Consider the following 60,948-nt stretch of genomic DNA (forward strand, 5'->3'; position numbering starts at 1 on the left):
TTTTTATCCATTTTAGGGATTCGTTGTTGCAGCCTTAATTAGCAAAGCTAAACTGTTTGATTCAGGAGCTGTTAAAGCCCTCATGAGATAACCAGCACAAAGTGAGCAGATGGAGCTGAACTTTTCATCTAAATTAGAGGAGAAGTGCAGGTTTGCGTTAGAGAAAAATAAAGGTGAGCTGGAATAAAACAATGTGCATGTGTGAGACGGTGAGGATACAGGGGGTGGAGCTTAGAGACAATCAACAGATTTAACCATTCAAAGCTGTGGAGGGAGGGATGGAGTGGTGACAAATAAGGTAAAGGTATATGCTGGACTGGATGTAGACGAGTGTCCTGCTAGATTAAAAGGGAAGCTTTACAGTAAACCAGCATAGTTGCTCTCACTGCCGTCCTGTATCACAGAGATGGACAACTTTAATCTCAGTGAGGGTCAGAAAAATGTGATTTTCTGATCTTAGGGTCACATTATTAACATTCATGTGTCAGAATTTCAAATAATGACCAATCTGAGCATTAACACAGGAAAGAACAAAGGATTTGTCTGCTTTTGTTGTCATTTTGAGTGATTTAGCTTTTTTGGGGGGGAAATATTCTTGTCTTTTTGTGTATTTTAGTTTCATTCTTTTGTTGTTTTGTATATTATTTTTGTTATTTTTTGTAAGTGTGGGTTTTTAGAGAAATTTTGTGTATTTCATTTGTCAGTTTGTGTACTTTTGCTTTCCTTTTGTGTATTTTTCTGTAATTTTTTTGGAATAACTGAATAATTTTGTTTCCTTTTGAGATATTTTTCTTGTTGTTTTTTGTATTTTAGGTTATTTGTGTATTTTGTTCTCATTTTTGTGCATTTCTGTTGTTGTTTTCAATATTCTTCTATTGTTTTTGTAGATGTCCTGTGGGTTTTCTGAGAAATGTTGTGCATTTTAGTTGTCTGTGTACGTTTGCTTTCCTTTTGTGTGTTTTTCATTTATTTTGTGCAGTTTTGGAGTAACTTTGAGTAATTTAGTTTTCTTTTGGGGTTTTTTTTCTTGGAGTTTTTTGTATTTGAGTTTTTTTTTTTTTTTTTTTTGTATTTTGCTCTTATTTTTATGCATTTTTGTGGTGTTATTTTTGGAGATTTTTTGAGAATTTTTGTGCATTTACTTGGGGGCAGCAAAAAATTAGAAAAATAATCTATGACTGGCGGCTGCTTTATGCTTCATTTTGGCTGCAGTACCATACATGAACTGCTGGGTGCAGTGTCGCTTCACCAATTACATTGTGAAGAAGAATTGCGCAACAGAAGAAGAACCAACCTAAAGTCTCAAAAGTTTGGGAAACTAACAGTAATACTGTTTTATGGCATTTGAATTATTTGTATATTATGCGCATACGCTCCTCATGTTAGACAGTTTTGGGGGACAATGAGCGAGAGTTTGGATGTGTATGTGGGAGAGATATGTCTGTGAGGAAAAGGATACTAAGGAAGTGGAAGAGAAAGATGGCCGCAGAGAGGGAGGACATGAAGCTAAAGAGACCATGTCTAAAGAGGAAGAAGATCAGGCTCAGACTAACAATAAGTTGAGTTTTATTTAAAATGTTCTGATGAAGGTTGTTCTCCATCCTTCACAAAGTTTTGCTGCTCTGCATTTGTCCCTGTGAGACGACTCCGTGGGCCTGTGGCTCAATGATCCATGTGCTTTAGAGACAAGAGGAGCTCCTCAGGTGTTTCTGTGTCCCTGGTACGTCCCGACTCCTCCGGTCTCCTGCCAGGATTCTTTTGTGTCTGCTGTATTTCGCTGGTCCTTGGCGTCCCTCCCTGTTTACACGTGTGTGGACTTGATCCCACTTTGTTTGATCGTCTCTCATGGCCGTGCTGCTGTCTTTGTAGTGGCAGAGCCATAAAAACTAACACCCGGGGGGGCTGCACAAGCACTGAGACTACGAGGCCACGCCTCCCAGCCACCATATGCTCCAGACTCCAATGGAACTGTTTTTTTGGCTCATTAAAGGATTGGACATTTGGCAGGAGAATCATACGAGTGTGTCTCTGACCTATTTCTGTGTAGATGTTCAGCGTTTTCACACTCGTTAGCAGCTAACATCACCAACTACGCCCCTCAACAACGGGCACACACCTATGGGGCGTCGATTGCAAAGTTCAATTCAACTTTACTTATAAAGCACAAATTACAGCAACAGTCATCTCATTGCACTAGCAAAGTTACGCATAAAATAAACAGCAACATTTGGCAACAAACCACGTTTACAAAACATGCAATTTTTAATGTTTCTTTGGACCAGATTTACAGCAATATTTGTGAAATTTGTGATTTTTTTTTTTTCTCTCGTAAAAATGTAAATAAATGGTAAATCTAAATGTTAAATACTAAATCCCACCTGTGACATTTATATTTAACACTTAGATTGAAATTTAACATTTAACAATTAGGCTAACATTTAGATTTAGATTCAACATTTAGATATAAAATTTTAAATCGGCAGGAAAGATACGTATAAAAGGTGTCTGTAGTGAACTTTACTTGCAAGTATTGGTTCTGCTGTCGGATTAGCCATCACTCACCTCTCATTCCTCCTCTGAATAAGTATAATATCCTCTCCATCTCTAATGAAGGTTAGAGGATAATGTAACTAAAGCCCCACATAAGCTCTGACATGATGTAACTCTTACAATTGTATATTGATTGAGATAAATGAAATGTGATAACTCAGTTAACATTTATGTAATTCAGTAAATTAATGGGTCTGTTTTAAAAATAAGTGATAATGTAAGTGTGAGATTATTAAAGTTTGGGATCTTGTAAGTGTGAGGTAATGAGATAATATAAATTTAGTCTGTGTTTCAACTCAAACCTCAAAGATCTAAAATAATGTAAGTTCAGATAATATAAGTCAGGGATGGACTAAGTCTGCTGTAAGTGATTTTAGTGGCCGAACCAGAGGAATACAGATTTCTTTGAGGAAATACCGTAATTAGATCAACATCGGGCCCAATTCACTCTTTATTGTGTAAACAATGTATGTAATTCACTTAGAAAATTCCAAAGCTAAAGCAATAATAATCTTTATGTCTAGTATTAGAATATAGGAATTGGTGAATTTGCATCATTTCTCTTAAAGATTGCAGTTTGTAGGAATTTCTGTGTCGTTATTTGTGATTTAAAAATAGTGAAATCTTTGAATAATGAGCAAAGAAAGATTCCAATCTTCATGATTTTAGACCACACACAGTATAAGGTTTAGATCAGGGGTCTGCAACCTGCGGCTCTGGAGCCTTATGTGGCTCGTTGACTCTTTTGCAATGGCTCCCTATAGCTTTGAAAAAATATAAAAATAAAGAATTGTTATTTTATTACAGAGGGTATTCATTATTAATGACACTTGCACCAAATAAAATCACAATATAGCAATTTGTAAACCCAAAATAAATCACATTGTGCTATACTCACATTCCATACTTCACCTCTTGCAACATCTACACGCCATCAACTTCCCTGAAGTTAGAAATCCCTGGTAAGATAACTAAATCAACTAAATAATTATTCTGGAAGAAAATAAAGATTTTAAGTGTGTGGGGACAGATTAATTTAACTCCCAACATATGGGGTGCCAATTGTGAAGTTGCACATTCAAATAAACAGCAACTTTTCCCAACATTTAGCAACAAACCACATTTAAAAAACATATATGAATTTTTAATGTTACTTTTGACCAGATTCACAGCAATATTTGTGAAATTTGTGATAAAAATTTTTTCCCATAAAATGTTATGTCAATGTTAAATCTAAATGTTAAATGTCACGTTTAAATAAATATATTAAAATCTAAATGTTAAAAGTGAAATCATAGTTTCACACGGGTGAAACTAAATATTTAGCTAATATGCAAATTCACCTGAGGTACCAAAATAAAAGCTCATTTAGATTTAACCTGTAGCATTTAGAATTAACATTTTTATTTAAATTTAACATTTATATGTAAATGTGTCATTTATATTTAACATTTACATGTAACATTTATATTTAACATTGACATCAAATTTTTTATGAGAAAAGTAAATTATCACAAATTTCACAAATATTGCTGTAAATCTGGTCAAAAGTAACAAACAAAAAAGTTCACTTGCATTTTTTTAAACATGGTTTGTTGCTAAATGTTGCAAAAAGTTGCTGTATATTTTAGCATGCGCAATCGGAGCCCCACACTAATGTGGTAATGGCTAAAAATCCATGCTTGATATGTGGCAAGAAATTATTAATTAGCATTAATTTGTTGACTGACAGGATAATGTGTCAAATTGAAGTTATTTTTTGTTGCACTTCAAATATATTAACTAAAAAAAAGACAAACTTCTTTACATAACATTATTATATATAATTTTAACTGTATAAAATTTGTTTAGATCATTCAAGTCTGTGATAATATGATTTCAGTTTAACTTTAGTGAATTGGAGCAAAAACTAAAGTGTTGTAAGTCTAAGAGGATCAAAAGATAAGTGAGTTTAAATTAATATGGAGAGATATATTTTAAATCAGAGTTTTAAAGTGTGTTTACACTGACAGAAATGAAATGAGAAAAACCAACATATCTGAGTTGAAATGAGCCTGGGTGTCTGTGTGTGACGCTGTATTAATATTAATCATCATATCTGCTCTGCTCTTATTGTCCTGCGTCTCCTTGTGTTGCCCCACAGGGTCATTTACAGCCCGTCACACCTCCTCATTGGAGGAGGAGATAATCCTGCCATAAATCCACCGCCGTGCCCTTCACAGTTGTCATAGCAGGACCATAAACAGCATTTATAACAATCTGAGGAGGGGGGGTGGGTTGCTTAGCATGCAGAACAGATTAAGATGGGACGGCGATGCTTAGAGCCCCCCTCCATCCGTGACAGACAGACGGACTCATGGGAAATGTTCCTCTGACGGCCCCGTTTCTTCTCCAGAGGAAATGAGGTGCAGAGGCAGCGCTAGCTCCATCAGCAGAAGAATCTGTCACGTTTTCACTTTTATTTAAACATCTTATCAGAGCTGCATTCAAACCCAAACCAGGAGCGTTAAAAACACCCTCCCCCCCCCAAAAAAAAAAGACAAAGAAAAGAACTTTCTAAACAAGTTGCTGCAGTTTCCACAGAGAAATCACAACAAATACTTGTAGCACTTTTTATGATTAAAAGTGGCCGATTGTTCAGAGTTTCTGAGAAACGTCTCGATGTCAGCCTCACTTCCTCCCACTGCCTCTGCCAATCTACCAGAAGCCACGCCTCTACTTTTCTATGCATGCGCATCGCGGAACAGAAGTTTGCATCGGGTCGCATTGATTTGGGTCAGGTAAGAGCCAAAATCATGTTTACCTGTTTGCTGTTGTGACGGACGACCTTGTTTCCATGCACGGTTCCACATTCATTTTGATTGACACTCTCAAAAACAGGAAGTTGAAGCCTATTGGCTAGGCGATCACAGAACTTTTTTACATTTGTATAGGGGTCTTTAGGACGAAGGCGGGACTTTTATACATTGATGCATATGAATGACCACCATCAGTAGACCATCGTAAAAGACTAGTTTGGTGTTTTTTCACATTTCAAAAAAATGTATTCATAAACAAAGATTTCTCAGAAACTCCAGATATCAGCTTTAAAGTGAAGCTAACGTGGGCTGCTAAACATGAATACAACAACTTTTTTATTTTTAGAAAGCCTGAAACTGTCCGATCTTTTTGACAGATTAGTGGGTGGAAGTGACACGGCCTGTTTATGGCCCACGTGTATGAATAGTAAAGAGTAACTGTGCGTCTATAGGCTGTAAATGAAAAAAACGCCTTGATTATGGGCGGGGCTTCCGGAGCAGTTAAGATACGCCCAGTCTATACTATAAAATTTCGGTCACACTTTACTTGAAGTTTTATACGTAAGGCTGACATAATGCTGTTATTATGTCATTAGCATGAATAAGATGTCACTTAGGAAACGGAGCGGCGCCCTGCTGCTGGCTGCTTCACAGTTCTCCTGTTCCAGTTCACCCATGTTATATGTGATTGTCTTTTCATGTTTCTTGGTCGAGATGTAACTGAAGCTGAATTTCCCCTCAGGGATTAATAAAGTATAATCAATCAATCAATCATTGAAGGCTATCATTAAGTGTTGTTCGTTATCCTAGCCCTTTGTTACGATAAACCCTAACCCCTTTTTTCTCACCCTAACCTAACACAAACTTACCCTTCCCCATGATTAACTCTAACCCCAGATACCCCCAAACCCAACTCTTCTCTAAACCCCTCCTGCACATCCTGGTATAAGCACTTTATTTTTTGTATCCATATTTTAATTATTTATTTTGATTAAAAATTAAAGAGGAAAGAGTCCAAATTATCTCCCCACCCAATGGGTGGGGAGATAATTTGGATAATTTGGATAATTTCCTCTTTAATTTTTTCTTTAATCTTGATTTTACTATTTTAAATCTTCTGTTATAGGGAGGGGGAATAGGTTCCTGTAGCCTTTAGACATGTCTATCCCTACCTAACCCCTAACCCTACCGAACCCCACTAGATCCCTCCACCGAACCCTAAAAACGCCAACATAGCTCCAAAGGAGTCATAATTTAGCGAACAGAACTTAATGACAGCCTTCATGACACCTTATTAATGCTAATGACAGATATTAGAAGCGTAATGTCAGCATTCTGTATAAAACCTCAAGTAAATTGTGGCCAAATTCTGGAAAGAACAATCTACGCTATGCTAACTAGCTAACTCAATTCCTCTCTGTTCACAATTCTCTCAATCCAACCCATTCACCACAGATTGCAGCGTCCACGGGTCATTGTTTTTATAGGAGGGGCGGAGCCAACAATGAAGTAAGAAATACGCAAATTTGAAATACTTTGACTACATAGACTAAAATGTCAAGGACAAGAGAGTTGGAGAAGAATCAATCAAATACAGCGGTTCCCAAATTGTGGGGCGTGAGGTAATGAGGGATAGCGCAAGAATGTTCTCACATAAAAAAGTAGAAAAATATATTATTAATGTTGTAAAATATGTGATTGGATGTTTTATAATATTTTATGACTTTTGAAGAAGAATAGTCCCAATTTTTTATCTTTTAATTCATTCTTTTTTTAAACTTACTTTGTTCAAATTTGAATACTGAAAGGAATGCACGAACACAGAAACCGACAAACAATTCTTGAGTCAAAGTTATTAACAATAACCTGTAAAATAAACCTTGTGTTTAACCTTTAATTAACACAATCCAAACTCCTCGTCCACCGTCGCCTCGACACGATGACGAAAAGCTGCAGGATGCAATCCATCTTAATTAGAGCAGAGGGTGACGCACACACACACACACACCTTTCTAACAGAAAAACCAAGAAGCATTGAATTGAAGTCCAGCTGTAATGACAGTGAAGCAGTGTTCATTTGGTCTGTTGGGTTCATTAGATGTTTTCTACTCGTAAATGTGTTTTCTCCCACAGTCCAAACACAAACCTGATCAGGATACTCTGGCTGTGCACAAATTATGTTTGTTTGCAGGTGGAAATCACATACAGCATCATTTGAAGACAAAAGTTCATGTTTGGCGTCTTTATGACAAAGGTCTGCTGGTCAAACAGTCAGACCTGAGACTGTGTGTGGGCGTGAAGTTGCTGACTGTCCGCTCTGTAAAGAAAACAAAGGACGAAAAAGCAATTAAATGCAGCCATGAAAGTCCGAGCACCATAACATGCTACATTAAATGTGGACAGAGCGCCATAAATTAGCAGCAAGTAGCTTCTGAAGCACTTTGTCTCGCTGAGGTTGTTTACCCACGATCAGACGTAGAAAGGTCCACACTTCTGATGCTGGATAATGCTTTTACAGCGCAAAAAAATATTAATATATCTACTAAAATTATGTGTGTACAAAACAATGCTTTCAGATCTTTTAATACACGTGTCAGACTCAAGGCCTGGGGGCCAAATCCGGCTCCTCAGACAATCCAATTCAGCCCGAAGGAGAGAGTCAAAAAAAGACAGAAAAAACATGAATTATTGTGTAAATGAAATTCAACAATATTTGCAGGGGCCTCACAGTTTTCCCGGTGCTTATATTGCATGATTACATTTCTAATGTTAAATTGTTGAAAAAAACTCAATCCTTACAAAATCCTTCAATTTTCCTCATATTATTACAGATTATTTCCTTTAATTAAATAGAAAATGGTCAAAAAATGTAGAAAATTTAAAGTAAAAATCCGATATCTATCACTAATTGCTTAGATATTGTTGGTTTCTTACATATATTGTATTTTATGTAAACTCGGGCACAATAATGTTGAATTTACTTGTTCTCCTGCATAAACACTGTGGCCCACTTGAGATCAAACTGCCCCGTATTTGGCCCCTGAACTAAAATGAGTTAGATTCTGAAGCAAATTTAAGTTTGTTTTTGCAGAACAAAACCTCAAATTTTCCAATATTTTTATTTGGCTCGTTATAGTATGGCATGTTCGCGTCACAGCAAGAGGTCCTGGGTTGAAGCCCTGGGGTAGGTACTTGGGTCCTTTCTGTGTGGAGTTTGCATGTTTCTGGGTATTCTGGCTTCCTCCCACAATCCAAAAACATAGACCCCCCCCCCCCCCACGCCCCTGTAAACAGGAACTCGCGGTCAGAAAATGGATGGATGCTATGGTATGGAGCAATTTTCAAGTGTCTAAATATGAATTCATTTGCATAAAATTTGGACCCAATTAATTTGACAAAATATGGAACCAAATGCAAGGATGAACAATATGCTTAACTTTTTATTTCAGATGCTGTGGGAACATCCAGGAAACCATTGGATGTCTTACTTGTGTCTTGACGATATTGTGTTGTGTTTGATATTCTGGTGTTGACGTCACTGACTGACCCTGAGTGTTGCTGCTCCTCTGGGTGAATTCTGGTCTTAAAACCTGAGAACAAACAGCACTTTAGGAAACGCGTCGTCGTCCCTGATGGATCTGCTGCGGCGTCCTGGTGCCTCATTTCGGCGTCGTTGGCCCGGTGTTATGGCCGCCATCATCAGATTAATAAGCCCGGCTCTGGACTGGTGCAGCGATTCAGTCATGGGTTAATTAAACATTTACATACAGACGCCCGGTGATCTGTTGTTGTTGGAGATAATTTATACGGTGAGCATGCACTTTAATCAGGCGCGGCAGGAGGGTGTGTGTTCGCGCTCCGTGCTAATTGGCACCATGCTGGCTGCTGTTTTGGAGCTTGGAGACAAACGGAGTTCACTCCGCTCTGTTTTCTCTCTAATGTCCCTTTTAAAGTTTCTGTCTTCCTGAGCAGCGCTCTTATTGTAACATGAGTCCCCTCATCCCCCACCTGGCCCCTGAATGAACCAAAACATGTTATCTTACACGTTAAATGTCCCTAATTTCTTCATTAAATCCAGATGGATTGTCTATGAATCAGCAGCAGAGGAGAAGACTGCGAGCCTGCCGTTTCTCTGGGATTTATTTATGGGTGCTGCAGTAATTAAAGCAACTTTTGGAGACACTTTGAGCAGGTTTACGAGCGTATTAATGTGTAGTGATGTGAAACGACTTATTAAACAGGCCCAGACTGATTTGATAATTAAAGCCCTTCACATTCTTTCATTGGTTTTCTTTTAATTATTTGTTTTTGAGGAAAAAAAAAAGCAAACTAAGAAAAACTAAAGTCTGAGAGTTTAATAACTTTCTGTCTCTGTGGTTTAAAAACTTCTAAAGTATATATAAATATTCAATCAAGGACACTAAACAATGCAAGGAACTCATTTAAAAAAAGTCAATAACGTGCTTTAGTTTATGGAAAAAAAAAAATTTACATTTTAATGTGATTTCTAGTGAAACTGTGCTCGTCTTATTCATGATTTAATGAGCCATTCGCTGTTTTCACTGTATTACAAACCAAGACTGATTTACTCATTCCAAGTTATTTCAAGTTGATGTTCATGAACTTCTTTAATATTCTTGCATTTTGGAGAATTCAGTACCAGAAACAGACAAACAAAGCTTATCCAGGACAGTACAGAGTCAAACGATCAATCTGATAATTACACAACAAAGAAATAACCACAGTTTAGTAAATATTTGTATGTTGCAATAAATCAAGACAACTATCATAGTTCAAGTAAGAATATAAAAGTACAAAATAATGCATTCAGAGTCAGAAGTAGCATTAAAATAAATAAAGTGTGCGTGTGCGTGTGTTGTCCTTTAGGAAGTTTAAGGAAAAAATAAAAGGTCAGAATACAAAGGAAAAACTCCAATAGATGCCTATGTGTACAGCAAACATACATTGTGTTTAATTTACAAATTAGGACGGACTACTAGGGTATCACAGTGGTATGTAAATGTGTTCTCTCATCGCGTGTGCGGCTGCTGTTGCTGCTGTTGATAAAGGACGAAGGTTACGTGGAGCAGCTACCTTCGACGAACAAGTGCGTGCCTTCACAGTCTTGCACTTTTGAGACTCGAAGGAGCTACTCGCTTTAGTTTTTCTCCGCCATCTTTGTTTTGGTCGGACGACACATCGGCGCGCACATTTTGCATCGACGTACTTCTTGCGTCAATGTCATCGATTACGTTGACGCGTTGTCCCGGCCTCACTGACAATGTTGTCCACTTACACTTACTTACATTCACTTAAAGGTATATATAGTCTGCAACCCTGTTAGAAACACTCTTTGTATTCTGGGTGAAATGTTCCTTCCATCCTTCCATGTTCCTTCCATCCTGAGAGTTGTCAACACCAAAAAAAGGAACAAAAGGAATCAGACGTTTTTAGCAGCTGAAATCTTGGAAAAACTCTGACCAATCCCAGCCATTCGGTCCGAATGGAAAGAACCAACACGATGCCTTCATGTGTCGTTCTGCCCATGCGTCCCTCTGTCCCTCCCTCCTGAGTCGACTCTCGTCTTCCCTGTCAGTCCTATGCACATTTTAGCTTGTGGAGGAATGGCTTTAAATGATGCTGGGAGGAGCATAAAGGAGGGGGGGAGCTTAGACGAAGCCTGGTTAGCTCCAATCATGCTAACTTTCCAGCATTGTGCACTGCGTCTTTAAAAGACTACGTAAACATATTCGCAGATAATAGTGCTCGCAGTTTCCTAAACTCTCTTTGGAGAGAGAGAATAACTGTATGATGTGTGGAGTAGATGACGAGCGCGAGATTTTTTTATTGTGGTTTGACATTTACGTTTGTTTTTGCTACACTTGTTAGACGTTAGGCTACCCGTTTTATGGTAAGAAACATCGTGGAAATGCGTAATTGTCCCAAAACATGTAGGTGAGGGTTTAGTCTGTCATTTTGTAATTTGTGCTTGATTCAAAAAAATAATATTAAAAATAATAATACAAAAGTATAGTAATTACAATATTGCCATTTCCATTTCTGAAAGTGAATTCAGTCATTCCTAAAAAAAAATCGAAGGCCCTATGGATGTGCTACGGATGTGTACATTTTTCTTGATTTCTTGTTGTTTCATAAAGTTAGTCATTAGGGCGGAGCTAGCCTTATATTTGACTCACACTTAGTTTCACGGTTAGTTTCCTTAACCCTGTTCATCACCTGTTGTTTCCTGACGTCTAAACTAGTGATGTGGGAACATGTTGTATTTATTTGCTTTGTTGTCTCTCATTTGTTTGCCTGTAAATGAACTGAGTATCACCCCAAGCTCAGCTCTGATACTCCCTGTTTTTCTGTGTTCTTTTTGTTTTTTGTTTCTCCACGGGCTGTAAACAGCCGACACACCGGGGCTCTCAGTTTTTAGATTACAGCCCATTAAATATTCATGTCACCTGCTCTCTGAGTAAAGTGTCAACAGGGTGTTTGCATTTTGACGACAGCCACACGGCAAATATTGAAAGCTGCAGATGTTTAGTGTAGAAAACGTAAATACATGTTCACTACCACAAAGATTTGTACTGCTTTGATCATACCCGGAGTTTTGCAGGGTGGGGGTTGGTTTTCTATACAGTTTTCCCAAAATCATTCTAAAAAATACAATTCTTAATGTACTGTACATAATACAAATATATATATATTAATTCATTTGTTTTTCTTTTAAAGTTTTCAGTGAAATGGTCCCAAACTTTTGAGGCTTTAGGTTGGTTCTTCTATTTGTTCTAGACTTGGAGTACTAGTAAACCAAAAAGAGTTTACTAGTAAACGTTTTTTAGTCCACTAGCAGTAATAGTGACACTTTTGGCTTTAATGTTAATGTGTTCTAATGCATCAACAGAAACTGAGTACATGTACTGGTTGCTAGTAGAGCTTCAAAAGTAACTAAACCCCAAAACCATGTATTTGGGTTTGAAGCATTAATCATGGTCCAACTCTCAACATTTTAATCAAAGTATTTTAATTTAGCACATTTTGTTGTAAAATGTCAGAGTGACTGCTAAGAATGTGCGATATGTTATCATCACAGTATAGATCATTGGAGGATTTATAGTATAGAGTGGGCGTGTCTTAACTGCTCCAGGAGCCCTGCCCCTAATCAAGGTATTTTTTAAAGACAGTGGCTATTCGTACGGTTGCCGTATCAATATACCGACATGCTGCACTCCAATTTGGTCAGTTTAGCTCACGTGATAGGTCAATCATTGGGCAGTTTAGGTCGCGTGACTAAAACTAAACCTTGCCCTAAACCTAACCCTAACCCTTAAAACTGTTGCGATATTGGGTTATAACCTAGCCCTAAACCTAACTTTGGTAACCGTACCAATAGCACTGGGGGTTGTCCGTACAGCAACCGTACAAATAGACCCTTTCTTTTTTTTAATGTCCCTCCTAGTGGCAGGTCAGGAGAAAGCATGTTTCCGTCAGATTTCAATGAACTGGATTGTGAAGCACTTACTCTAACAGTGTGAGTAGAACTGACAGAAAGTGACAGCAGGGCGAACTGGGATTAATCCACTGGTAATGTCGTGATCTGAGGAACGGCGGCGCTGACCCGAGGACAAAGGTGTGTATGGTCTCGAGGCCAACGCTTGTACTCATTCATCTTCATGGAGACAAACAGTTGATCACAATGAGAGGCGGGAACGCCATGAATCAAACATGAAGATGTTGTTCTGCAGATGCAGGAGGAGCAGCGAGCAAACATCAGGCTCGTCTTCATCACACTAACCCGCCCCATTCCTGTAGTATCAACTCAAATGTCGGCTCTCACCAGCTCCATAATGCTGATGTTCAACCATTCACCTCCAGCTCTTTTACACATATCAGCCATAACAGTAGGAACACCTGCGTAACAGGAACCTGAAGCAGCTTGAGCTCCAGCACCTACTGGATCCAACCATGAGGATAATTTAGGTTATTCAACCTTGGACTCGTGACCCCATGTAGGGTCGCCTGAAATGTCTAGTAATCTCCTGCTGAATTCTGATTGGCTGGCCACAAATGCAGTCAAAACAGGATCATGGTTTTGTACTTGTAAGAGAAAAGTTCTCACACACACAATAGAAATTTAGCAGACACAAATAGTCTTTTACAAATACAAATACTCTTTTCCACACAGATTTTTTTTGTGCACAAAATCCTTCTTGTCTGATTCCTACTACAAACTCGTCCTGGATGCGTCTCGATCCTCTCAGATGTTGCTTGTGTTCTTCCCATCCTCGCTCTGAGGTAGGAACATCAATCACATCCCAAGTTTCAGTCCAGACCCGAATGCAGAGTTTTTTTAATCTTGTTTAGGTCGTTCCTGAGGACGAGTGGGTCGAGCGGAACAATTCAAGTCCTCCGCTCTCTCAGAGAACAGGAATCACATCATTACCAGGACGAGCTGCTCAGGATTATCCGCACAGACCCAGCAGAGCTGGAACGTAACTGAAGCACAACAGGCACACAAGGTGTCTATTGATTTTAGTTGACTATCTGTAGCAGATTTAGTCAACTAAAATCTTACTTTCATTTAGTTTGCTAGAACTAGACTGTAACTGAAATAGTCTGATGACTTGAAGTTTTGACTAAAACTAAGTTGCATTTTAGTCAAAATACAATGACTAAAACAACCCCGATACACACAGTCCGTACAACACGGACACACAACATAGACACAACAATCAACATCAGGACAACGCACACGTCAGTGTTCATTTTGTCGACTAAATCATTTTTGTCAATGATAAGACTAAGACAAATATTTAAAAAAAAACATATCACTGTCACGAAAACGATGTCAAAATGTATTAATATTTTTGTTGACTACAGTAATAAAAACATATTGTCAAATATGAGGTTGATTAATGAGAATTAAATCTTAAAAAATAAAATTGTAAAAATGTAGTCGTCTAAAATCTTACTTTCATTTAGTTGAATAAAACTAAACTATAACTGAAATAGTTCTGATGACTAATGTTGGTCTAAAACTAAGCATTTTAGTCACAAGACTAAAACCAAATGAAAATTTGCTGTCAAAACTACCACTGATACACACAAAGTCAGGACAACACATACACATCAGTGTTAATTTTATCCATTAAACATTTTTGTCGACTACATTTTTTAAGTGACAATAATTAGACTGACTAAAAAAATAATTAAAAAAAACATGTTACTGTCAGGAAACTACAGTATGTCAAAATCTATCTGACATTTTCAGCGACGACGGAAACAAAAACAAAACTATAATTTTGTCACATAACGATGCAGTATTTTGCCAACAACATAAAGTAGTATTTGAGGCTTATTTCCCCAAACTCGCCTGTTTTCCAGAGTTTTAGCCCTCTGAAAAGTGACTTTCTGAGCAGTTTTAGAAACGGGCTGTTTTGGGGCCTACTTATGCATATTCATGAGTAGGCGTGTCTGTAGACGCTGACTTCAGGGGAGATCTGTGATCACCAAAGCAATCTTCTTTTGCTATCCACAGGGAAAATCACACTCGCCTGTTTGGAGCTGACTTTTTACAAAATGTAGAATAACAAAGGATTGAGGAAACAGAACTTTTTCAACTTTAACCCTCCGAATGAGGCTAAAGGATCTATATCACTGTAGCAAAAGTGATTTTTTTTCATGACACCGTCCCTTTAAATCTTATTAAAAAATGCATAAACTCTTATGCTTTATATTTTAGTGGACTTTATCTGTAGCAGATTATGTTCATTTAGTTGAATTAAATTAGATTATAAAAACTATGATCAGAAATAGTCCTGACGATTACATTTGGACAAAAACTAAGTTGCATTTTAGTCAAAAGACTATGACTAAAACTAAATCAACATTTCAAAATTAACACTGATACACACACAGTCAGGACAAACACATCCTGAGTATTTACTTCATCATTTTTTTGTGATATTTAATCATTTCTACTGTTTCTGTCTATCATTGTTTTTTAATGCTTTTCTTTTCCCAGGTGTGTATTTTGTGTTTGTGTTCTGTTGTGTAACTGAGTTTATTTATTGTTTATTATTAGACTTGTCTCTTTTTCTACAGCTTTGTTTTGCGTCTCTTGTTGTGTGGAATATTTCTTTTTTTTTTTGTCAGTCTTTATTCTCTGTTTGTGACTTTCAGTGATGGTTTTGTATCTCTGAGCTTTTCTTGTTATTTGGGTGTTATGGGAACTTTGTGCTTGTTTTTGTTTCTTGTGTGTGTTTTTTTTATGTGTGTGTTTTGAAACTAAAAGTTCCAAAAGTTTTGTATCGTTCTTTTGCTGGCTGTGTGCGTGGAGCTGTTTGTCGGCTCAGTTGTGTCGCAGGGTAGAGAAACAAATCTCCTAGAGAACTTCATCTTCTGCCATCATTGGTAAATAAATAGATGCGTGTATAGCTTTGCAGCGCTACAGCTAATCACATCCATCACGGAGCTAATCCAGCCTAAAGCCGAGCCGCCGAGAGTCCGCCATAATTCACTTTGTCCTTACGTATCTGGAGAGATGAATAATCAGGAAAGCTTTCCTCTGCCAGCAGCCCGATCGCTCCTCCTCATCAATATGCGGCCGATCAGCGGCCCGTGAGTAAACAGGAAGAAGCGCTGACCTCGGCACATTTCAACTCAGCTAGTTTTAGTGCTGCAGCTATTAGCGCGTGGCTCGTTATTTATTCCCCGGCTTGTTATTAACGCCGGACGTGATATTATTCTAATTAAACGGCGCCCAATCAGCGGCGGCCGACGTCTCTACCTCATTTCCAGCAGCTTTGTCTTTCACACTGTGATACTGACTCAATGAGACATCAGACACTTAGACAGAGCCGAGCTGCACAGGTCAGGACTTTCTCTCTGTGTCTGATTGCTCACTTCTAATTGTGTTTGTCCCCCGCAGGATGAGTGATCATCGCAGAAGGTGTGTGTGTGTGTGTGTGTGATCCCCAATGTTAATATGTGTTTTAAAGAGGAAGGAGCTCACACAGAGACAGACAGGGACATAAAGGGCCAGACGCAACGTCAAGCAGCAGGAAGATGACGGCAGGACAGCAAACAGACAATGTTTGCACGGTGAGAAGATGACAGAAGATGCAGGAAGAAGGAAGGAGTCAGATGACCAGGAGACACGTGACGTAGACATAGAAAACTTTGTTCTTCTTTTGAAACCAAGGCTTTTCTAGCTGTGTTTCAATTACAGTTTTATGCAAAATAAAAGCAATATTTCTAAAGTATCGTTTCAGCAAATGTTTTCTTCTATTTGAAATAACTGTTAAAGTTTTGTTTATTCAGACAAGGTTATTCAGGAAATTATATCTCCTTATATCTCCTGACATTTTTAATTCAAAGCATATCACGTCATGCAACCAGGTACGTCATGTTCTGTAACGTGTAATTGCAATATCGAAACGTCTGAAAAACGTCCTTATGAAAGCGTAAAAACATTTAGAAGATATTTGAGTGTTTTTTCAAAATTCAGGTGTTTCCATCTCCTGTTCTTATTGCGCTATTTAGATTTCGTGCTTTTCCAAGGGTGACGGAAACACAGCTGCTGTTCAAACTCATCGTGGGTCCTTTTTAAACTTATCAGCCTTTTTTATTTGGGTTTCACCATATCTTCCAGTATATGTCGCTATTTTTTCCTTTAAAATTGAGGAAGCAACTTGTGCAGCTTTTCTGTATAAATGGTGTATGGAACACTTCCTTGAGTAATCACTTTGTCACAGTTTGTCAAACATGTCGACCTCTACAAGCGTGAGTTTAAAGTGATTTTTATTGCATCTGCAGCTTCAAAATCACCTCTCAGTCCTACTAGTAAAGCTGACATGAAATAGTATTCCAGTTTAGCTAAATTTGGTAGTGGTAGTGTACAGAGGTGTAATGAGTACTGATATTTCCTACTCAAGTAAAAGTACTGTTACTGGACTAAAATTGTACTCAAGTACAAGTGCAAGTAAGTCATACATAAAATACTCAAGCACAAGTCAAAAGGAGCACAATTAAATAGTACTCAATGTAAAAGGTACTAGTTACTTTAACCCCCAGGTTTATTTTTGGTAATAAATCTTACCACAGTTCCCTTGGGTACAGTAAACATCTCATGTATAAACTTGAAAGTATACAATAGTTCCCGGTGCATTCTGGGATCAGTAGTCCCATCGTAAAGTCATGTGGAGAAGCCCCACCCATTGAGGGGTCAGTAGCCTGTGTGCGTCTGACTCCAGTATTCCCAGTATTCCCACAGGTTTTGAGCTGAGCTGAGCTGAACCATGTCCTCCTGTGTCCGAGCGTCCCTTGCACTCCTGCTACTCCAAATCATTGCTGCTCAGGGTACGATATCATCATTATTGTTATTATCAGCATTAACAACTATCACAAAAGGCAACTTTAGAGACCAGAATCACAACAACAATTACTCAACTCACCTCTGCTTAATACACACTTTTCTCTCATTGTAAATTATACAAAATCTTCTAATTTAATCTGTTGTTAACCAGAAAATAATTGACCAAAAAAACATTAGTAGTAACAAAAATCAAATCACTGTCTGTTCACACTTGTATTTAAAACTTTACGACACCTTCATGCAAACAACTTTAATGTTTTTATTTCATTTTTACTCGTGTGGCAATTGTTAATATGATGTTTTATCTCATAGATGTTAAGTTAACCACAAGCCTCATGTCTGCATTCAACGTTTCTTTTCTTTGTGTGAGCCGACAGACTGATGCTAGTCAATCACAGCACACATATCCCAAAGGTTCAGCTTTTCAAAATAAAACACATTTGCACTGTACGCAGAATATGAATTTTTTAGTGTGTGTGTGTGGGTGTGGGTGTGGGTGTGTAGGTGGGTGTGTAGGTGGGTGTGGGTGTGTAGGTGGGTGTGGGTGTGTGTAGGTGGGTGGGTGTGTGTGTGTAGGTGGGTGGGTGTGTGTGTGTAGGTGGGTGGGTGTGTGTGTGTAGGTGTGTGTGTGTGCAGGTGTGTGTGGGTGCGTGTTTTTGCGCAGTGCCAGCCCTAAGCAATTTGGCGCCCTAGGAAAGATTTTAGGTGGTGCTCCTTTGCCATGATCTTTGACCTTTTGTTTTATATTTAGCAAACAAGAATCCAATCAAAATATTTATCTAAGAAAGTAATATACATAAAATAATAAATACCAATATATTTTAAATAATTAAAATAAATATGAAAATATACAAAATAAATATATAATTAGAAAAAATAAGACACAAAATGTAAAAAAAAAACAGTTATAAGTCATATAAAAATGATATGAACAAAAGACACTACAAACAATAAGATATTATTGAAAACAATATTAAAACAAATAATTAGGATAATTGCACAAAAGATGACTATTTTTTTTTTTTTACAGAGACCTCTTGTGTATTCTGGGGTGACGTGAAAAATCTGACTACTGTTAAATATAAGAATAGTTAAAGATATAAGAAAAATTAACTTTTTTTTCCTTTATCTGTGGTGCCCCCTGTATCGACAGTATCAACATCTGCCTATACTGCTTATTGCAAGGAAAAAATGTTATACTCACATTTACAACTCATTCAGAAAATCATAATACTGTATCAGTTATTTATGTTAAACTTTGTCTTTTTCCATCACCTGCACAGACCAGCCTTCTCTACAGAGCCACTTAAACTTCTGTCAATAGCTGCGTTTCCATTACCTTTGGAAATGCTCAAAATCTAAATCTAGCGCAATAAAAACTGGTAATGGAAACACCTGAATTTTGAAAAAACACTCAAATATTGCTAAAAGGTTTTTACGCTTTCATGAGGAAGAATTTTAGATGTTTCAGTATTAAAATGTGTCGCAAAAGTGCTATGGAAAGACTTTTCTGCAAATATACGTCAGAGCGTGACGTACATGGTCACATGATCACTCCTCTCCGAGTAAACATGGCGCACTACGTGTAGACAGAAGAGAAGACCAGGACCTTTCTTAGCATTATACTTACACATTAAAATTATTATAAGGAGTTTCGAGGCTCCTGCACAAAACAGCCTTCAATGGCAACACAAGTTCAGAGCGCAATTACACTTTGTCAACATTGAGAAATATTGCTTTTATTTTGTGAAAATCTGTAAAAGGAAACCCAGCTAGTCTCACCATATAATGCAAAGTCAATGATTAAATACAAAAATGATGGACGGAATCAACTTGAAGATGCTAAGGCTAATGTTTCCCATCTCTCTGCAGTGTTCTATGACAGTCCAGCAGCCAATCAGGTGCTGGCACGTCAGAGGCGAGCCAACGCCTTTCTGGAAGAGATGAAACAAGGGGACATGGAGCGGGAGTGCATTGAAGAGAGATGTAGCTTTGAGGAGGCTAAAGAGATCTTTCAAGACATGGAAAAAACGGTGCAAAAATACCTTTTTCCCATTGCGTTTACAGTATTTACTGGTGTATAAGTCTCGTTAACATTAAATACTGAGGGTGTGAACTTATACAATAAAGCAACTATGTACATTTTTAGGCCATCTAGTTATCAACTTTGGAATTGGCTGTTTTTTGTTTCGACACTGGTATGCATTGAAGTAGAAAAAAAAAAAAAGTTTTTTAACAATATAATGTGGTAGTGTACTAAGACTTTACCTTTAAATGTTAGGTGTGTCCTCTACTATGTGGATCAGTCAATGCAGCGCTGACAAGAGGAGCCAAACTATCCACATTGACATTAGGACATGCAACTTATAGAGGGGTGTGACTTACTTGTAAAATAATTATGCAAAAATTGTAAATATCTTGATCATCGACCCATGCTGCAGTGTCTTTTTAAACCTTCAAAACATTTGTATCGTCCACACAAACAGTCGCTGACCATCACTCTTTGGTTTTCTTTTTTTCAGCTTGAGTTCTGGACTGTTTACATTGGTAAGAAGCATATCAGCAGTCTTTGACTGTATAAAGTACAGTCATTTTGAACAGTAACAGAGTAAAATACTTTAACATATTTTCTACATAATTATTTTAATTTTAAAATACTTTAAAAGAAGTAAAACAGTAAAATACTTTACTATACTTTACAAGTTTATTGTGAATTAAATGAAACTTCATGCATCCTCTATAGAAAACTGATTTCCTGAACTGAACTGAAGTACTCATTAATTTTCTGTTTTGTGTTTGCAGCTGTGACTGTTGGATAAGTTCTAAAACAACAACAATGCACAACATAAACTCTGACATAAGTAAAAAAAAAAACCCAAAACCTCAACCAACTACAAAATAACCAAGTCCATGAAACAATTTGAAAATCAACAGAACACAAATAAACAATCCTTAAAGAGTAACTAAACCCCAAACCCACTTTTTTTCAGCTGAATGCATACTGTATGTATTTGGGTATGGAGTAGTGGAGTTGATTGATCCTAGTCAATCACGTGATCCTGTAATAGATGTAGTTATAGTGTTAAATACTGCTGCACGTGATAAAGTTTTAGTATTAAATTAACCATCTTTAAATGTTTATTTTCACTGAAACATTGTAGCTAAAACATTTACAACAGTACCGTTCCAACTTTCACCCCTATATGGAAACTTTTGTGTCTCTGTTATGTCTGTAGACGGCGATGCATGCGAGTCACAGCCATGCGCCCACGACGGAGTCTGCAAAGACGGGATAGGCACGTACGCGTGTCAATGCCAAACAGGATACGAAGGCTCCAACTGTGAAATAGGTGAAATACATGGAGCAGGAAGAGTTAATAAACCACATAATGCTAGTGATGACTAGTGATTTTTGTACTCACCTGTCCAAATACTATGGGATTACTAGGCTCTGCTTCAAATACTGCCACTCGTCACATGTTGCATTAAACAAATGTATGTACAAAGCTGCCTCATTAATTGATTACATCTGTTGGTTGAGGCTAAGGCCTTGTCCACACGTAGCTGGATATTTTTATAGACGTACATCCACCCTCCTCCAATTGAAAACAAAGATATGTCCCCACATCGTTTTAAAAAAACAATCCATCCACACAAAACAGCATAAATGTGCTATCCACAAGTGAATGGACGTGACGTCACTCTCTGTTGTTGGCAGGCTTATGTATTGGGGTCCCAAGTGCACTGTTATAGCTTTACACACCTCCCCAACAATGTTTGAGACCATGTAGGACGCTTGTCTGGTGTGAGCCCGGCCCGTCCAAACAGTGGGCCACCGGAGAGGGTAGATGGCGCAGACGCCACGTGGCACTGCGGTCCCCCCGAACCATACCGGCCCCACGCAGCATGGCGGCACCCCTCACTCCCCAGGCACAGGGGAGCAACAGCCACACCCCCACGGTCCAGGGGGCGGCTCCCGCCGCATGCTGGCCCCAAGAGGCCCGCCCCGCCACAACAGAGAGCGACCGCACAGCAGAGAAACCGGCGCCCGCACCAGGACCAGCACAGGCTTGCACAGCCCCACGATACTACACTGTCCACAGGAAGGTGGCCCTGGCGCCCCCGACGAGAGAGGATGCCATCAACCGTCCAAGCAGGGCCACCCCGCCAGCCACAGACTGACAAGTAGTCATACCCAAGCACCCCAACCAGGCATCGCTACCCCACACCAATGCCGATAAGCACAGTCCCTGTGATGTTTAGGAAACTTAAAACTCCCATTATCTACTATATGTCCACACTCAAACGCAAAACCGAAGTCTTTCCAAATCTTCACTTTGGTTGGAGTTTTCTAAAAGCCCTGTTTTTAATGATCTTATCCTGCGTTTTTGTGTGGATGACAGGCCAAACTGTAGAAAAATATATTTGTTTTAGAAGATACCGGCTACGTGTGGACAAGGCCTGAAACTATGTATTTTTTGAGCACACGTCTCAGGATGTGTCAGTGTCAGCATATCCCTACCGTCATATAGATTTTTCAATTGAAGCTCTAGATGTTTACCAATGAGTGGTTGTTTAGATGTTTTTCACGTTCCTTTGCGATATTGAGATTTTTGAGACAGTTTGAAAGTCAGCGTTTTTCTGAATCGATTGTTTTCCAGAACTCCAGAAGCAGTGTGAGTACGGCAATGGCGGTTGTGAACACTTTTGTGACATTGTCGGAGAAAGTGTTAAGTGTTACTGTGCTGACGGATACTTCCTGGGTTCGGATAATAAATCCTGCGACTCCACCGGTTGGTGACGTCAACAACAAAAGTTTCCTGCATTCGTTTCTTGCAGATCCCACTATGAACGTTGTGTTTCTCTACACAGAGCCCTTTAAATGTGGTTCCATCTTCAACATGCGGCCCATTTTCAGGAATAATGTAAACATAGGAAATGAGACCACGTCCAACGTCACAAACGCAGAACATCAGAACGTGAACGACGACCAGCCGTCCTTCACGTATCATAACAGCAAATTTATCCTTGATGAGGAGATGGTCCTCAACGGACAGGATTGTCTACCAGGAGAATGTCCATGGCAGGTAACAGCAACATGTTAAATTCAGAGGAGTCTAATGTCTTCTCTCAAGGGCTTTTCAAGGTCACATGACAAGCTATTTGTAGTTATCATTACATTATATATTATTCAATGGTTAGAGTCTTTATTGGTATCATAAGGCACACAGCAACAAGGTCCTGGGTTCAAGCCCTGGGTGGACACTTTGGTCCTTTCTGTGTAGAGTTTGCATGTTCTCCCCGTGCTTGCGAGGGTTTTTTCCGGGTACTACAGCTTCGAAAAACATGACTTTTAGGATTATTGGAGTCTCTTACTTGCCTGTAGGAGTGAATGTGAGCGTGAGTGGGGGTACGCTGCCTAACGCTCAATGAGAGCTGGGCACCAGCAGACTTCCTGTGACCCTGAAAAAAGGAGCAAGCAGGTCAGAAGATGGATAAATGGATGGAATTATTAGTGGCCAGACAGCATAAGCTGCTGAGAACCTATTGTTTTTCTGCTTCATTTTCTTTCTGTCTTTCGTTTCATTCATCTATCCATCACCCATCACCAAAATGTAGCCCCAACACTGAAGAAACTTTGGTTCACTTAATAATATTGCAAATAATATAGTTCATTACTCTGTTTTTTTTTCTTCTCAAACACTGTATTTTTCATATTTTGTATTTTTTGGCACTTGATTCATTTAGATTTTTACCATGAATTATATGCAGGGTCTCTCCGTGGCGATAGGTTCCCATCACTGAGGCGGGCAGGTGGCTTTGATTGACGGATTGAAAGTCGCTGATAAAAATGGTGGAAGTTGATATTGTGACTTCTTGGAAACACCCAAATACAGTCAAGATCGGCGTGGCGTCATATCACAGGGAAGAGCCAAACAGGAAACAAAGCAAAACAAAATTACGTCAAATAAATTACTGTCTTTCTTGTTTGGGAAAGAAACACAAGAAATCACGATAAGAATGAAGTAAAAACACTTCTTAAAGACACTTTTCCGCTTCGGTATCGTCTTTATTATTCAAAGACTCTAAATCCCACAATGCAATTCATGGAACATTTGTAAAGATACAAGTCACATAATATGGTGGCCATAAAATCTCACAACACAAAACGCCCTGAGAGCTCACAACACAACACAGGATGACGAACGCCACAAAGCGCACACAAATACAAACTCCACAACACGAAAACAGTCCAGGAAAAATCCCCGAAGAAGTGACGATAATGGAGGTACATAAAAAATCCACGAAGAAGAGTGACGATCCTTTCACCGGCCTGATCCTTTGCGTCACTCTTCTTCGTGGATTTTTACTGGACCGCTTTCCTGTTGTGTTGTGAGCTTTCGTGTTGTGTTGTGGGATTTGTATTTGTGTGCACTTTCGTTTAGTTGTGCTTTGTGGCATTCGTCATTTTGTGGTGTGTTGTGAGCTCTCAGGGTGTTTTGTTGTGTTGTTGCTGCTGCTGAGGTGTGGCACATAGAGAGAAGCTCTGCACATGCTCTAACATGCTCTGCTTTTAACAGAGCATGTTATATTACTGTGATCTGTTGTTGTCGGACTAACATTTGCTTGTTAGCTCCTCTGAGGGAGGGACTTTGGATAGTTTGGAGGCAGGGCTAGAGCGCAGCGGGGAGGGAGGGGGAGAGAGGGATCTGAGAGTCGCGGACTGCACCTTTAACATTCAAGAATGCAGCAACAGCATTCGCGCGTGCATTTTTTCTCTGTCAATGCAGTTTAGCGATTGTTTATTATTTATGGGTCTGTGTTATTTACAATTCATTTCCTCTCAGGCTCTCTTACTGAACGAGGCCGGCCTCGTCTTCTGCGGAGGAACCATCCTTAACAAATACATCATCCTGACCGCAGCTCACTGCGTGAACCAATCGCATTTCATCCACGTGAAGCTGGGTACGTACCGACCTGCCAATCATAGGCCTTGTTGTGCATTTTAAAGGTTGTTGACTTTGCTTGTACTCCAGGTGAGGTCAACACTCTGGTGAACGACGGGAACGAAAGCATGCATCTCATAGAAACCATCGTCGTTCACAGTCACTACCGAGCGGAAACTTACCACAACGACATCGCTCTCATCAAACTCATACAGCCAATACAGTTCAGCAGGTTCATCCTCCCAGCATGCATCCCTGAGAAATCCTTTGCAGAAAAGGTGACATTTTACACCTTTCACAGATTTAAGGCTCCAATTTAAATTATAGTCGACATGCATTTAACCTTTTAAACATAATTGTGGTAAATATACTCTCTAAATCATGTGAACAGTTCTTCAACTTTTTGTTGCCTGCATTAATTTATTTCTAAAAAGTAAATATAATAGTCGTATTTGTATATGTATAATCAATGATAGCCTGTTAAATACTAAAGGTCCAGGTAAAGTCGCTGATGGATGCGCTGTTCTCATGTGTTTGTGCAGGTTGTTTGTGGAGCCTGTGTTATTTGAAAAGTGAATATGGCTCATGCTGTTGTAAAGGGGTGGAAATCACAGAATACTTCATGATACCATATGTAATATATGGTTCATGAAGACAATGTTACCGCGATGCAGCAATTGCTAAGAATGTCGAAGCATTGCAAGAAAATCCCATGATACATTGCAATATTTGCTTCAATGATGAAAGATGCAACACTGTCAAGTGCAGAACTTCTCAGTTAATTTACTGCGATTTCGTGTTTCACAGAATTTAACACAGACTGAGATGAGACTAGTACTTAAAATGTGTAAAGTCAAAGTTCAGTACCTTTGAATTGCTTTATTTTTTTTTACCACAATGACTGTAATGGGTCCACGACAACCAGACCCCTCAATGATTTCTAACTATCTTCAACCAATAACATGACAATTTCTAGCAATTTTCAAATTAAATATAAAAACGCAATTCAAAAGATAAAATATTGTAATGCATAATTACATTATGATTATCAATAGAGGAAAATAAAGGATTTGTATTTTGAACAAATTAAATAGCTATTTTGTAATCATTCATAATCTCCTTCAAAATGTTTCTTTTTCAGGCCCAGGGTAAAGCTCACTCTGCACTGAAACCTGGTCCATGTCCCAATGTTGAGAACCTATTCTACAGTTTTAATCATTGTTCCTTAAGTGAATATTTCTCACTCTGTTTGAAGGTCCTGATGAAGCAACCATACGGCATGATCAGCGGTTTGGATTCTCTCAGCACGCGAACCTCAACCACGCTGCAGCGTCTCAGCCTTCCTTTCATGGACCGAATGACCTGCGTGGAATCCAGTAACCTGCGCATTACCACACGCATGTTCTGCGCCGGCTACGAACATTTTGCTAAGGGAACCTGCCAAGGCGACAGCGGTGGCCCGCACGTCACACGGTACCGCGATACGTACTTCATCACTGGCATTGTGAGCTGGGGTGACCGCTGCGTTCCCAACGTGAAATACAGCGTGTTCACGCAAGTGTCCAAATATATACTGTGGATACGCGCAGCCATCAAAGTTTTGATGCCCGAAGAAATGGCTTCAGGCGGCGACGCTCAAGTCCAATCAGGAGGCTGACACTTTAAAAACCTGATGATCGAGAGCACAAACATCATTTGTTTCAGCAATAGTACATGTGATGTGTGTGTTAAAATGCAAGAGAAACTTAGATAAATGGTGGAAAATCGCCAAACCTGGCTTTGCAGCTTCTACAGCGGTTACGTTTTCTTTCTTCACTCTGGGTTTTATACTTTTCTCTCTGACAGTCACATCTTACTTCCCTGTTCAGCTAAACACTTGAAAAAGGATGTTTTTCAAACAAGGGAGTAGAAAGTACAGATATTTATGTAAAGAAGTAAATGTAAAAAGTCTTCATCAAAAGAAATATTCAAATACAGTACAGATATCTAAATAAAACCTGACTAATTACAATAACCTAATATTTGTACTGTGTTGTTTTCATTTAAGCTGTTTTCTATTAAACCTTTCAACTTGTCTCTATCAGCTGGAGTTCCTCAGGGCTCTGCTCTCGGCCCTTAGGCTTTCTAATCCACATGTTAGTTTTTCTGACGCATCCGTCCAATTTTGCGCTTTGTTCTTGTTTAATTGCATGATCTTCTGTTGTTCATTTGCATTTTTACTTGTTAACCTTAATGCAACTTATTGCTGTTTTGATTGGTTCCTAAATCTTTGTCTTTGTTTACCAAAAAATTAACTCTCGGGGCCTATACTCGGAAGCTAGATAATTATATTCTGGGTTTATTTCGGTGAGTGGGCTTCACCTAACCAAACATTCTCCATCAGGCAGAAGCTGTACTACGAATCTCGATTACAACTCACAAATTTAGGCGAGTTGATTTTAGCCTTTCCACATGCGCTTTTTTTATGACAGAGGTGGAGATTGCAGCATCGGACAAACCACAATCACGGATAAACTGTAGAGTAACTTACGTCACAATTGAGTAATAATTATTTACAAATATGAAGAATTAAAATCCATAATTCAGACCAACAACACTGTTGCTGCAGTAAAAGCAGGAAGTGATGAATGCAGGTATTGATGAGTGTTAATGCTTAAATTAGTGAGATTACAATAAACAGACACTCTGACCAGTTTCACTTTTACTTTTACCTTGTCTGCGACTCTGATGCTGTGTTCATACAGATCAGCCTACATCATAAGGTGGACAAAATTTATATTTTATATTATCTTTCAGGACTGAGGCTCTCTGCATCACCACAGAATACATGATTGAATTAATTAATTAATTTATCAATCTGAAAGCGCCCGACGCACGCAGGTTTTATCAGCCAATTAATGTAGCTCAGTCCATCAGATAAAAATCTGTTTCCACTTGCTTTGCCTTGTAACCGCTGTGCCAAACACTGCAATGGAGACTTCTCCTGAAACACCAGCCATTGTACTTTTGACAAGATGCGTCACTTAAGTCAAGCAGCCAATGTTGACAAAACAGCCCGTGGACCACTCTGTTTGTGAAAAGATCTCTGATTGGCTGAAAAGTAGCATCACACTCCTGCATTTCTAAAGCTCAAATACAGAGCCAAGAGAAGGAGTAGAGGTCCTTTGTCCTCTGAGAAAACTTTGAATTACAATATGCTCAAAGGTTAGCATGGATTTTTGATCAAATGCAGCAAAAAAAAACTGCTGTCACCAGCATCAAAGATGCTCGGGACAGGCGTCTAAGCAAGTTGGGAAGAGGTCGCGTCAAGGGGAGGGTCTTCTCTATTGCTGGTGGTGTTCATAGAATGGATGATATTGTTGCGATGAGTTACGTTCATAATTCACCCTGTGACTGTGAAGTGATGGGGAACATTAATATGTTGAGAAGGCAGTGTTTCCGGTTGGATGTATTTTGGTGTGACTCAGTGTGTGCACTGTGATGTCAGAGGGCTATAGAAAAGTGTGGTTGAATGGAGAATAAAGTTTGAAGTTCCTTGGTGAACACGCCCCCTACAACCCCCGTTTATCGGCTCTACATTATCAAGAGAGTGACTTGGCTTTATTTGCACCTCGGTGCCGTTTCTGAATTCACCAGAGCTGCGCTCGGACGAGAGTCGCTTTCAGCGCTACTTCCGTCTCTCCCGTGCCCAGTTTGACGACCTGCTGGCCCGCATCGGTGCTTGCATCTCCTACCAGGACACCAAATACAAACACTCTATTCCAGCAGAAGAGTGGCTGTCTCCGCATCCAGTTAGTGTTTTTTGTTCATTATTCCGAAGATGTCACGGTTGGGGAAAGTTCCTGATTGGTCGACATGCTGTGATCTGCCCCAAAAGTTCAACAATCCAACTCCAGCGTCAGCCGCATTGGAGGCGCCGGACGCACGTCAAAAGCTTGAAATCTCTAACCTTCAAAACAAGCCGCACAGGAGGCGCGGGACCTCTGACGCTGCCTAGAAGCGCATCTACCATATATTGTCTATGTAAACCTGATGCTGTTGACGCTTTGGATGCATTTGGTGTGAACATGCCATTATACTGCAGCTATAAAGGAGAAGGCCTGGTAAACCCACAGAGAATGGGAAAGTAATGGTAAAGTAAAGGTGGTGATATGCACCTTTCAAGTTGGTTGCAACACGCCAATAACCAAGAAAAAAGGAGAAGAGCCCACAGATATGGTCTGTGTGTGTGAGAAGTTTAATGTCCTCCATTCATTATGAGCTCAGTTGATTTCCATTTCCTCCCTGGGCTGCAACCATTAAAGCAGCGGCTGAAGAGGTGATGGAGGCGGGGTGCCCAGAGGTGAGCCTCCACCTTGAGTGATGAATTAAACACAATTATCAGGACTCCCCCCTCCTCTTCCTCGCTGTGGATGGAGGATGTTTACAGACCGTTATGACAGCACAAACATCTCACCCTGAGCCACATCACACCGTGGGACTGACATCATCGCAGCAGAGCCACATAAAGCTGTTTCATGTGCTTCAGATAACAGACAGTGGAAAACACCAGAGTTCATGGAGGTTCCATAATGAGTCTTTTAGATTATCTGAACATGTTGGTTTATCTTTTAGGACATTTCATGGTCTTACTTAATGATACAAATTAGACCTTGTTTGAGCTGAATAAAAACACACCTGCTACATCGAGGTCTAAGTTGGCTTAATACATTTCCTGTCCAGTGGTGGACTGGGACAAAAAATCAGCCCTGGCATTTTGTGTCCAGACCAGCCCACTACATTATCAAAGGACACCACATAGAAGCTGTTATTAAGTCACATATGGATCTTTATGTCCTAAATTTAATTAATATTCCCCCAGAAAACCTGAAAAGGGGAAACCTTTTAACCCCTTATTACCTATATTCTTTGGCCATTTTGCAACTTCCTTTGTCCCATTTTCAAAAAGTCCATCAGTATCAAAGTGCATGGTATAAAGTATTAGAAAAGAGACAGTATTTCATTTTCCATATTAGTGATGATTCTCTGTGTGTTTGTTCGGATGTGGACTCGCAACAAACTCGGGCGCAGAACAGAAAACCGGACTCTGGTCCGGATGCAAACAATGTTTAGATCGATTTGTTTGCATTCTGAACACATTGCATTCTGATTCATAACAAACATAGGAATGGAACCAAAGGTGACAGAATGTTTTGCACTATGGGTAGGAAAAGAAACGCCCACAGTGTGGGACAAGAACACAAGATTGCAGAGAGTTAGAAAATGATTTGTGGACAGGAATAACAAGGAGGTGCAAAAAATATGGATTGATACCAAGTGCATAAGGTTTCAAAGTGCAATGTGAGCGCAAACGAGCCAAATCAAGGTGTTACAATTTTCAGCCTTTCTCATTCAGTCCGTGTTCTCCGTGACAAAGAACAGATGATATAGGCCAGTGGTTCCCAAACTTCATGTACCCCCTACGAGTGCACACTTACAAAACATAATAATGTAATGTCATATACTGTACATTATATCCCTATCGTGAAATTTGTCCTTGAGTTTTACCTATCCTGTTGAAGAATAGTACACAATAAAAACATATGAATCTGTATGCACACTGGAAAACATCTTATTCAGAATTAACTTGATCAATGTATTTAATTAATTAGCTTATTGGCATTTTCTGTGAGAAACACTGAATTTTATTTTGGAAAAAGTCATCTGTTGTTGATTGAACATATACCAGTAATACATCACATTCATCGTCCTGAAACTGTGAAACACAAATCGCTACAATTTTAATGAGAGGGGTGAGGTTGAGAGGATGTTTAGCTGAATTTGAGTCTGAGTTGTATATTGTTCTCCTAGCAAAGTCTTTTCTAATATTTTGTTTTCATGTTTGTCAAAGCTGAAGATCCACTTTCACACAAGTACGTGGTGGTAAAGAGCATCAAGCTTGTTTGGCTAGTGCAAAGCTTTGTAGAGAGTGAGATTGTTTTTTAGTCTTACAGAGGTCAATGTGTAATTTGTGCCAAAGCATGGAGGCTCCTGACTATTGCTCTATTTCTAGTTTCCATTGTTGTCAGGCTGTTTTTAGTTCTGTTCATGTTAGGGTACGCAAATGGGTAACCTAGGATATAGGTTGAGAACCTAGGATATAGACAATAATGTCAACACACTGATTTGGCTGGGTTTACGTTCACAATGCACTTTATGAATTACTCCAAACTAACAGGAAAACCCCGTCAAGTACAGAATTCTTTTGTTTTTGATGCTGTAACTAAGATTGTACAGTGTGGATATGATTTTCACCAGCATGTGTAAGACGAGCTGAGTTCCAATGCAACCTCTCCAAGACCCTCGTTTTAATCTGAAGGAGAGCTTCTTTTATCCGCTTCAGACTCCAGGGTTAGACGATGTAGACTTTCTACTGAAACGAATCATACTAGAGCATTTAAACCGTGCTATGATTCACTGGTGTGATCATACTTTAATGTCCAGGGTCACCAACCTTTCTGAAATTGTGAACCACTTCATAGACACTGAATACTCCGAAGGGCCACCTGTTTGAAAATCACTTTTTAAATACTAAATGTTCACGTTTTCATTTTATTTAGAGGCTATTATAATAAAGCAAGTCTAGCAGTAACTTAAAAAGGTAGGAAATATTTAGGTTTCAACATAAAACACTTTATTTCTCCTAATTTATGCAATTGTTTCATTTTCAATGTATTTCATAGAAAATTATCATCTTTCCTATTTTACTAGCTGCTAACAAACACCTTTTAACTAATGTAAAATATGTGACTTGTTTGTACAATTTAAAGCTCTCTAGATACACTGTTTAAGTTTTTGGTTGAAATTGTCTTTATGTGCTGACAGAAATTAAAATCCTATGTGCTCTGAAAAAGGAACAAAGAAAATCGATCAACTGTAGCAACTGTAAACCTGTAATAATTTCGACCAATAAGAAAAAAAAGTTTTTTTTTAAACAATCACGTCTACCTGTCTACCTGTTCTTTCTCGATCCCTCGCATGCACGAGCTCACACTGAAAGCGCGTCACCGCTGTTTTTGGTCATGTTTTTTAACATATATAATGGTAAAGTTCACTGTTTACTTACAGCTGAATGAGACATGAGACGACTACGTTTCTACACAATACAAGCGAGTGTAGCAGCTGTACACATGCATGTGAGTGAGACGGAGCACCGAGGGGAGGGACGAGGGGGGTAAAGGCGGAGCCGTCGGGGAGGCTACATTCAAAATCATGCTAGCTTTTGAAAATCGCCAACCCTACCTTTAACATTTATGTAATATTTAACAGAAATCCATTTTGCAGTTATTGCATTTTTCTTATTTTATTTAATTTTTTTAAACCAACCATATTCTATCACATTCCAAAAACCAAATCTGCAGCATCTTTAAAATCCTATCTGCAATCGCTGAACACATTTGATAAAAGATGGCAATATTTAATTAACTACTAGGCTCTGACTCCTTATCTTTGTGAGCTTGGATCCGAGAAAGTAAATCAGATTTCAGATGGAACTCATTGGTGACGAGAGCTCCTGAGGGGACCTCACATGGTCCATGCAGGCTACAGTCACCATGTTGGTGACCCCTGCTTTACATCTTTATGTTGTTAAAATATCAAGTAACAAAAAGATGCCGCTGCTTGGAAACTGATGAATGCAAACCGACAGTGTTGCGATGTTTCCTGAGGTAAGTTTTTCTGTAGATAAAATCAGTAATAATTAAAAAATAAAGTCTATTCATTTTAAAGCACATGACAGTTTTTCTCAGTCGCTTTGGTGCTTTTCTCACATCACTAATAACCTTTACACAGCAGTTAGTGCATTTCTCATAACAATTAGCGCAAACTGCAAAACCTAGTGAATAACCTGCAAAAGGACGTCAGTTGCTCAAAAGCAAGTATTCATGTCAATAAAACTGCTAGTGTCATCAAAATGAAAAGTCTTGACGCCATCGTTTATGAACAAGGTTGTCAAATGTCTTTGTCTTGTTTTTATTATGACAGTTTATTCTCTTATTGTAAAAAAAAAAAAAAAAAGTCAACTCAGTGACACTACCTGAAAATGCTCAACACAGCACTATGCACTACTTATACAGCCATTTGAAAACTACAGTAAAGTTACACATTGCTATAGTTAGGGGAGTAAGTGAGTGCAAGACATTGAATACGTACATTTCACATTTTTACTGTATATGCTCATTGCAATTCTACAGCATTGTGCATAAGAAAAATACACTATAGTCACTTATTTCGAACAAACATAAGAAACACCCTTTTGGTAGAAGTGTGCATAAATGTGAACAATATACTGCAACAGTACATAATGTAACTGACTTCCTGTCTGTCTGGCTACATATTTTCATCTACATCACAATGGATATCATCCCTTGTTCAATTTAGGAGATATTTCCAGGAAAAAATATATAAAGGTATAAAAATTGCTTGACAGAATTTTATAATAACTAGTTCAACAAATTTGTATGTAATGACTCAAGCAATGAAATGAAGACTATTATTTTTAATGGGAACGACTATTCAGCATCCATAAGTATAGTTCATTTTGACTGACATGACATAAGCAAATGATAATGTCATAAAACAGCAGAGAATTGTATGAAAGCAACGATACATGTCCTAACGTATTTGCAAGTTGTTCAGAGGAAGGAGAAATTGCTACTATGATGTGCACAAATGACTAAATGTTGTGGAGGTTGAACTAATAGTTATGAGCATTTTTATTCTGATCTGAGAAAAGCACCAAAGTGACTGAGAAAAACTGTAAAAACAAAACGGGTGTGGCCAAAGTGCTGCACAAAGAGAAACACACTGAGAGACATCACAGGATAAGAAATGAAGACTGACACAATCATCGGAAGTAAACAGCACACCTGAAATCAGACCTGGACCTGCTGGACCTCACAGAGGACAGTGTGATGAAGAGCCGACGGTTCTCAGCACGCTAAAGAGTTCATTAGGCGGCGCCATCAATCCTCGGTCTTTGTGAAGCATTACATTCATCAGGAAAATTAAAAAAGTGTCATGTCTGCGGTGATTTGTACTCCTCCATCAAAAACACACACCGTTGAGCCGCTTTCATTTGCATATTCTCAGGATGTGATAACTCATCGGACCCACGCAGCCTGCAAACACTGATGTTCTTTACCTTCACCACCTCCCAGCTGAGCTTCCTCACTTCATGATCCACATAAACACACAGCCCAACATCCTGATAACAGAGACGGAAAAGATGGAAATCCAAACTCACACCTGGAGGCGTGAAGTTTTCAATATCTTGGTTTGTCACACATACTGTACATAATTAAAATCATTTGGAAACAAGTTATTTTTCAGCTGCTGAACAAACTGAGGAAGTGTCCAGAACAAAGGATGTTTAAGCACATTTAGAGACGTGATAGAAGGCACACTAAGGTCTTTTACCCTCCCACCAAACCCTGACAGGAAGCTCCAGATCTGTAGCTGTGTTTCCATTACCCCTGGAAATGGGCAAAATCTAAAGAGCGCAATTAAAACTGATAATGGATAGACTTGAACTGATAATGGATACGCTTTTATGACGAGGTTTTTCAGACGTTTCGATATGGAAATGTGTCGCAAAAGCGCAATGGAAACACTTTTTCCACAAAAACACGTCACAGAACAAACATAACGTGGATGGCTGTTCATCATATTTTATTTATTTATTTATTTATTTATTTATTTATTTATTTATTTATTTATTTATTCAGTTTATTTCCGACATGGTTGCATTCACAGTTTATTCATAGGAATGGGATCCACATAAGGTTCCTGCTGCTTGACAGAAGGTTTTCCTTGCCGCCATGATGAATTCATGTTGGGTGTGGGATACATATGTATGTGTATATACATATATATGCATATGTGTGTATCCATAAAATGAAGAGTCTGTCCTTAAGACTGCTCTACTGTAAAGTGTCTTGAGATACCATTGGTTATGATTGATTGATTGATTGATTGATTGACAGAACGTGATGTACCTGGTCACATGACCACTTCTCTCAGAAAACATGGCGTGGTACGTGTGGACAGAAGAGGAGACCGAGACATTTCTTTGCATTATACTTAAACATTATTACTGCTACATTACACGTGAAACAAATGAATGCAGAGTTTTATAGGAGATTTGGAGCATCCGTCTACCTGCAGCAAAGTTTCACGAGATGAGATTTCTTGGGAGTTACGAGGCTCCAAAACAACCTTCAATGGAAACATGTGTAAAGCAAAATTATACTTTGTCAACATTTAGAAATATCACTTTTATTTTGCAAAAATCTGTAATGGAAACCCAGCCAGGGCCTTAGAAATACATTTCTACAATGTGTATTATAAATAAATCCCAGTGGAGCAGTGGGCGGAGCTCTGGTCACCCTGGGCGGGTGGATGAGGGTTATTAAGGTGCTGATGGATGTTTCAGGGCGGAGGTTCAGAGATGGAGGTCACAGCTGACTGAGTCCATTTACATGACGGCTTTGTTAGGAAGTACCTGACAGATGGTGAGGTGGAGAGCGCAGGCAGGCAGGTGGGGGTCGGACGTGAGGAAGACCTGCAGCTTCTCTGACGATGACTGAGACAAACTCAGCCCATCACTGAGATCTACTGTTTGAAGCTCTGTGATGTTCCTGCTGGTAGACAAAGGTGGACTATGTACTTCATCTCACCCTTCTCTGAAGTCACCAACCTGGGCGTGATCTTGGACCAAGTCCGCCTTCTTCAATCTTTAAAATATTTCCAGACACTTTCTTTCTCTCCCTGACCACGTTGCCACAACAACTTCAACAAGTTTGTTTCTCCATGCACGTTGGTCTTCCTTTTTCCTTTTGCTTTGCTGTATAACCATTGTGTCTAATGAGGACTTCTCCTGCTGGAATTTCCACGATTGTACTTTACTAAAGAGGACGTGAATGTGCATCAACTACCGCATAGAAAAGTAGACAATCCGGCAGCTGGTGGAGAAAAAGCCAGGGGTTCTTGTAGTTTATTTGCAGATGGGAGGCAGCTGAGGAACCAGGTTGGATTGGGGCTGGACCCAGGAAGAGGTGGGCAGTCCAAAAGATGATTGGCCACACCCCACAGGCACCAACAGGCAGGGGAAGAGAAACAGAGAAACAGAGAAGGTGCCAGGGCCATAACAAAAGGAGGTTATAAAGGAAGCAAAAAGCCTCCTTTCCTTTGCTTTTAGAGAATTGGAACGCTCCTTATCATGTCACTTAAACACCTCCAGGGGTTAAGGAAAAGTGGATTGGAAACAAGATAGGAGGGACTATTTGGACACAGCCTTGTCTACGAAGCAGCACATATTGATGACATCATGTGTATTTTCAGTTTCTTCAAAATACAATGTCATGTTGTAGGCCATTGAGTCTAATCTAACAATTTTTATTTTAAGCCTGAGGCCTTGTCATTTGATGGTGTTTCATTTGATGGAGGTTTGCTGAGACATGAGACCGTTTGGTCTGATAAATGACGGATACCTCACACTGAGACCTAAGGATGTCCTATAAAATGTGCACTGTACTAGGGTCAAATGAGTGGGACACTCCTGCTGTAGAGGGTTCCATGTGTTTGTGTGATGTCTATAAAATCAGCCGCAGGAACAGCAGCTGAAAATCTGCATGTTCCATTTTAATGATGCTCTTCCTCCACCTTAAGTAAAGTCTTCCACAGTGGAAATAAGGAGGAGATGAGATTAAAAGGCTTTGAAATGTGATCTGCGTATATATTTAATTTGTCTGCAGGCGTTGAGCAAGTGCAGGAATTAATTGCCGCGTCTGATCAGCGCCTTGTTCGCTATGTGAGCAAGTCTGGAGATGAGGAGAGAAAAGTTGCTGCACTACTTTACCTGAAAGTTTGTGCCACTCGTGTGTCAGACTCAGGTGCGAGAGTCAGCGGGAAGCGTCAACAGCCCCGCGGCCTGCCGCTCGGCATCCATAATGTAAACACGTTTCTGTGAGCAATGAAAGCAGCAGCAGCCTCAAAATCAAACTCACAAATGTGCTCAACAACAGCTCCCACAAAGGTGACACGTGTTTGCCTCATCTTTGTGTGTTAACGCAGAGAAACGCACACTTTACAAAGCACTTCCTGCAGCCTTTTCAGCCGCTTCCTGCTCCGCCGCAACGGAAAGAGATGAAATATTTATGATAATTGTTGCAAAACTTCCCACAAAAGATGACAGGCGGCTGTGATGAGGAGCTGTCAGTGAATCAAAGGCTCGTGCATGGCACCTGCACAGGGTCGGCGGTCTTCTTTAACGGGTTTCTAATGATGCGCTGCATCAGGAGCACGTCAGGGCCCATTAGGGGACCCGGGCGTCACGCAGCCCTGCAGACAAACTCTGACTCTTCAATCTCTGTCAGAGACGCTGCACATCAAAGTCCGGATGCTCATGATAAACTTTGCATGTTCCCTGAGAAGAACGGGAGCACAACGACGGCTCATAAATAAAACTTTTAATGCTGCAGCAGCTTCATTTGCATGAAGTCAAAGGTGCCAAATGTGAGCAGAGCAGAGGTAGGGGTTTGTGGATGAGACCCATCAGGTACCAGACCTGGAGACTTCCTGTTCCTCTAGATAGATAGATAGATAGATAGATACTGTAGATAGATAGATACTGTAGATAGATAGATAGATAGATAGATAGATAGATAGATAGATAGATAGATAGATAGATACTGTAGATAGATAGATACTGTAGATAGATAGATAGATAGATAGATACTGTAGATAGATAGATAGATAGATAGATAGATAGATAGATAGATAGATAGATAGATAGATAGATAGATAGATAGATAGATAGATAGATAGATGGCCAATGTGAGCATAAGCACAGGAAAGAACAAAGGGTTTTGGTTTAGTTATTTTGTGAGTTTCTCTATTCTTCATGTGTGTTTAGAGTTTTTTCTGTCATTTCCTGGATTTTTATTTATTTAATTTCATTTTCAATTTCTGCGTTTTTGGAGTCATTCTCTGTTTTTTTTTTTTTGTTTGTTGTTGTTTTGGGGGGTTTCTGTCATTTTGTGTAATTTGTTAGCATTTTGTGTGTCTAAATGTGCTGTTGTATTGTGTGTCTATGTTATATTATGTGTGTTTTAAGAGCATTTGTGTGTATTTATTTACAGTAAGACCAAATCAGACAGACAGACATGGGCGTCTGGGGCCCTTGGTGTATTTTTGTACGGCCCCCAAAGCAACTGCACAAAATGAATCCAAAAACAAACAAAATGATAGAAAAATTAGTGAAAGGACAAAAATATACAAAATAACTCCAAAAACACACAAAAAACACTATACCAACACGATGGGAAAATATACAAAACAACAACAAAAACCATTGTTGTTTCCTGTTTCATGGAATCAGGCTGAAATCATTCTTCTAAATGCTGGCTGAGATAAATAGATAGATAGATAGATAGATAGATAGATAGATAGATAGATAGATAGATAGATGTGTTCAGGTGCTCTGAAGATGCTGATGGAGGCTGTAATTATGAGGTTGGTTCGGGATGGCGGCTGATGCTGACATTTGGTTCATGTTGAAGTGGTCGTCGTGGTGATTTGGGCGTCCGTGGAGCGCAGAGGGGGCTGATGGGATTACGGGAGCGTGACAATGGAGGGCTAGCTGCGCCTTAAACAAATAACAGGCGGCGAGTCGACACTGGGCCAGGAGAGCCACGCTGACTTCATTAACCATCATCCATGAGTGTGTTCATCATCTCCCCTGAAGGCCTCACCATATGACCCACTAACGCATTGACAGACAATCATCTCCTCAACTGAAGGTAGAAACAGGTTTTGAACAGCTTGTGTTGCTTTCAGGAACCAGGAAATATCCAACTTTAAAATCAACTCTGAAGATCCAAATTTTCCTAAAAACATGCAAGTTCATGAGAGAAAAACTAACTGTTTTCCACCATTTATTCACAGTTCCAACAATATGTCGCCTACATAATGTATTTGTTGTATGGTGACGGCGCCAAAGCAATTTGTTTCTGCACCGAGTCTAATCAACTGTGGTCAAGTGAAGGATTTGTGAGCGCAAAAGCAGAAGTTGCACATTTTAAAAAATAAAATTACCGGAATAAACAAATGTAATACATTTCTTTTTTTTTATTTTCGTTTTTTTTGCGGCCCAGTACCCAAAGGTCCAAGGCCCTCTATTAGTCTGCAGCCCAGTGGTTGGGCACCACTAATCTATGGCTGTCAAAGGAAGGTGCATGCCCTGCAGACATCCATATTTTAACCGATTTTCATCACTTTTTCTTGACATATTTTTTCCTCCTATTAATGAATTTTTGCTACATTACTTCTATTTCTGCCACTTCTCTGTCAAATTTCAACTTTTTTTTTCACTTTCAAGACATTTTCGGCACTTATAAACCCTTTCCACCAGTTTTCCCACCTAATGTCACATGTTGACCCATTATTCTCACTTTTAACCTCTTTTTCACCATATTTTGATGCAGGCGGCATCAAGGAATGGCGATCTGGCGCACTCTGGGGTGCCTGGTCAGTGTGCCTGGGGCAACTTGCAGCATCCCCTTGGTGCCCTCGGCGACTATGGGCGTGGTGGCTGTCCCTGGGGGCGCTGCTCTTGGTGCTGCTTCCGTTCCGGGTCCTTCTGGCCTGGGGTCTGATCCCTGATGGCTCTGGGCCCGCCGGCAACTGCCCGCTGGCTACCCGTTCGGCGCGGCTCTGGCCATCTGCTGGGCGTGGGCCTTGGCTCCGCTGCTGTGGTCTCGAGCGGGGGGCTCTCTGGGCCCTCCCCTCGGGGGTTGGGTGCTTGGGTGTGGGTGGGGGGGGGATGCTGGCGGGGGCCTTGGGGTTGGGGGTTGGGGTCGGTGGCGGGATGCACTGGGTGCTCGGGTGCTTGGGGCTTCCTCGGATGTGTGTGTGGGGGGCGGTGGCTGCCTCTCAGCCTGGGATCTGCATCTGGAGGGTTGCTCGGCCATGGGGGGGTGGCCTGGGGCTCCCTGGCCCCCACTCTTTCTGCTGGCCTGGCTGCATCTGCGGGCCCGGGGCAGTTCCTGGGTTTGCGGTAGCGGGTTTTCGCACATATCCTGGTATACGATGCACTGGCACGCCTTGGGATGTGGGATAATACTCATACTGGGCTTAACTTTAGACACGTTAATCCCAAATACCTGCTTTAGGTACTATCACTCACTCATTCCCCCTGTTCACAGCCACCATCATTATAGCTAAGCTTCACACTTATCACTATACTGGCTTGATTACACAACATAATAAGCACAATATACTCAACAATTTCCATCTCACCCTCACTGTAAAACAATCTATTCTCCCCACCCTTTCTATTTCCTACCTTGAGTCTCTCCTCCCTGCTCCCTTTCCTCTCCCCCTCCCTCTCCACTTAGGTGTAACACTGCTCTCCCTTTTTATATCCTCCCTCTAATAAAATATTTCTTACCCATCCTTAGGGAGGGCTGGTGATGGTCACAATTAAGCAATAAAATAAATCAATTTATTTTATTGCAATAACAAAACATGCATTGCTGTCTCATAATGATTGCACTTCTTGTAGTGTTGACCTTTGACAGCATGTGCAGACAAGATTAAAAAAAAAAAAAAAAAATGGAGGTTCCCGACGTATCATTGTAACGCGTCAAGTTTGTCACACTGATATCTGCCTTCTGTCGGGGCCCCTACTAGCAACTAGCTAGTGACTACTCAGGAAGGGCCCTGCGCAGGGGATTTTTGATGCTCTGTCGCTGCAGCGTCTCAAAGCAGTTTCGTTATTTTGTCATTGAAATTGACTGTCAGCCGTCCCTTCAGCTCGGGGCCCTAGGCAGTCGCCTGTGTTGCCTACCCGGTTGCAACGCCTCTGCTCGTCAATATCCAAATATCACACAAACAGAACCAGATTTAAACAGAAAAACACTGCTTGTTTAGTTTTTGGTTCTATTTGTACGCAGCGCCCCTATTTGGCCAGTTTAGGTCACGTGATTGGTCAGTCATTGTTGGCCAGTTTAGGTCGTGTGACTAAGACTAAACCTTATCCTAACCCTAACCCTAACCCTGAGACGCTACGTATACGTGTAGTTCGCTAACCATACCAATAGCACCAGGGGTTGTACATACGGCAACCGTACAAATAGACACTTTCACAAACAAGGCTTGTCATCTGCAGAAATTGCAGCAAAAATATCACACCAAAGTGAAAGTTTTTCAGCGAGACATGTGAGGAGATTTATATATTTTATTTTGTTCTTGTCCTCTGGTATTTTTGTTTTTTGGTTTTAGAAAGAAAAATTGAAAATGAACTGATTTAGATGACCTACAGTTCTGTTGTTTTTCTGTTGATTCTGTTTTTAACATGCAGTGCCGTAGATGAGCAGCTGGGGGCAGTGTTGGATTGGCTTTACGTCACATTCAGAATCAGAAATAGAAATAGAAACACTAAACAAAGAAAAAAGCACATAAATAAGTAAAATTCTGTTAATTAAATAAGGATTAAATACAAGTGCACACCTTAGAAACATTTTTTATTAGATAAATAATAATAATAATAATAATAATAATATAGAAATGTACAAATATAATATAGATACATACAACAATCAAAGAGCCATGAGTGTAGCTTTATGTCTTTTAGCCAAACAGAAAAACTGTGGCCATACATCACAACCATCACTGACACGTTCTCTATAGGTTTGGAATTCATGATGATAAAATAGGAAAATTGTGTTGTTTTTTTTATGAGTGTGTTTATTGTGAGAGTAATATTGATGGTCTTATTAATAGGTAAGATTAAAAACAAATAATCTTTAGCACCAAAAGTAAGGAAATGTGTTCATGTATTAGATTTTTTGTAACAATGATTCTTAGAAATAAATCTTAAATCATTAGAAAGTCTGTTTATTTCCTTTTTAAATGATGCCACATTTTAAAGGTGATGAGCAGCAGCGCTGAGTATGTGGGTGACAGTGACACCCATAAAAACTGCCACATCTTCTTACCTCTACTTTTTGCACTTGTGTTGAGGTTTTATATAAAATCCTCTGTGATTTTGGCAACATTCAAAGTTTAATGTCTAATGCTACAGAGAAATTCCCCTTTTTCTGACATGACTTTAGCGTTATATTAATTATCTAGTAAGAATCATACCACTCTTTCATAAAGACTGCCTTTTTCATCTACTTTAATTTACTGTAAGATAAGTAGGATTTTATGAAATTGTTACATTTTAAAAAGAAAAGAAATGAAACTACTGTACATAATGTTGTAGACATACACATGTACAATCATACAAAGCATTCCTAGGTGAATGAAATATGTTGAATGAAACATAATGAGGCAAAAAATGTCTTGAACCACAGAGTCTGTTTTATGTCAGGTATAATCTGATAATAAGTCTGCATATCTTAAGATATGGGTTTTAGATGATTTAAAGTTGATCAAGTCTGATCTGTCACCATGTTTGGCTGTTTGAGGAAAGTTTTCAAAAAAAACATGAATAGAAATAATAATAATCCATCATTTTTTCATAGGGCTATTTTTAGCACTAAAAGACACTTTAGGAAGTTTTTCCAAAAGTTTAAAAAGGACAAATCCAAAGATGTGGAGCGGAGCTGCATCCCACAGCAGATACCACAGCAGGAGGATGATGAGCACCACGAGGGAGACACTGAAGACAAAGAAATATTCAGTCAGGACATCTTGTTTCCAAACTTGTCATTCATATCTTCAGATTCATCAGGGTTTGGTTGTAGTAGGACCATCATAAATCCAAAGAGTTGGACCTGGGAAACTATACCGTCTTTTCCTTCATCCTCCACTGGTTCAAACCCTAATTTATCTTCAACAACCTCGAATGACTCTTTGCTTGAAGTGCTGGAATATTCTTGTCATCACCCTGATGCCATAAAAACAACATTCCACCACAATTCAGCTGTCAAGCAGGTACAAAGAAGAGAAACTGCTCGGTGAAGGTGGATTTTCAAAGGTTTACGCTGGAGAATGTCGGTCCACTTCTACACCTGTGGCCATTAAACATATCTCCAAGGAGGACGTGGAGTATGTGAAAGTGAACTGTCAGGGTAATGTGTACAATGAGATCTTGGAGGTGTTCCTCTTGGATCAGGCGGCCGGTCGTCTCTGTGACGGCAGCTTTAAAAACCCCGCCGTGATTGGCCTAATGGACGTCTTTCACCTGGAGACGGAGGTGATTATCGTCATGGAACGACTGCCGGACACAGTGGATGGGATAGATTACTTATATGAAGTAAATCATATACCAGAGGACAAGATCAAGGTCATCTTCACACAGATCATCAACGCCGCATTGCTAATGCACAAAAATGGCGTCTTCCACCGGGACCTGAAGCTGGAAAACATCCTGGTTAATAGGAACAAAGGAAATCCTGAGATCAGAGTCATCGACTTCGGCTGTGGGGACTTCGTACAAAACGAGCCCTTCCTGGACTTCTGTGGAACTGTAGAATTTGCACCACCAGAACATATTCGTGGGGAAACTTACAAGGCCGAGGCAATGACGGTATGGCAAATCGGAGCCATGCTACATATGACCTGTACCAGGGTCTGTTTCGAAACATTGGTTTACATAAAAAAAGACAAAGAGGTGCTGAAGAATGTATCCAAGGAGTGCAATGACTTCTTGAGCCAGTGTCTGGCCTTGGACCCAAATCAACGTCCAACCTTAGAGGATCTACTTCTACATCCCTGGCTGGAGTGAACTGGTCCCCACGAACCTGAAAGTTGTTTACAACGTGGCAGACACCGAGGGTGCTCCGTCATGTAAATCATAACACCACCAAGGAGGTGGAGTTATGATTTATGCAAAAGACACCTTTAAATGTCATGAAATAAAAGTCACAAATGACAATAAATTGGACTTTCTTTGCTTAAATGTAACCATGTCACTGCAAATGTCTTTTATTTTAGTTATTATTTACATTAATTGTTGATTTTTATGAGAAACTAGAATTGTTACTAAAACAATTAAATCATAGCAAAGAGGTAATAATAATGGGTGACTTAAACATAAATTGGGATGTTAACCAAGGAAGGAGAAGTTTGAAAAAGGTTATGGATGAAATGAACATGACTCAGGTAATTAATGACCCAACAAGAATTACAAAGTCACTCAAACTGACTTAGCTTTTACTAATAGGCCAGAAAGGATCATGAAGTCATTTAATATGCTCACTGGATTGTCGGATCACAATTTTATAATGGTGTCTAAAAATGAAATGACCACTGGCTGCTACTGAATTTTTTAAAATACCAAAACATGAACCAAAGCACTGAAGTCCACTGCCCCTGGTTTCCCTCCCCAGGTCCAGGACCAGGTTTCCTCACACAATAGGACTGTTTAGGATTTATTTCAGCAGTTTTCTGGTTCTGCTCCTGTTCTCATTCAGTCTGTGGATGTTTTAGCTCCTAAAAAGCTGCTATTAAATATGCATTGCGTTGACTTGTATATGAACTGTAAGTATAATAAATAAACAAATGTGCTTCATATACCCATTTATGTTTTAATTTAGGCTGTATTATTATTATTATTATCTTTGTTATTCTTTTATTATTATTATATTATTATTAGCAGTGCTAGCTTAGCATAGCCACATTGCGTAATGAGCCAATTATCATGATGACACAAGCCTATATAGACACAAAAGCACATACATAAGCCTACCTTAAAGAAAATATATGCATCCAACTTGTGTGCCTCACCTCCTGATTGTGCTCTCTCACTGTTTAAAGAGTGTTTGTTAATGCTTTTTAATGGTGCTTCCTATTCAGTTCCAGTCGGTTTAGGTTTATTCATTACTTTTGAATGTCAGGTTTTTTTTTTTTTAAATTCAATTTCAGATTTCATTAAATGGACATTGTTTGTCTGTTTTTAATATTCCAGTTTTCTGCATCTGTATTTAAGTTACTCCTCACTCAGTTGAATTAATTTTATTAACTGATCTGTTCTTTTAATTAATGAAAAGATGGAGTTGGTTCAATTTATTTGCATAAAAATGTTACGAAGTGTGAATGTATCCCTGTACCTCTTTGTAAAAACCTGGATACAATAGTTTTTACGTTTTTTTTTTTTTTTTTGTCGTCCTCTGTGTGAGCAGTGTTTGCTTCCCTTGCTGCAGCACAGATGCAAATAGTACAGCTGGAGGTAAAATCTGCATATTTAATCAGAAAATTAGCAGCGAACAAACAGAGTGGTTAAAGAAAAACAAATGGCAGCAGAAGAAACGCTTGTGAGGAACGCCGTGTGTCCTTTGAAGATGGATGAAAGGCGCTTCATCATCACTGTGTACTTTATCGGTACAGACGTTGGTCCATCCTCAGGAAAAATATGCATTGTGCACAATAAATTATTATAAACATATTTAACTAGCACAGGATTGTGTGCTGCCTCAAAGGTAAGTGCAGGAGTGTATTTGCTTTAAATCAGAAGTGTCCCACAAATCACACAATCAGAACAAAGGCAGAAAATACATGTTTTAACTTCAGGGTGTTTATTTATTGAATATTTGTAAATAAAAGAAAGATTGATGTTTACTGTTGTAAAATAATAATGTTATGGTGGGAAGATATGGTCAAATGCTTTATAATCCTGTTCTGTAGTCAGTAGTATTTTATTTTTAATTAAATTACCTTATTAGAATTTGTACGTTTGTTTAAACATGTGTGACCGAAATAAAATTATTAATCATAATTTTAGGAAAAGTTTTTGTATATCAGCCCCTGAAATTACAAATGTGGACTTATGTCGCCCTCTAGCGGTCATTGGTATTGATTTTGAAGAGAGTTTCAATATCATTCACACATGGGATTATTTTTGACGATTCAAAATGTCAAATGTTTTAATGTATTAGTATTACTGACTTTCTAATTCTAAATTTAAACTTATTCCGTCCCTTCAGTTTTTACGGGCCACAAATTTTCTGGAACTGACCTAGAATTGACCTGCAGGCCATGGGTTTAAAACACGGTGAGTTTCATCTGTGACAGATGTAACAAATCTGTTACAACAAACATACAGACTGTATGTTTAATTTCACATTCATAATGACTGCACTGAGTGTATGAATGGTATGGTTTTCTATGGAGGACGTTTTGCGATAAGGTTCACAGCAGTGAACATTTACTATTTATGTAGAGCAGGTGTTCTCAACCTTGCGGTCAGGACCCCTTTTGGAGTCTTGAGACACTGGGAGGGTGACACCAGGTGCCTTCTAGAAACTAAGAATATTTTTTGAACAATTTGAGCCTTTGTTTGTTTATTTTTACCCTGTTTCTGCAACTACACAACTTTGCATATTTTAACCTAATTTCATTACATTTTCTTTGCCACATTTTTGCTCATTTTAGTGTATTTTTGCTACATTGCTCCCATTTCTGCCACTTCTCCATGAAATCACGACTTTTTTCCACTTTGAAGACATTTCCGGCACTTATAAACTCTTTCCACCACTTTTCCCACCTAATGTTGCATATGTTGACCCATTAATGTCACTTTTAAAATATTTTTTCACCTCACCCCTTTTCATGCTTATTTTTGCAAATGTATTTATTTATTTTATTTGTAATCATTTATTATTTTATTTATTATAATTTATTATTTTATTTACCAGTTTTAACTAATTGTTCCTATTAAATTAAAATTACCTCAACCCCCATTTTTGCCACTTTAAAGCCAAAATTGACACTTCGAACCCATTTCACCATCTTTTCCATCATTTTGGTCACTTTTAACCCATTTTTATTTCTGATTAAAACAAGGAGTTACATCTTGAAGATCACTATATATATTATGGCACAAATAATAATAAACTTCCTGGATAACAGTGAATATTATTCATATAAATAAATAAACGTGGTTGTCACAGAATCATAGAACAATGGACCATTATTTTGCTGACTTTATGGATGGACCCCAAAAATCTCTCCCTTTATTCCCCCTTATAGATGGCCCTGTCTCCACATGACTGTTCTTCAATGTTCATGTCTGTGTATGAAGAGCGCAATCAAAAGTGCTTATATAAGCAGCATAAATAGCACTTCAGACACAAATGAAATACTTTAATAAAATGTAATGTAATTAAAAATGTGTGTACAAAGGCAGGAAAGTATAGCTGATCACCTCTCAGTGATACTCTGCTGCCCTCTGCTGCTCAGTAACACACACAAACACACATTATTATTTAGTTATTTATTTTTCTCTTTTTGTTTCTCAAACGGAAGCTGAAGGCAGAGAGCTGTTGATGATGAGTGGGAAACATGATGATGATGATGGTTTTCAATCGTCTCCTCCGCACAGACTGAGCAGAGCCTTCTGATAGTCTCCTTTAGTGTGTTCCTGAAACACACACACACACACACACACACACACACACACAAATTAAATATGTTTTGATGTCTTGATATTAAATGAATGGAAATCCCTAATTAAACACGTTACAAGCTGTAATAACTGAATTATTTATTTTTATTTTTATTTTATTCTAATTTTACTCTATTTTCTTACATGAAAGAGTTTGTACTCTTTGTAAACCAAAAAAAAAAAAAAAAAAAGCATCGTTTGAGTAAACACAAATAAACAACATAGAGCAAAAGCAGGGAGTGAACTTTTTAAGTACAGTTCACTAGGACAGAACTCCAATCAGAACCAGCTTCAAGATCCTGCTACTATAACAACAAAGGGAGAACATGCAAACCCCTCATTGACTCCATGTTCTTACTCAACCCTGTAATATTTGGGTGTCATGTTTGTGTGCTTTGTGTGTGTAATGTTTGTGTGCTTTGTGAGTTGGTGTCCCATGGTGCACTGTCCACTCACAGCGATGGTCTGATACAGGGACCTCTTGTGCTGCCTCTTGAACTCAGTCCTGATCCTCATTAAGTCCACCTCACAGCGAGAGACCATGATCCTAGTCACCACCTTCTCCTTTGCACTCTTAGTCTGAGAGAGAGAGAGAGATGTTAGAGAACGAGGATGAGTGGAACAGACGGTTGGACTAACGGAAGGAAGGACAGACTCACCTTCATGGCCTCAAAGAGTCTGTTGGCAAAGTATAGCTGTCTGTTCTCAAAGCACTCGACTGAAGAAAGAAAAAACACTGGTTTAATACACACACTGAGGGACAGACACACACACACAAAAACACACTGAGACACATCCACAGACTGAGACACACATACACACACTGAGGGACAGACACACACACATACACACACTGAGGGACAGACACACACACAAACACACACTGAGACACAGATATACATGTACAGTCACTGTCCTGTACATATTGGTGTGTTTGTGCCAGTTGTATGTATCAGTGGGTGTCTTTGTGTATGTGAATCTTAGTGTGTGTGTGTGTGTGTGTGTGTGTGTGTGTGTGTGTGTGTGTGTGTGTGTGTGTGTGTGTGTGTGTGTGTGTGTGTGTGTGTGTGTGTGTGTGTGTGTGTGTGTGTGTGTGTGTTTAATGTACCCAAAGTGAGGAAGGACTTCTCCAGGTCTCCTTTAACCTCCTTCCTGATGCTCTCCTTCATGTCGTATGGACTGTAGCTCTTATAACGCTCAAACACTGACACACACACACACACACACACACACACACACACACACACACACACACACACACACACACACACACACACACACACACACACAGAGAGAGTGTGAGAGAGAGAGAGAGTGAGAGAGAGAGAACACTGGTATTAGACAGCTGAACAAAATGAATCGTGATAAGTTCTAATTGTATAGTGTGACAGTAAAAGTAGTTCACCCTAAAGGTTCCATATTAAACAAATTTCTGATTCTCCATAACCTCGTTATGAGGCTCTAAAAGTGAAAATGTACGATTCCTCTATCCCTTGTTTGCTCCACATTTTGTGAACTGTGTGCTCAGACAGGTGTGTTTGAGTTTGCGCCATTTGTGATGTCATAAGAGGAATAACTCCTCCCACTGCCCCTCCCACAGGGAGTTGAGCTCCACCTTCACTATTTACTTTGCTGGTAAACCGACATGACAAGTTTATTTCTCTTCCCCTCAGCTGAGACTCTCAGGACCAAGTAGATGGATTTCATCTTCATGACTCAAGCACAAACATGGAAGATGTAAGTTCATATCATTTTGTGTTTATTTTACTGTATAAGGCTAACCAGCATGATAAGCTGCTGGCTTTTAAATGTCAGTGTAGCATTAGCATGGAAGCCAATACTGCTCAGTTACTGCTGCTCACGTTGTGTCTATTTACAAGCAAGAGCAACAATGGTTTGTGAACGTTCCTCTCGTGGGCGTGGCCAGACACCGCTCATTTGCATACCCGGAAGTACACTCAGGAACAGCCGGTTCTGAACGTTTTAGACCTCTGGAATTAAGGAAGACGGATGCATTTGGGGCAAAACACTTCAAATACTATTTTGTTGGCCTTCTGAGACCTATGTGAAATGGTATGAAAAACAGTATAATATAATGTGGGACCTTTCATTTTAAAAATGTAAACAAAATTAAACAGATGTTCACCTTTCTGAAGGTGGGGAACGCTCCTCTTGGACATGATGGTGATCCATGTGGTCACATCAGTGCCTTTCCTCTTCACACCGGCCTCGTACAGAGACTGAGGAGTTCAAACAGAATCAGTCAAACCTTTGTCTATTTAATATATTAAAGGAGAGCCACTGGACTCACTCTGGCATCATCATCAATCTTCTCATAGTCAACAACGTTGGAAGGGTCGTCTCTCTTCGTCTGTAAAAGGAAACAAATCCATGATATTCAGGTTGTTCAACGAAATTCATTTTAGTTTTGCCAATAATGGCACAAAATTAGTGTTTTTTTCAAAATAAAAGCGTAGGGCACACCTGAACCAGAGCCAGCAGTAGTTTGGCGAAATCACCCGACGTGTCTCCAGCGATGTCTTTTTCCAAATCTTTCTTAAACACTGATGACAATAATCAGAGCAACACAATATTAGAGCCAGGGTTGGGCTCTATTACATTTTTCAGTTACAATTACATTTTCGATTGCCCATGTTCAATTACAACTCAATTACGTTTACAGTGACTAGTATTTTTTTTTCAATTACAAGTAAATTACAATTATTTTTCATCCTCAGAAAGTCAATTACAATTACGTTCTCAAGTACTAAAGTTCAATTACATTTCATCACAATTACCTTAAGCCTGAAATAAATAACCTAATAAAAGTTAACCTTCCTCCCGTGTTAGCTTACTGCTATCATCTCTAATGAAAACAGGTCCTAAATCATCTGTAAAATACACTAAAAACGAATATCTATCATCTAATTTATTTCCTATCTATTGGTTACCTTGATAGGCTTCCTAATCAATGAAAATAAAGGTTTTAATATTTTTGGTGTGTTTGTCTGAGCCTTTTTTGTTTCAATTTACATCTCAATCTTTTTTAAGTGTTAAAATGTGGGAAAGCTTGATAAGAAACATATTTTAATAATTGTAAACTACATATGTGTAGAACTGTACATAGAACTGTAACATGGTTCCCTAGTTTTGCGTTAGTTTATCATTTAAATTTTTTTTATAAAATTTTCATGGCAAATACAACTACGAAGTCAATTATCTGAACTCAATTACAATTTAATTACAATTATGACAGCAACAGATTTTTTAAATTACAATTGTAATTATAACTACAGCATTAAATTAATGAATCATCAATTACAGGATTAAAATAATAATTTACCCCAACACTGATTAGAGCTAATGTTAGCGATCTATGCTAACAGCAAGGACTGAAAATTCAAGAATTTGTATAATTTTATTTTACTGTTTTCAATAAGCCACCACAAGGGGGTGCCAAAACTGTCAAACATGTCTGGTTTTTGATAATGTTACAGACTTGGGTTTTACATTGATTTACAACATGTTTAGTTTCAGGTTGGAAACAAAACAATTCATATTTCCAATGCTCTCACTATCTTTGTAGACTCTCTTGATTTCTGCCAGCTCCTCGTTGTTTCGAGAGCAAACCAGCTCGATTAGCGCCTCCTCGTCTGTTCCCAAGCCCTGCAAACAACAAGAAAACAAAGAGAAACATCAAAAACACTAATGAGGACAAACATAATGCCAAAGAAAAAAAACTAAAATTATGTCGAACCTCAGAGATGAACACAACTTTTAGTAAATAAAAAAAATAAACAAATAAAATACAAAATTAAAACTTCATATAAAACATTTGAAGTTAGAAAGTATTACAGCTCAAAAACACTGTAATCACACTTGATGTAACGGACCTTCATGGAGGCTTTGAGCTCGGAGGCGTCGTACTGCACCGTGCTCTTCATCAAACCCAGCATCAGAGTCTCCAGCGAGCCAGAGAGCGCCCCCTTCAGGGCAACGACCAGTTCCTGTACGCAAACGCAGACATATTTCAAAGGTGTTTAAAATGTGCAGAAACACTTATTCTATATTATTTAAAAGCATCGTGGTGCGTTCAGGTGTTCAGGTCTGTGTGTCACAAGCAGCATTAACCTTCTTGGCGATGCGCTCGTATTCAAAGGCGATCTCTCTGCGCTGCTCATAGCTCCGTCGGGTAAGAATGTCGATGACGGTCTGCTCGTCTACACCTGAGGGTTAAAATCCCACCTCAGTGAAAAACATTATTTGTTTAGAGTTTCAAACCTCAGCTCTTACAGTGTGTTCAAACCAATGATGAGTCACTTGAACATTGTCACGCTTTTTGGTTGCTTCATCGCTCCAGGGATGTGACGACCAGGGAATAGTGTGTGTTTGCAGAGCAGGCGGCAGCACAGAGAGGGCTGCTGCACTGAGAGGAAGGATCACCTCTTCTATGGCTGTACGTACAACTTACGGAGTTACTAAAGGATGAGTTTTTGCCCCAGTAAGTTGAGGAAGTGTACAGCCCTTCTGCTGCAGCCATCTCACTGTAGCGGGAGGGAGGGGCTGCTGCTTTGGCAATACTCACAGTGATGCTCGGGGGAGTTTTTTCGCCAGAATTGCGCAAGTCGCGTTGCTTGAAGGGAGGTCGCTTGATGTCGCTTCATTTACATTGATTTTAAGTGTAATCTAGTCGCCAGAGTTGCTTCAGTCGCGTTTGGTGTGAACGCACCTTCAGGCCCATCTTTCCTCCACAGTCCGCACACAGACTTTGTTTTTTTTTTTCATTTTTCCACATTTTAGCTGCCATAATCACTCCTACTTCTAGATGGAGACATACACTAAATCAGTCACTCCAGGGGGTGTGTCTCAGGACGTCATAATGTTCACTCTTTACCTTCTTGTTACCATTCATCCGTTTTCCGGCCCGCTTATTACTTTCTTAGGATTGCAAGCTTTTTACTCCCAAAACAGGTAATCGATTTAGTGACGAGACAACATAAAAGATATATCAAACACAGTAAAACAATAGTTTATCTTCATCTGTTCAAAGTGGAAGTTTTAATTAAATTCAACTGAAATAAATGAAATAAACTCAGGTCTTAGTGCTTTCAGAAAACGACATCACCATCTTTATATCTGCGTTCCCAAACTCACTGTCTTACCTTTAGTCTTAATGGCCACGTCGATCCTGGCTGCATCTCTTCCTGGATCGAAGTCTCGAACCGGCACAACGGTAGGAAACCTGGGCTCAACTTCCTGAAATAGACAACATTTTTGGAGATGAACGATTTTTAACAAGCAAGTCTTGTGTTTTCCGATAACAGAGGCTAAAATATAATCAATCCGAAATAATTCTGGTTGTATAAAACCTTGCTGTGGATGATTTTGAGAAACTACAGTTTTTGATTGATTGCTTTGTAATGGGCCACAGTATGCAATACAGAGCCCTTTTTTCAAAGTTTTTGAACTTTTAAGCTCCAACTCTTTCTATGTTTTCTTTCTTCTGTTTTTTTTTTTGCATTGCATTTCCTCCTGTTTTCCCTCCCAATCCAAAAACGCCTATGTCAGATTAATTGAAACCTCTGAATTAAGTGTAGCAGATACTGGCTGAAGCCCGAGGCACACCTCTATTTGTTTTGTGATCGCAGTAAAACGTTGAGGATCCTTTTTAAACATGATATCATCAGGAGATGATAAGCACAGTGTCGGTCACATGCTCAAGGACACTCTGGAACTCTGGCATTCCCAATCTGTGAAACTATTACCAACACCACAACCACAACTACCAATCCAGATCTGCTGTTTTTTATTGAAATGTAGTATCTGTGGTAAAAAAAAAAAAAATAAAAAAAAATATGCTAAAACATATATCAGAAATATGAATGTCCTTTTGAGTTCTCATCTTTAGCAGTTAGAACATTTTCCCCATAAATATTAAATTGATAAATTTTAAGTTAAACCATTTAAAAGAAAATCAGACATTGGCAACTGGTGACCCCGGGACCACATGTGGACCCCAAAACAAATACACAAAATATACATTATACATTTACCTTTTTAAAGACACACAGAATGAAGAGAAAAATACACAAAATGTAGAGAAAAATGCAGAAAAAGCAACAGTAATACACAAAATCATGAGAAAAATACAAAAAATTTACTCCAAAAACCCACAAAATGACAACAAACATAAACAAAAGTACAACAATACATACACAAGATGACAAGAATACTCAAATCTGAAAACACACAAAATCACAGCAAAAAATACACAAAATGAATCTGAAAACACACAAAAATACAACAAATGACTCCAAAACACCAAAAAAACCTGTGTTCTTTCCGGTGTTAACATTCGAATTGGTCATTGTTTTTTTTCTTTGGTCCCCGGATTAGAGAATCACATTTTTGTGGCCCCCACTGTAATACAAGTTGCTCATCTCTGATATAGATGACCTCACTATGAAGCCCATACTTTCAGGATAATCTAGACTAAAACCTATTACAAGGCTTTTTAAAAATAATTATGACCAAAGCTGCTTCTAGCTATAAGCAGACCCCATAAGGGCCCCATAAATTATTAAGTGGGAGCTAACAAAAATATTTAAGAATGAAATGTACCTGTCTTTATCGCTAATATGCTGAAAATAAAATTATCACACAGTATATGAATAGAATACACCACCAGTTTATCACCAGTTTTATGTTGATAGTGAGTGATTACGATGATTGCATTTGGCTCACCGATCCATACGATAGGGTCAGCTGACCCAGGAACTCAGACACCAGAGCCATGATGGAATCTACTGCAACACACATGGAAAACGTGTCTGTTTTAATCACACTGTCATCAAGTACTATTCAGGTGTTCAGTCTGTACACAGTCCTGTCTTTGATTATTTGTTCTGGCACTCCTAAAACACTCAGCCAGTTCACACATGAGATCATGGGCAAACTTTCAAATATTTCGTGGCCATGCCTGCAAAGCAAAAATCATTAGGAATTCAGTTGCTCTCTAGTTATTATGTGACTACAGTAAACCGGTGTTACGGTTATTTGTGGTTTCTTAGTCGAGGCAACTGACCTTGAAGTTTAGCTTGAAGCGGTTTCACTTGATCTTATCTGAGAGTAATATTTATACTGTGGTGTTGATTGGCCTGGATCAGGGTGTTGTGTGGTTAATAAGCAAAGTAAAGATTTTCTGAAATAGGATGACTCAAGTAGATTGTGGGAGAAAATATTTGATGTGAATACAGATTCAGAGATGGTTGCTCAAACTGCTCTTCTGTTCAGTCGGAGGGGTTATACTAACTCCGAGGAGTGATTCTGACTCCGAGGAGTTACTCTGACTCTGAGGGGTCATTCTTTGTCCGAAGGGTTATACTGACTCTGAGTGGTTATACTGACTCCGAGGAGTTTTTCTTAGTCCGAGGGGTTATTCTGACTCCGATAAGTTATACTGACACCAAGGGGTTATACTGACTCTGAGTGGTTATACTGACTCTGAGTGGTTATACTGACTCCGAGGAGTTTTTCTTAGTCCGAGGGGTTATTCTGACTCCGATAAGTTATACTGACACCAAGGGGTTATACTGACTCAGAGGAATTATTCTGACTCTGAGGGATTATAATCAATCTGAGGGGTCATTCATAGTCTAAGGGGTTATACTGACTCCGAGGGGTCATTCTTAGTCCAAGAGGTTATGCTCACTCTGAGGAGTTATACTGACTCTGAGGGATTCAGCTTATGCATCCTCACTTGCATTTGATTTTCATTGGGAAATGCAGTTAGTCTAGTTTTTATTGTCTTAGTATAAAAACTGTGTTGACTTGTTCTACACAAATAAACCCAGAGATTCTTAGACTTCACACCTCAGATTAAAGACTAGAAAACTTCATCAGCCACAGGCCGGAGTTTGATAGCTTTACCATGTTAACATCACATTTCCTCTTTAGATCTGCAGAAAACAGTGGAACAATTAGTCCTCAGAGTGCAGGCGCTCATAAACAAACTGATACCAGGGGTGTATTTGATTTATGGACCTGGAAGTGCCAGAGGAGGGTTTGTCCAAAGGAGAGGCTGCAGATAAGGAAACCTGGATCACAAAGCAAACAGACCTGCAGGAATGTGGAGTGTGTTGTGTAACAGACACTTACACACTGGGGACAATCAAAGTGTAAATGTTCACCTTTGACGCCACAGAGGATGCCACAGCTTCATTTTCTTAGCAACCATGCAAACATTAAGGAGTTCCCTCTTTTTCTATGTTATCACAAAACTCTACACTATCTCATTATGTGATCAGTCACATGATATCAGGAAGATAAGAAAAGATGATGAACTAGACTCAGGGACACACAGAGCAGGTTATGGAGCAGAGAAGAAGGAACATTCCCTGAAGTCCAAAAAAACCCTGAAAGTTTTCTCCTCTGAGCTGAGGAGTAAACAGTCTGGTTGCTCCGCTGTGCCAACATTTCTACAATTTCATCCATTCCTGGTGCAGTTTATCAAACAAGCTCATTTTTTTCTGGATGTGTTAGTGTGTGGAGAAGGTTCAGGGTTGGTTCAGGGTTGGTCGGTAAATGTTGGTCGGTCAGGTTTTCATCCTCAGAAATAAAAGTTAGAACAAGTGTGACTTTATTCTGACTTCAATCTGATTTTATTTGCCAAAGTTTGAGATAAAACTCTAAACGCTGAATACGCAACATCAACTGCATCATGTTACCATGGTAACGGCCAACAGCAGAGGTGGCAAAAGTACTGGTTTTCAGCATTCAAGTAAAAGTATAGATACTTGAATAAAAAATGGCTCTGATAAAAGTATTGAAGTTGCTCCTTTACTTGAGTAAAAGTAAAAAAAGTAAATGTAAAAAGTAAAATAATTAAAAAGTAAAACAAATGTCCCTTCAATAAGAAGATGGGTTTTAAACCAGCAAATTCCTTTTTTAAGGAACTTGTAAAAAACTGCTAAATGGACACCAGTTCAATCTGTTACCTTTGAACAGCTGAAGAATTTAGCACTCATTATAGATCAAATTTGTTCATAAAATGTTTCAAGACAAAAAAACAAGGCAAACGCTCAATTAAACTTTTTAAAAACTTGAAAATGTTAACCATAAAACTAAGAAACCTGCCAAACAGAAAAATGCTCAAACTACCAAAATGTTTTATTTATCCTTAAGAGAATCGTGTTCTCCAGGTTTCTGGAATGGAGACGTGCCCTTTTTTTACAAGCAGCTTCGAGCTCATTTTAAAAATGTAAGGAGTAGAAAATAAAGATATTTTTTTTAAAAAGTAAGGAATAAAAGTAAAACGTCATCAAAAAAATAAATACTCAAGTAAAGTACAGATACCAGAAAAAAGTACTTCTTTACTTGTCACTTCTGGTCAACAGAATTACTTCTTTTTTATGTTAACAAAGTTGTTTCTGACTCATCTTTGTGTGTGTGTCTTCACACAATTGTGCTACTATTTATTGTTGACAGTGTGAAATAGTTCTCAGGCCAGAAAGAAAGGCTGGGTTGAAATATAACAATAAAAGGACCTACTGTCGTACAAATAAACAAAAACATGTTGATAGGTTGATAAATGTATTCCTACTCCTTGTATTGTCCTCTGGGGTTGAATCATAGCTGTAAAGTCTGACGAATTATAGTGAATGATTAACCATAGACTTTTATGTTGAAGGTTTCCAGGTCAAGATTTGAGGTTTGGTTAATGTTTATGATTAATATTGTGTATTTGATTTGTTTCACAAACCACTAAAACAGTGGTTCCCAAACTTTTCACAGTCCCGTATTCCTTCAGACCTTCAACCTAAAGCCATGTACCCCCTAGTTCTGCACACATAATAATAAGATGTCATATACAATGAAGCCCTACAGTGAAATTTGTCTCTGAATTCCACCTATCCTGTTGAGGAATAATATATAATAAAAATTATTAATAATAATAATCTGTAATCTGAGTCTTAAATCTTGTTCTGTATTTTGTTTTCATGTTTGTCAAGTACCTGGTGGTAAAGGCATCAAGCATGTTTGGCTAGCACAAAGCAATGTAGCTGTCACCATATTTTAGTTTTTTTGATAAGATGGTTTTTCTGTCACCACTAGAGGGTAGTCTTCCATCGGCCTATGTGTAATTTGTGGCAATGCATGGAGGCTTCTGACTATGGGGCGCCAATTGTAGAGTTGTGCATGCTAAAATAAACAGCAACTTTTCCCAACACTTAGCAACAAACCCTGTTTAAAAAACATATGTTACTTTTGACCAGATTTACAGCAATATTTGTGAGATTTGTGAATTTTTCTTTTCTCGAATAAATCTAAATCTAAATGTTAAATCTAAATCTAAATGTTAAATCTAAATCTAAATGTTCAATCTAAATCTAAATGTTAAATCTAAATGTTACATATAAATATAAATGTTAAATCAAAATCCTAAAGGTTGAATCTAAATGAGCTTTTATTTTGGTACTTCAGGTGTATTTGCATATTAGCTAAATATTTAGTTTCACCTGTGAATTATAGATTTAACATTTAATATTTAAATTTAACATTTAGATTTAACATTTAGCAATTAAATTAAAAAATTATATTTAAACATAACATTTAACATTTACATTTAACATTGACATATTTTATGGTGAAAAAATATCACAACTTTCACAAATATTGCTGTAAATCTGATCAAAAGTAAAAGTGGTTTGTTGCTAAATGTTGGGAAAGTTGCGCAACTTTAGAATTGGCTCCACATACCTGACTACTGGTCTATTTATATTCTAGTTTCCAATGTTGCCACATTGTTTTTAATTTCCTTTTTTTTACGTAACCCCATTGACAATTTGCATACCTCACTTTGGGAACCTCGGCAGTAAAAGATCCAATAATTTTCTAAATAAAAGCCTCAACTCAGCCATAGGGAAAGGCAGAGAATGTTCACGTCTTCAAACTCACACTTTTGTGTTAGTATAAGCAGCTGCACAGTATGTGTGTGTGTGTGTGTGTGTGTGTGTGTGTGTGTGTGTGTGTGTGTGTGTGTGTGTGTGTGTGTGTGTGTGTGTGTGTGTGTGTGTGTGTGTGTGTGTGTGTGTGTGTGTGTGTGTGTGTGAAATGCAACATAAAGTGTTGTAATGACATTTGCAGGCTATGTTTTTCTTTATGTTCTCATCAATGTGGAATCTATAAAAGACTAACATATTCTTACCTTCAGAGGCAGCAGCAGCTCCGTTATGATACAGGACAGGACAGGGTGTGGTGGTTAAATAATACCAGCAGCACACACACACACACACGCACACACTCACACACACACATACACTCACACACACACTATCTTGCTTGCCTGCATGACTCAGTGGTGGAGATTTTGCACATCGGCCTGAACACATGGGCAGAATTCCTCAGCCAGACTCAAATCGACTGTAGGATCAGATCAGACTCTGAGAGTTCTCTGAGTCCAACTAAAGGAGAAACAGATTTTTAAACCACATAGTTTACATCTCCTACTTTACTGACTCCCATATCTGGTATCAATGTCATCTAAGACCTGGAAACAACATTAAAGTGAGTGAACTATTTGTGCTCATCTGCCTATTGTATTTATTGCCTAACAACAATCTGTGGGCCAACTCTGACTCATCTAAAGCTCTCCTGTCCCCTGATTACTGAGCATTTTCTCTGTCAGATAAATGAAGCACAGAGTCAGTGAAAAGGTCACCATCTGAGTAACTGCAGTGTTTTCTGTGTGAAAACATCACATTTTTCTCATTACAGCAAAAAATAGAAAAAATGAAAAATCTGCTTTTAAACTTAACTGAAAACAACAACAAAAACTACGCTTTCCTGGATTAATGATCGGATTGGTTATTATTCTAAAATAATGGCAGGAATTTGGCTCTTGGATCAGCCCCTGCTGTGATAAAAGTGGCCCTTTCAATGGATGGATAGACGGATAGATAGATAGATAGATAGATAGATAGATAGATAGATAGATAGATAGATAGATAGATAGATAGATAGATAGATAGATAGATCGATAGATAGATAGTTGGATAGATAGATAGATAGATAGATAGATAGATAGATAGATAGATAGATAGATAGATAGATAGATAGATAGATAGTTGGATAGATAGATAGATAGATAGATAGATAGATAGATAGATAGATAGATAGATAGATAGATAGATTGATCGCTCGATCGATAGATAGATAGATAGATAGATAGATAGATAGATAGATAGATAGATAGATAGATAGATAGATAGATAGATAGATAGTTGGATAGATAGATAGATAGATAGATAGATAGATAGATAGATCGATCGATCGATCGATCGCTCGATCGATAGATAGATAGATAGATAGATAGATAGATAGATAGATAGATAGATAGATAGATAGATAGTTGGATAGATAGATAGATAGATAGATAGATAGATAGATAGATAGATAGATAGATAGATAGATAGATAGATAGATCGATCGATCGATCGATCGCTCGATCGATAGATAGATAGATAGATAGATAGATAGATAGATAGATAGATAGATAGTTGGATAGATAGATAGATAGATAGATAGATAGATAGATAGATAGATAGATAGATAGATCGATCGATCGATCGCTCGATCGATAGATAGATAGATAGATAGATAGATAGATAGATAGATAGATCGATCGATCGATCGATCGATAGATAGATAGATAGATAGATAGATAGATAGATAGATAGATTGATCGCTCGATCGATAGATAGATAGATAGATAGATAGATAGATAGATAGATAGATAGATAGATAGATAGATAGATAGATAGATAGATAGATAGATAGTTGGATAGATAGATAGATAGATAGATAGATAGATAGATAGATAGATAGATAGATCGATCGATCGATCGATCGATCGATCGATAGATAGATAGATAGATAGATAGATAGATAGATAGATAGATAGATCGATCGATCGATCGATCGATCGATCGATAGATAGATAGATAGATAGATAGATAGATAGATAGATAGATAGATAGATAGATAGTTGGATAGATAGATAGATAGATAGATAGATAGATAGATAGATAGATAGATAGATAGATAGATAGATAGATAGATAGATAGATAGATTGATCGCTCGATCGATAGATAGATAGATAGATAGATAGATAGATAGATAGATAGATTGATCGCTCGCTCGATCGATAGATAGATAGATAGATAGATAGATAGATAGATAGATAGATAGATAGATAGATAGATAGATAGATAGATAGATAGATAGATAGATAGATAGATAGATAGATAGATCGATCGATCGATCGATCTTTGTTTTTCTTTTTGTGTGGTGGTGTTGTTTTTATTATTTATTTTGGATGGATGGATGGATGGATGGATGGATGGATGGATGGATGGATAGATAGATAGATAGATAGATAGATAGATAGATAGATAGATAGATAGATAGATAGATAGATAGATAGATAGATAATAAGATAGATAGATTGATCGATCTTTGTTTGTTTTTCTTTCTGTGTGGTGGTGTTGTTTTTATTATTTATTTTGTGAGTTTCTCTAGTCATTATGTGTGTGTTTTTTTAATTGTTTTTTGAGTGTTCTTGTTGTCATTTTGTGTTTTTCCTGTCTTTTCCTGTTTTTCTTTGTCAATTTTTGTGTTTTTGGAGTCATTCTCTGTATTTTTATTGTTGCTTTGTTTATTTTTCTGTGATTTTCTTTCCTTCTTTCTTAAACCTAGAAAAACATTGAATGCATACTGTATGTTCTGTTCACAATATAGAGAAAAAGAAGAAACAGCGACTATATATACTGTATAAACAAATA

General features: G+C 38.6%; 2 protein-coding genes and 1 pseudogene across 2 annotated transcripts; 2 read left to right on the top strand and 1 right to left on the bottom strand.

The window, feature by feature from the left end:
* The first annotated feature begins 19,529 nt into the window (after positions 1-19,529).
* On the top strand, positions 19,530-26,342 carry LOC114480271 (coagulation factor X-like; annotated as a pseudogene).
* Positions 26,343-35,376: 9,034 nt separating this feature from the next.
* LOC114480278 (serine/threonine-protein kinase pim-1-like) lies at positions 35,377-43,449 on the top strand. Its single transcript, XM_028474269.1, has 2 exons — positions 35,377-35,433; positions 42,646-43,449. The coding sequence occupies exons 1-2, from the start codon at positions 35,377-35,379 to the stop codon at positions 43,447-43,449; spliced, it is 861 nt and encodes a 286-aa protein (XP_028330070.1).
* Positions 43,450-46,946: 3,497 nt separating this feature from the next.
* On the bottom strand, positions 46,947-58,406 carry LOC114453964 (annexin A2-like). The gene is made up of 13 exons (XM_028434016.1): positions 58,313-58,406; positions 53,851-53,912; positions 52,269-52,362; positions 51,238-51,332; positions 51,000-51,113; positions 50,682-50,772; positions 49,591-49,670; positions 49,418-49,477; positions 49,253-49,346; positions 48,215-48,310; positions 47,766-47,824; positions 47,563-47,685; positions 46,947-47,082 (listed from the first exon to the last, which is right to left on the bottom strand). The coding sequence occupies exons 2-13, from the start codon at positions 53,899-53,901 to the stop codon at positions 47,023-47,025; spliced, it is 1,017 nt and encodes a 338-aa protein (XP_028289817.1). The 5' UTR covers positions 53,902-53,912; positions 58,313-58,406; the 3' UTR covers positions 46,947-47,022.
* Positions 58,407-60,948: the final 2,542 nt, after the last annotated feature.

Source organism: Gouania willdenowi, chromosome 3 (assembly GCF_900634775.1).
Source record: "Gouania willdenowi chromosome 3, fGouWil2.1, whole genome shotgun sequence".
NCBI classification, from domain to species: Eukaryota; Metazoa; Chordata; class Actinopteri; order Blenniiformes; family Gobiesocidae; genus Gouania; species Gouania willdenowi.

Coding starts and splice junctions, on each gene's coding strand:
- LOC114453964 (XM_028434016.1), bottom strand. CDS start 53,901: ATGGCTCTGGTGTCTGAGTTCCTGGGTCAGCTGACCCTATCGTATGGA. Junction 49,671..50,681: donor CAAGAGAGTCTACAAAGATA/GTGAGAGCATTG, acceptor TATTGTCATCAG/TGTTTAAGAAAGATTTGGAA. Junction 47,083..47,562: donor CCCTGTATCAGACCATCGCT/GTGAGTGGACAG, acceptor TGTGTGTTTCAG/GAACACACTAAAGGAGACTA.
- LOC114480278 (XM_028474269.1), top strand. CDS start 35,377: ATGTACTTCATCTCACCCTTCTCTGAAGTCACCAACCTGGGCGTGATC. Junction 35,434..42,645: donor TGGGCGTGATCTTGGACCAA/GTCCGCCTTCTT, acceptor ACCACAATTCAG/CTGTCAAGCAGGTACAAAGA.